General features: G+C 38.8%; 1 protein-coding gene across 1 annotated transcript; it reads right to left on the reverse strand.

The window, feature by feature from the left end:
* Positions 1-6154: 6154 nt before the first annotated feature.
* Positions 6155-50453, reverse strand: KDR (kinase insert domain receptor). The gene is made up of 30 exons (XM_074276504.1): positions 49987-50453; positions 45960-46053; positions 44074-44270; positions 39880-40010; positions 39432-39600; positions 38899-39038; positions 37858-38020; positions 37270-37384; positions 37004-37167; positions 34630-34786; positions 33579-33702; positions 32354-32462; positions 31181-31522; positions 29599-29745; positions 29175-29306; positions 26138-26244; positions 25567-25702; positions 24057-24161; positions 23727-23840; positions 23213-23301; positions 22435-22591; positions 20040-20137; positions 16748-16870; positions 16514-16625; positions 15556-15655; positions 14927-15032; positions 13632-13783; positions 10291-10387; positions 9468-9553; positions 6155-7841 (listed from the first exon to the last, which is right to left on the reverse strand). Exons 1-30 carry the CDS (start codon positions 50048-50050, stop codon positions 7622-7624), a joined length of 4050 nt encoding a protein of 1349 aa, XP_074132605.1. The 5' UTR covers positions 50051-50453; the 3' UTR covers positions 6155-7621.
* Positions 50454-72089: the final 21636 nt, after the last annotated feature.

The following is a 72089-nucleotide window of genomic DNA, read 5'->3' on the forward strand; positions in this document are numbered from 1 at the left end:
CTGCTCCCTACCCCCTGTACTCAGTAACCTATTGCCTCCCTCTTGCCTCCAGGAGCAAATGCAAAATCCCAACTGGCATGTAAAGCATAGCGCCACCTTCCTAGTAAACTCAAACTTCTCAATCTAGTAACAATGCCTCGGGCTGTCCCATGAACAAGACACCCCATCTCTCAGTTCTGGATGTCCCCCATAGCTCTCCTTCCTCTGCCCTGATCACTGAGCTCCCTGGCTTCTTAAAAATCTGAACAGAAAACCCCATCTTTTCCTAGAAGCCTTCCCCAAACCTAATGCCTTCCCTCTGTTAATTTCCTCCTGTTTTGCCTCTTTTTATGCCCCCAGAGTTAACAGCTTGGCTGTTTCTTGATTGATTGGGAAGAGGAAAAGGAAGGGCAAGAGCATTTACACAATATCTCCTAAGTAAGATACTATGTACTTGGGAGGAAAAGGAAGAGCATGAGCATTTACATAGTATCTCCTAAGTAAAATACTATGTACTAAGATACCTGGTACTGTGTGCTAAGCACTTTACAAATATTAGCTCATTCGATGCTCACAACAGCCCTGCAAGGAATGAGATGCTATCATTATTCTCATTTTACAGTGGAGGAACTGAGACTTGGCAGCAGTTAAGTGATTTGCCTGGGGACACACAAAGGACACATCTGAACTCAGATCTTTCTGATTCCAGGCCCAGCACGCTGTCCACTGGGTCATTAGCTCTTAGGAGGGGAAAGTATCCACATGAAGACCCTAAGACTGTGTACTTTAACTAAAAATATGCACTACTGAAAACATGAAAATTTAAGGGAGAGAATCTAGAACTCAAATTTTTTTAAATGTAGGGGCAACTAATTGGTGCAGTGAATAGAGCAAGAGCCTTGAAGTCAGGAGGACCTGAGTTCAAATCTGATCTCAGACACTTAACGCTGCCTAGCTGTGTGACCCTGGGCAAGTCACTTAATCCCAATTAAGCACAAAAATAAAAAAAAAGTAAGTTTTTGTTTTGTTATGAATGTTAACTGGAGAAAATATTAAATAAATAAAATAAAACAGAAAAAAATACAAAGATTTAAAACAAGCCAATAAAATTCAGTGGAAATGGAGCAAAAAGATTACTTATGTAATCCTGGGCTAAACACAACCTCTCTAACCTTAAATTTCTTCATCTAGAAAGTGGGTGTGGGTGCTGAGATAATCTCTAAAGTTCCTTCCAGCTGTCAAATCGGTGAGCCTAAGGGTAGCACTGTGTTCAATAAGCAGAGCATGGTTTATGGAGTCAGAGGACTTGGATTTAAGTCTGACGTTGGATTCTTACTTCCTGTCAGTCAACAAGCATTTATGAAGTACTTATCATGTGCCAGGCATGGCACTAAGCTTTGGAGATACCAAAAAAAAAAAAAAAAATCCAGTCTCTGTCCTCCAGAAACCTTCATTCTAATGGAGGAGGCAACATGCCAAGGGCCAGGTTTGAATAAAAACAAATGAATGGTTGGAAAACTATCTGAAGGGGAGAGTCATTAGCAGTTGGGGGTGGTACCAATCGCTACAGAAGATGGAATTTAAGCTGAGTCTTCTGGGAACTGAGGCAGAGATGAAGGGCCAGTGCATTCTAGGTCTGGGACGTGGCCAGTACAGAGTCATGTAGTCAAGGAAGGGAGTATCATGGTGCATTTGGAGCTACAAGACAGTGGAGCTGGCAGAAGTCTATGATACCGTCCCACTCCATTCAGCATTGTTTGAGTTGGAAAAAAGGGGGGAAAGAGTAGGAGTAATCAGGATATGAGGTTTGCTAAGACATGGCTGGCAATAGGACGAGGGGGCAATAAGACCTGAGGGCGGTAAATAGTATTGTGGTCTTGGAATAGGGAAGGAAAGATGGAAGAGCCAAAATTAATGCAATGGCTTAGGAAAGAACTGAGGGAGAGAGGGGATGGTGGTCATGATGAGGATGAAGAACAGGGTTGGGGGCATAAGGTAGAGAGAATGATGGGATAACAAAAGATTGGGATCATGAAAGGCAATTTTAATTTTTTTTGAAAGACAGAAAGACTTTGCGTTAGACGCTGAGCTCATTGGAGGAAGGAGACATCCTGGGGAGAAAGGGTGACCTAGAGATAACAGTGGCCAGTATTCAGAGTGAATGATAAATGTGGGTATCATGAATTTCAAAGGAGGAGAAGTAGCTTAATTAAAGCGACTATAGGAAGAGCTTGGAAGGAGCAATGGAGGGAAAGGATATTCTGAGTCTTTTATTATGACAATTAGGCAGAGGGCATAGGAACATAGTCTGTACTGGAAAGAGTGGTGAGGGAGGCAATGCCAGAGGGAGCCAAGAGTGAACTAAATCTCAAGGAGGCCCAAAAGATGACAGGAGCAATAAAGATGAGATGAAAGAGCTTTTTCATGTGGATCAAGCACCTCAGAGATCAGTGATAAAGGACTTTTTTTTTTGGTGGGGAGTGGGAGTGGTTGAGTTAAGGTGTATGTGCATTAGGAGCAGCAAGTCTAGCATGGGGACTAGGGATTCACATACTGGCAGCCAGGGGTTCAGGGTCACTGTGATGAGGTGAGAATAAAGGAAGGGGAAGATCGCTAAAGAGTGAGCCAAGACAGGACTGGAACAATCAGAGACAAGTTCCTTGAGGGAGGCTTGCAATTATACTGTTTGAGGTCCTCCTTGACAGATGCTGCTGCTGGGTTCCGTAACATCCAAGGAGGTTCACCTCTGTTCTGGCAGAACAGATGGAGATGTGGGGTCAGGAGGTAGGGGTGTCTTGGTTGACCCACAACAGGGAACAGGGACATGGTCCTGGAGCAGAATCCCACTGGCATGGGAGGGGGTGGCAACTTGTGTCAGCTTAGGCAAGTCAATTCACTGAACTTCAGTTTTTGTAAAATGAGGAGGTGGGATTGTGAGGTTCTCTCCAGCTCTCAAGCATGACTCTCTTTCAGTCTCTGCCTCTTTGGAACTTATAGTCTAGGAAAGACAGTTTGTCTAGGATGGCAGGGACAGAGTACTGGATTTGGAGTCAGAGAAATTGGCTTTAAATCCTGACTGTACCTAACCTGCCAGCATCTCCAGCTTCCTAATGTATAACTGGGCTAAGCTCCACACCTTTACTAAGAAGAGAAATCAGTGTTAGCAGCTCTACCTTATTAAGAAGGGAAGGGAGGCACTGGAAAGTGATTTAAGTTGGGTGTTCATATACTATTTCAAAGGATGAAAGGGATCTAGGACTCCAATCTCTGCACTACATTAAATCTAATGCATTTTTCTGAGTTATGAATTTAATACTTCAGTTAAAAACCTAATCCTTAACAACTAGAAGGACTTTAGGATGCAATGGAGTACAACAGAGCAAGAGAACAGGGAAGAAGAAATTTCCATTCTGCCAAAGAGAATATCAATGTCTGAAACATATTGTTGATATTCCCTCCCCCCACTTTGGCTAAAACAGATTCTTTAGCCACAAGGCCACAGAATTTTAGAGTTGGAAGGGATCTTCAGCCCATATGGGCCAATTCTTCTTTGACAGATAAGAACCTTTAGTTTGGAAAGTGACTTGCCTAAAGTCACATGGGAAGTGTGTAGCTGAATTGGGACTAAAACCCAGATCCTTTGGATTTAAAACCAGTGTTGTATTCCATGTGTTTTTCCCCCTCTTTCAGAGAAATAAAATTAAAAAAAAATAAGATTTGAAAGGAGCCCCAGAGGTCATCCCATCCAACTGATACCTCCAAAGGAATCCCTTCTACAATGCACATGACAAATGGCCACCCAGCCTTAGCTGGATGACCTGAAGAAAGAGGAAGCCCTGTGCTTTCTAAGTCCATTTTGGGATAGCTCTCACTATTAGAAAGCTTTTTTTTTAAACACCAAATCTAATTTCACCTCTTTGGAGTTTTTATGAGTTATAGCATGACTCAATGGAGTGAGGCTCTATCTTATTAACTGTGTGACATTGAATATTTAATCTCTTTGGGTGTCAGTTTCCTCATCTGTAAAATCAAATGGTTAGACTAGATGATCTTGGAGATTCCTACTGGTTCTAAATCTGTACTCTTAGGATCCAAATTCTATCCTTTGAGATCAAAAAACCAAATCTATCTTTCTTCTATATTTTAGCCCAAAGATTGCTCTTGTGTCACTCCTGAGTCTTTTATTCTCTTTATTAAATATCCCTTATACCTTCATCTAATCTTCATATGGCATGGACTGGAAACCCATCCCCATCTGGGGTAATCTCCGGATTAACAATATCCTTTCTCACACGTGGCACCAAAACCAACAAATAGTATTCCAACTATGGTTCAAACAGAGAAGGTTACGATTTTCAGTATACCCCCATTCTTGAGCAGAAGTGGAGATAAAAGAGGTAAATATTGGGTATAGGATATGTGCCATTCCTAGATGCTCTTAAATTAAAAGAAGAAAACTAGCACAACTCAAAGCTTTGTCTGATTTTAGAACTGCCAGTATCTAAATGATTTTCAGATAAAAATCTAGCTTTATTTTCCCTTAAAAAAGCAGAGGTAGATTCTGGAGAGCAATCTGGAATTATGCCCAAAAAGTTATCAAAATGTGCATACCCTTTGACCCAGCCATACTACTACTGGGCTTATATCCCAAGGAAATACTAAAGAGGAGAAAGGGACCTGTATGTGCCAAAATGTTTGTGGCAGCCCTTTTCATAGTGGCTAGAAACTGGAAAATGGATGTATGTCCATCAATTGGAGAATGGTTAGGTAAATTATGGTATATGAAGGTTATGGAATATTATTGCTCTGTAAGAAATGACCAGCAGGAGGAATACAGAGAGGCCTGGAGAGACTTAAATCAACTGATGCTGAGTGAAATGAGCAGAACCAGAAGATCACTGTACACTTCAACAACAATACTGTATGAAGATGTATTCTGATGGAAGTGGAAATCTTCAACATAGAGAAGATCTAACTCAGTTCCAATTGATCAATGATGGACAGAATCAGCCATACCCAGAAAAGGAACACTGGGAAATGAATGTGAAATACTTGCATTTTTGTTTTTCTTCCCAGGTTATCTTTACCTTCTGAATCCAATTCTTCCTATGCAACAAGACATTCGATTCTGCACACATATATTGTATCTAGGATATACTATAACACATTTAACATGTATGAGACTGCCTGCCATCTAGGGGAGGGGGTGGAAGGAAGGAGGGGAAAATTCGGAACAGAAGTGAGTGTAAGGAATAATGTAAAAAATTACCCATGCATATGTACTGTCAAAAAAAAGTTATAATTATAAAATTAATTTTTAAAAAAGAGGAAAAAAGCACAGGTAGATATGGATTGTACTATTTGTCACACATTAAGTTAGTGTCCAGGCTGGACAATTGGAGCCAAGTGGAGAGGAAATTGCTGGGAGGTGGGGGAAGGGAGTTAAGACCCTTGGACTCCATCCCTTAAATAGCTCTTTCCTTTCCAAGTCTGGAAAATTACTTTGGCTTTAAACCATGGCCCAGTTTCCCACCTGCTGTAGCCAAGAGTGAATGTTAACTAGGTAATAGTTACCAATAGACTACTGGAGTCAGGAAAACCTGAATTCAAATCTAATCTCAGATAGAAAACATCACTTATTTTCTTCATGGTGATAATAATAGCACCTACTTGCCAGAATTGTTGAGAGAATCAAATTAAATATTTATAAAGTGTTTTGCTCAGAGTAGTAGGTACTTAATAAATGCTTGTTCCTTCCTTCATATCCCAATCAATGCCCTGTCCCATAATAGAAGCTCAATACAATCTTGTTGGAATGAATTGATCTTAGCTTGATATAAAATAATTCATAACTCTTAGAGCAATCCAAAAATAGAATGGAGTATTTTAGCAGGTAGAAGTCCCTGACACTGGGGATTTTCTGGCAGAATATGGAACAGCCACTTGTTGAAATGTTGGCAGGATCCATGCTTTGGGCCTGGGATAGAATAGATGGAGCCCCTTCCAGCTCCAAGATTTTATGACCCTATGCTATGCCATTATTCAGAATTAGTAACATGGCATATGATGGCATAAATTACAAAAGGTGCAAAAAAAATAGAAGTAAAAATTCAATATGGTAGCCTTAAATTTGATAACATGAGTGGATTATAAAATAATAGGTATAGTCTGAAGCTTTGCAAAAGGACCAATCTTTTTTTTTTTTTAATAAAATGACATCAATTTCTAAAAAACATTGTCCTCCTTGACATGCTGTATAACACAGATATGAAAACATGAATAGTACAAAATTCCTTATATAGAACATATTTTAATATATTACATTTGTTTCTACATAAACAGGCTATATAAATACTGTATTGCCATATCATGTTTTATAGTCATAATTCCCAGAATTTCACACTATGGTACAAAAAAATACATTTTTCTTTTTCTTTTCTTTTTTTTAAGAAAAGGGAGAAGAAGGCAGAAATTCAGTAGAAATAGCTTCATATGTTAAAAAATTTAAATGTACAGTGGATGCTATTAGAACTCTGGCTACAAAAACATAATTTGGAAGCTTGGCAAACAATGAACAAATCTGAGTTCATTGTCCCTGAAGCAGAAGTGGCCAAAGAACTGAGATATTGGAGGGAAATGGAAAAACAAATTTCTTCCTTCATGGTACTGCCTCGAGTCTAATAATGTTTAGTCCTTAACAAGAACACTTCTCATAAAGCCACATGTGCTCTTCTTCCAGAGAAAGACCAACAAGAGTACAAAGGATTGTGGGTCTGAAGTCTTATAAATATCTGGGAGCTTCAGCCTGAAAGTTTCCCTTTCTTTGTGGTATTCTGAATAAAAGATTAATCTAGGACACAAGGAACTAGAGTCATATTTTTTCCTTCCTGGAGTTAATTCCGCCTGAAACTACATAAAGACCCAGAAGGATCTCTCATTTAGCACAGTAGGAAACAGCATAAGGGATTCTCATTTAGCACAGTTTAGAAGGAAACCTCCACTCGCTAATCACAATACCCTCATCTGAGGTCCCGAAATTTGTTGTAAAATTTGTAGTAAATCTCCCTCCCAGCTTCTTGTCAATCAGTTTCATGTAGGGGCTCCCATATCCATTTGAAGCAATTTAATATCATCATCCACTTCCCTAAGACTCAGTTCGAGATCCATCTTTCCTATAAAACTTTCATAGACTACGCGCAATCCACCATAACATTTCATTTCCCCTAAGTTCTCTTGTAATGCCTTAAATTATTCCCCAGACATGTCATACATGTATCTTGATTCCTCAAGTCATTTTGCAAGTTCCTTGAGGACAGGGACCATTTCTTCTACTTCAGTTGCATTGGCCAAACGATCATAAAGCAGAGCCTTCATAAATGCTTTTTGAAGAAATGAATGAAGAGAGAAGATAAGGCTAAGGTAGACAATGTGCCTTCAAAACATTCATTGTTGAGTCACCAAGTTCTTTGCCATTTACTACAGTCCAACTGGCTTCCCGGTAACTGAAGTCCTCCTCTTTTTTGTACAAGGATCAAAAATGTGCCGTCTCCTTGAGCGGGAAACAATAGCATTCAATCTCTGAGCAGGGTCTCTGCAGGACAAACCTTTCCAGTTGTGGAAGGATGGAGGCAACTCCTTGGCTTTAAACTGGAGGTGAGTTTAACGGCATCCAAGAGTCAGGTTGAAGTGTGTGTGCACTGCAGGACTGAGGCTCACTTTCCCCAGGATTTAAGAGTTCTGTCTCTTCACTCAAATAAACAGTGGTGTCTGTATCATCAGAATGATACCCTGACTGGTAACCACTGGTCTGGTTCGAAGCTTCAGATGTCACAGACTCTTTGCTTTTACTGGGCATCAGTGCACTAGGGAAGAAAAGATGACCAAGTGAGCAGATCAAATGAAGGTTGTTCCCTTGTTCCCAACCCTAACCACATGGGGCCTTGTAATCTCCCTAGAGAGCAATGGTACCCATCCCTATCTCTCTCTGTTGCTAATCAGCATATCAGGTTGCTTGGAATAATGGTTATTTTCCAGGTACCAGCATGAATTTGGTTGTCCGTGATAAGCCCTATTATTCAGGCCCAGTCTTTCAAGCACTAGATTAGATGAAAGACATTTATCCAGAAGGATGCTAAGGTTTCTGCCAATGGAACATATTTATGACCTTACTGATTGATCAGCTTTTTATAAGATAATTGTCCAAGTTAAGGGGGCTCTTTCCTGATCTTAAAAGTGATCAGGATCCTCTGAAAGTTTATTTGTGTTCCCCCTACACTCACAGAGATGGGATTGGAAGACATGTAAATGATGTTAATAAAATCCTTGTGCAACTTGAAGCATTAATAACCTTAAATACCCACACAATTGAAGCCATGTCAGAACTGCTATTGACTCATCGAAACCACATTCTTTGGAGGAACCAAAGAGATGAATCACTCAGCAGCAACCAGAAAACATCCTTAATGAGTTGGACTCATGGAACATGGCAGATATAGTGGAATGTAGAAATATAAATCTTATTGAATTAAAATATGATGAATTGTGCTTCCATATGCCATTTACTGTTTGTTCCATTATTTGAATATCCAATATACCAAATACCTACTGAGTCATTTAAAGGTAAATTAATTTTTTTTTCTTACTACCTGAAACCTACAAAATCAATACATTCAACCAGTTTTTAATGTGTTATCTCAACTTGTACACCAAATCCACGCACAGAAAATAATTCAAGGGCAGGTTAAATAAAATCTTGATGGCTATAAAGATTTTAATTGGATGAATATTGCTTCATTTGACCACATCCCTATTGTCTGATAGCTCCTCTTCCCACTTCCACCTAGTTATCTCCACCTTAGTCATCTAAGCAGTGGAGAGAGAGTATCTTTTGGCACCAGAAGATCTGGATTGAAATGCCTACTGTTAGGTAGTTAACAATGTGTTCTCAAGGAGTGGTTTTTCTCTCTCTGACCATCAGCTTCCACAAATATGAAATGAGAGAACTGAATTAAGGTAATCTCTATAGTCCCTTAGGAAATAATTTACAGAAGAAGGCACTGGAATTAAGAGTTTAAAGAAGGCTTCCTATAGGAGATGGGATTATAGTTGGGACTTTAAGGAAGCCAGGGAAATCAGTATTCAGAGCAGAGGAAGAAGAATATCCCAGGTATGAGGGAAATCTTATTTAAAAAAAAATGCCTGGAGCCAAGCGATGAAATATCTTATAGCAAAAGCTTCTGCCCATCAGACAAAGAGTTCATCCACAAACTCTCGTGAAAACTTACAAAATACCAATTTGCCCAATTCCTTTTAAGCTCAAAGTCTGACTTCCTAATTTGGTTTACCTTAGACCACCAGCCAGTGAGTATATGCTAAATGGTACAACTGAGGTCATCTATTCAAAGAATTTTCCCCTAAACAATCATTTTGATTTAAATTGCAAGTCCAAAGGTTTTCGTCCATTTTCTTTCTATATGGCAGAGCCTTACCTAAATGGGGGTGCCAGTTTGGAGCTGGTCTCCAGCGTCTTCAGTTCTTCTGATGCAAGAACCATTCCACTGTCAGTCTGGTTGTCCTTTAAGAAGACAAGGAAATGCCAGCCATTAATTAAGGGCAATTGTTGGCCAATTGTTTAAAGATGGCAGAGCTTGTATCTGGCACCCACATGACTTGACACCAACCCTCTGCAGAGTTCTACTCTTTAGAAGCCCAGAAGTCAGACCCTGGTCTAGCTTACAATTTACTGCTGCATGGTCTTTTTATGGTGAAGAAAGCATTTCTCTGGGTGGCAGTGTCTGCAGCCTTCCTCTCCCATGCCCCCCTTTAATATTTTAAGATCAAAGAGCTATAGTTGGGATCTAGGAGTGCCATCTTGTGTACCATCCGTGGTATGTACGTGCGTGTATGTGAGTGTTGGATGGATGGGTGGCCAGAGAGGGAATCATTTCCTTCAATCCCAAGTACAAGAGAGAGAAATTGAATGGTTTCTATCCCTTTTACTTAAGGAAAGCATATTTCCCCAGTTTATCAGGAAGAAGTAGCTCACTGTAATATCACTTGATCTATTGCAGAATTAGGGATAAAACAAGCTAGTCTGTCGTACAGCCCTGCCAAGAAGATACAGTAACTGAAGAACTATAAAAGATCTTGTTATAAGATTATCCCTGTTAAAAGGCTGCCCTATAGCCTATGGACTCCAAGGAGAACAGCAGAGTAGAGTCCCAGAGTATGAATACCCAAACCAATATTTATCTACCTGATGTTTCATCTCATGTATTATTGATTAAAGCTGTTTTTAAAAACCATACTTACATCTGGGATTACTTTTATTTCTGGTTCCAATGGGATGTCTTCGAATGTTTTTACACTCACTGATCGGCTTTTCCTCTTGCTGCTTTGCAGATACTGACTGTAGAAGAACAAATATTTATATTTTAGGGGTGATTTCCTTGACTTTCAGTGTCATAAGTAATATTTAAGTTCATTATCATTACAAGACTAATAATGACCTTCAAAACCTCCTCTGTAAAAAAAAAAAAAGACACACAACAAAACTATGGAAACAACAATAATAGCAAAGAAACGTCCTCTCCTAGCAAATGTTAGAAATTTAATTTCCTGCAAAGTACAGTTAAAAGTATAATAAAAACCAAGTGGTTTGGATGAATCTCTGTTTCTTTGGGTTGTATTTCTGAGGTCAAGAGCTGGACTAAAGCAAATAGCAGCAAGCAAAGTAATCAGCCCCCTCCGGTTCCACTTCCTGCCTTTATGGGACTTCTTTCTTGAACTGTTGTTCTTGTTTTTAGCCATCCCCTAGTATTTCTTTTTCCAAATAATGTCTAACAGTTCAGTGATACATTGGGTTGGAGGAAACACCTGTAAGTCATACTGAAGGGCTAGGAAATACAGCAAGAAACCTGAAGTCCCCTTATCTTCATTTAGTGTGCTCAGCCCGATTCTTGCCAGACTATGTGAATAATCCAATACACACACACACACACACACACACATACACATATACGCCTGTGCATACACACACATAGGGACATATCCTTCTTGCTTTATTTTCTCCATTTTTAAACTGAGCTGCCCCTCCTATCTCACAGAGATACTTTAAATAAGAATAAGTAATGAATCAGATACTTTTTATACGTCCAGTTCTATGTTAAGTCCTGGAGATAGATACTTTTTCTAAAGTCCCTAGTATCAAGGAGTTTACATTCTGATGGAGAAAATAAACTATGTAAACAGGTTTAAAAAAACGCAAGAGAAATACAAATAAAGTGAAAGGTAGCCTTTCAAAATGAAACACTAGCGGCTGGGAAAAACCTTAACCTGAGCACTAATTAGTTTTGGTTTGGAACAGTAGGGTTGTTGCAACACTCCTGAGCAAGAAGATAAGAGCGGATGGGATTTTTAGGCATGAAGAGTTCTTGGGAAGAAAGATGCTCCATAAACAAAAAGCTTGTTTGCTTCCTTTAAACTAGGAAGGGAGCGATAGTTTCCCAGAATGCAAATAAGAGGTCCCTAACTCACTCTCCTGTTCTACTGAGAGAATAGCATTCATATCCCCTTGTAGATACCCTCCCAGCCATGTATATCTGCAGGGGAGACTCTCAAAACATGTTTCCTGCCCACCATCAAGGAAACACACGGAAATCCCTGCACATAGCAAAGAGGGAGAAAAGCAGACCATTTTTTCCCAGTGACTTCTCTTTTCCTACTCCAAATCCTAGACATTCTAGTGATTCTAGATGTAATATCACTCTTGTTTTTGAATTTTTGAAAGGTTTCAGAGAATGAAAAATGGAGAGAAAAGGTAGAGAGCATAGTCAATCAATTAACAAATACCAAGATGATGCTGAAAAATCTCTGGATTGGTGAACAAAAGATTTAGATTAAAATTCTGTCATTTTCTTTATGATGCAAGTCATTCCCTGTCTTTGGGCATGGAATGGTAGTCCTGAACAGACCAGAGAAACTGATCTCTAAGGACTTCCATACCTATAACTCCCATAAGAAAGAAAGAAAAAAGGAAAGGAAAGAAAAGAAAAGGAAAAAAGAAAAGAAAAAAGAAAAGAAAGAAAGAATATACCTCAGGACTGAGGTACAGAAAGAAAATCTACTTGAAGGATTCTGTTTCTTTTTGGTTTTTAAGATAACAGGAAGAATGGGATGGAAAGAGTATAAGAAAGCCTTCAGGCAGAAAATGGGAACTGAGTCTGCTGGGAGACTATCATGTCACATTTTTCCATGATTCTGTATCTAAATGTTAGCAGCCCCATTTTACATCTGATCAACCAAAAGCACATTTGGCACTTCCCCTCAAATGTGATTTCCTCTCTATTGTAGGACCATATGCAAAGCTGCAGACTGAGCTAAAAAAGAGTAAGTTGAATTCTCATTCCTTTTGGTCATATTAAAAGAAAGAAAGAGAGAGAGAGAGAGAGAGAGAGAGAGAGAGAGAGAGAGAGAGAGAGAGAGAGAGAGAGAGAGAGAGAGAGAGAGAGAGAGAGAGAGAGAGAGAGAGAGAAAATATACTCGTGACCATGAAATAATATAATGTCCTTTCAAAGGGGTAGGGGAAATGGCTTACTAGCTATGTGATCATAAGCAAGTCTCTTAATGTTTCTAAATCAAGAGATTCAGAAAATGGATTCATTTTATGGGTTCAGATCCAAAAAGTGAGGTGGTACTATCTCACATGGTTGTTGGCAGCTCCAATTAGCTATTATATAGGTAAACTGCTTTGTAAGGCGCTAGGTCCTTTCTAAGTATCAGTGATTAACAATAGCCCAGCAGAACCTGAGCACTTTTTTGCTTTGGAATACTAGTGCTGTTGCAACACTAACTTCTTGCCTCTTTCCACATCTGCATGAGCTATTTCTTTGGGGATCATCTTCCCCAGTCCCTGCCACCAAAGTGAAAAGAGGCATTCTGACTCTCCCCTAATAGCTCCCGCCTGTTTCCTCCTCTGAATCACAGCTCTGCCACACTACATTTTCCCTTGTTCCCAAGGTCTATCATTTTTCATTCCTATATAATGGGGAGAATTTGCCCTAACACAGCAATTGAAAAAAGAAAAATAAAAAAGACTAAGATTCACCCAAAGATTTGCAGTTCCAGTTCCAAAGATAATAAAAATATAAATATAAAAATTATAAATACTAAAAATCAGACTTGGGAAAGACCTGCAAGGATACGAGACATCCTTTCCACTTCAGAATTCTTCTCCCCAGTATTCTATCATGTGCTTTATCTAGATCAAATTTCATAAAATAGGCACCCATGGATGCACATTAACCTTTCCCTCCTGAGCCATTTCCTAATCCATCAACATATCAGAGGAGATAGTAAAAATACAGTTTTCATTTTAATCCACCATTAGTGACATTCCAGCTGTTGCAGCTGCAGGGCCTGGGATCCTGGAAGGGGACAAAGGACTGAGGCTGAAACAGGAATTCAAGACTTGGGGAAGAGCTTGTAAAGGCCCTCTTAAAGAGGTACTACTGCTTTATTATTAGCCCCACGGCCAAGGTTAAATGTGGGAACTTGGAAATGGAATGCAGCAGCTGAAAGTCCTTCCTTGCATTTTCCACACACCCCCTGGGATTGTCTGGAGGCCCCAGTGGGATATTCACCAGATACAGTACCTAATTCCTGCTGGGTTGTCATAATGGAATTTAGGATCACACACTTCCTCTTCCTCCATACAGGAAACAGGTGAGGTCGGCAAAGAGAGTCCAGAATCCTCTTCCATGCTCAACGATTCTGATATAGGAAGGACAATGTAGTCTTTACCATCCTGTAATAATATAGACAAAGAAGAATGTTATTGTTATGGATTCTATGCATTAAAATTCTTTTAACTAAAAACATACAAATAATATAGCCATGGTAGATTTCATGGCTCAGGGCATATTGCTCTGACAAGAGAATGTAAAAATTTTTAAAGTTATAATTAAATCATCTGTCAAAATTAGGATTATATACAGTAGGGATAATTATGACACTTATTCAAAATTTTTAAAAATTGGATTGGGACAAGAACAGTAGGGGAAAAAAATGGGGGTCACAATGGAACACAAGTAGAATTTGAATCAACAAAACAATGCTGCCATTTTATAAAAGTAACAATCTTGGGATATGGGGAAATGATATGCAAGAGGTGAGAAGTAATTTCTTCATAGATCACCCAGTGCTCTACACACAGTAGGCACTTAATACAAAATTGAATTTGATGAATCTCATCCTTAGTGATCACATCCTTAGTAGAATATTGAATCCAGCCTTAGTCTCCCTGCTTTAAAAAGACTTTGGAACAATTAAAGAGAATTCAAAGAAAAGCAAACAAAAGGATAAGCAAAGAAATAGCTCGAAAGGCCCTTTGCAAAGAAAAAATTGAGCTTCTTTGATTAAGAAAAATAAAGCAACATTTGCTAATAAATTCTTGAAGGAATGATTAATAAACTGCTAACTTTGAGTCATCTATCTTCAGTGCTTAACAGAACCAGAAGTGGAGGTTAACAGGCCTCAGCAGGACACATGGTCTGGCTACAGAAAGGAATTTCTGATGGTAAAAGCTACTAACTTTTGGAAGCCTATTCTCAAGTCTCAAGAACTTCTGGGAAAGAACCAAAATATCCTTGGGTCATGGAATCATCTTCAAGCTGAGAAGGGATGCTAAGGTCATGGGTTTTCCATTGCTTAAGGATGCTCCAGCAGAGGAGAGAGAAAAATAGGGAAAAAAGAATTCTCTTGCCTTCTTTCACTCTTAAAAGTCTGTGTTTGTAAGGGTTTCCCATAGGGGAGAGAGAAGGACATGGGGAGATCTAGGCAATGGAAAAACCAAAGTATTAATAAAGGTCTATTTTTAAAAATAAGTATTTGTGTTTCTGTCAGGTTTTATGCCCTAGATTCAGGGTTTTTTGTAAACATGATGACGTACCTGTTGAGCACTGGCTTGTAGCAAATTCCCCAAATGTTCCACAAGTTCTGAAAATGTGGGTCTCTGCTTGGGCTCTCCGTGCCAACAATCTAGCATGGTTTGGTACCTAGAAGCCAACAATAATAGAGGTCACGTTCTCTAATCTCTTTTATCTGGATTGGAGAGTGATGACGCCTTTATTGAATGTCTAGAGTATGACAGAAATTGTATGGAGATACATACCATACATACATACATACAAACATACCATGGAGAACTCAAAGAGTCACGAGACATGGTAGAAGGACTGAGAAGCTATAGACACCAAAAATGTATCATGAAAAGTAGCACAAACTAGCCAAAATACATGGCACAGACAAACCGTGCTATTTAAAGTCAAGGAAGGAAAGAACTATGAGCAGGGATGAAGGAGTGGGGATCTGACGGAATAATGGGATTTGGGAGTCTTCTGATTCAAGCCACACTTTCATAAAGAATCCCCTACAACATACCCGACAATTGGTCATTCAGCCTCTGCTTGAAGACCTTCAATGGGGAGAAACCCACCACCTCCCAAGGGAGCCCATGGCACTTATTAAAAGAGATGAAAATGAACAGTGCAGCTGAGCTTGTCTTTGAGGAAGTCTTACATTTCAGGGGTAGTATATTCAGGGGCCCTCATTCGGGTTCCTTCTTTCAATCTCCTACAAAAATCCTCATCGATTTTTACTCCAGGATATGGGGAGGCGCCTGGAATGGGAAAAAGTAAATGAGACCTCTCTATTTTCCACAACTCACCCACCCCACTCCAGTGAAGGGCTGTGTTGTAAAGGGAACAGTATTTGCTTTGAAGGCTGAAGACCTGAATTTACTTACAAGCCTTAATAATTGTAGTTAAAGGTATGTATCTGTCTGAACCTCCCTTTACTCCCTTATAATATTTGCACTACCTTTCTCCCAGAGTTATTGTAAGGTTAATGATTTATAAATCTTAAAATTCTAAATCTAAATGTAAAAAAAAATCTAAATTATTTTTATTATAAAGCATTATAGAAAGGATAGAAACAGGCACTTACTAATCATTTATTTCATACCAGGTATTATGCTAAGTACTTTACAAATATTATATAATTGGATCCTCACAACAACTCCGAGAAGATGCTCTTATTATCCCCATTTAACAATTGAGGAAACTGAGGCAAATGATTGGACTTAATGCTTGAAAACAATCTTACAATTCATCTAGTCTAAAACTTCATTTTAGATAAACAAGCTAAGGCCGAGACTTTAAAGGACTTGACTTAGGTCCCAGAAGTAGTAAATGGCAGAGATTTAAATCCAGATTCTCTGATTCCAAAGTCAATGTTCCTTCTACTATACCAAAAGATAATGCATGTAAAGTGCTGTCACCTCCATATACATTTAAATTATTCTTGTCATCCTTTTTATTATTGTTGTGATTATCATCCATGTTCGCCCTTCTATTGTTACCATTCAAGCATGAAATGAAGCCTAAACCAATGAAGTGTAAAAATGGTGACACTGGGAAAAGACAGCACACTGGTCCCCCTGGCTTCTGTCCAGATGGGTTAAAATGATATGACTTACCTAAGGAAAATATTTCCCAGAGCAAAATTCCAAAGGACCACACGTCACTCTGAATTGTGTAGACTCTATCAAAAATGGTTTCCGGAGCCATCCATTTCAAAGGCAATCGAGCCTATAAGTTTTAGAAGAATAACCAGAAATCATTGAAGAAAATCAAAAAGATCTCATATTGTTTCTAAGATCACACCCCCCCTCCCCACCGTCAAAGCAATGGTAGATGTCTTTAAATCTTACATCTCCTTTCCTGACATAATCTGGGTCTTTGTAAATGTCCCGGGCTAAGCCAAAGTCACAGATTTTGACCACGTTCTTGTCTGCCAAGAGGATGTTTCGAGCTGCTAAGTCCCGGTGGATACACTGCAACGAGAAGAAAGCATGTGTGTGAATGTGTGTTAGGTCTTGTCTCTGCCACAGCTGATCTCTTTTACATCTGCTGGGACCTCATGGGCCGAGGCCAAATAGACTCTGGGACTTTTTTGGAGGCAGAGGAGAAGCACACTTCTCACGTCTCCCATCAGAAAAGAGACTGGTTACCAAGGGAAGTGTTAACGGTTTTTATCAACATTAAAAAAGGAGAGAGAGGGAGTTTATAAGCTGAGTCTAGTCATGCACCTGCTTATTAAATAACCACTCCAAGTCTTTGGGATTAGGTAATCAAATTATTTGGTGACAATGGTGCAAAATAAATAGTTTCATTTTGGCCACGGTGAAGAATGTGTTTCTGGTCACATCCACACATCCCCTTCCTTCTGCTAGATGCTTTTCTGGACACAAAGCTATATATAGCTAACAGTTTCAATCCAGGTAGCCAGGGTGGGATTTATTTCTGAATGAGTCCACACGCATTAGATGTCACATAGCCTTGTTGGCTCAACCATTCAGCTTCTCTATTTCACAACCAACCAGTTGATGCTGTAATGGATGTTTCTGGGTGTTTTCCAGAGCAGCTTCTTTCATTTCAAGTGTTACACTTCAAGACAAGTTTAATAAACTAAATGTAACTTGTCTTAAAGATAAATCCCTAGTATGCTATTTAAAAAAAAAAAAAAACCCATGTTGGCTATACCTTAATTTTTTCTTTCTTTTTTTTCCTCTTTCTCTTTTCCTCCTTCCCCTTCTTTCTCCCTCTCTCTCCCTCTCTTTCCCCCTCTATGTCTTCTTTCTTTCCTTTTCCCTTCCTCCTTTCTTTCCTTCTTTCTTTCCTTCTTTCTTTCTTTCCTTCTTTCTTTCCTTTTCCCTTCCTCCTTTCTTTCCTTCTTTCTTTCCTTCTTTCTTTCTTTCCTTCTTTCTTTCCTTCTCTTTCTTTCTTTCTTTCCTTCTCTTTCTTTCTTTCTCTTTCTTTCTTTCTTTCCCCACCAGCTGCTCTCCCACACTGTCAGATAGCTGCTATTATTGCATCCATTTTACAAATAAGGAGATAAAAATAAAACAGATTAATTGATTTGAACAAGTTCTTAAAGTATTCAAATCTATCTGTCTGAAGAGTTTTTGTTCAATATAACAGGAGGGAAATATAGGAATAGGGAAGATGCTGTTTTTCAAAAGAAGACTGAGGACTGTGGGAGACAATTGACATATTGCATATGCCCTAAAATTGGAATCAGAAAAGATGAGACATTTAATAGATTTTAATGGATAAGTCATTTAAGTGTCTCTCAGATCCTCAACATGTAAAATGTGCATAAGAAATGCTATTCCCATATACCTGTCATGAGAATCATGTCAGATAACATAATTTAGAAACTTTGCTAACCTTCAAGGGCTATATACGTTTGAGTTATTATTATTAATATTATTATCATTATTATTATTATTATTATTATTGTAACATCTCAATAAACTTTCATAAATAACAAAGGATTTCAGAAGAGGTGTATAAATAGATAACAAAATCAGAGAGACTGTCACTCTAACAATTTCACCATTTTGAATTAATATAAAATAAGGTTGTTTTTGGTGGTGTGGGGCAGTTCCTGCTGAAAAAGCCTTTAATTGTATTTTCTAAAAGATTTAAACAAAACAAACAATTTTAAGGGATAGAGTCTGTCAGCCAGCTCTTATTTATCCCACCACTCGGTAGTATATGGATGCCAAGTGAAAGGTTGACAGAGGTCAACCTCTTCTCTTTTTATAGTCAAAAGACATCTAGATAAATTGATTCTCCAATCTTAAAACAAAACAAAACAAAATAACAATAACAACAACCAACCCCCCCCCAAAAAAAAAAAAACCCTTTCAATTCCTCCACTAGAACAAAGGCATTCAGGGAAGAACTTATTCCTCTTCAGAGAGACCCCACAAGACACCCAGTTTCCTGTCTCGTCTCCAAGGCAGGGAGAAAACATGGACTGCCTAGCAGGAAGTGTCTGAAACTATGGGATCAGAAGGTTGTGGAGTACTTTAGACTTAGAAAAATAAATTGGATTAGGAATTTTGTCCTTAATTTATGAGACTCTGGTTGGAAAAGGTAGAAAAATTTCCTTATTCCCTTGAGAGACAACTGTAGACAGAGACCTTGCTGACTGTCAATATTCAATTAATTTTTCTTTTGTTTAATTTTAAATCATTCTTTGAGGTCTTTTCAAGAGGAATGGCTTCAACTAATTGCTCTCCTGCTTTTGGATATTTGTAGCCAGGCACGTTCTCACTCCAGTCTTTGTTTAGCCTAGATTTCTAATTTTAGCTCTTTTAATCTCTCATCTTAAATCTGTCCTACCCGGCTTTTAATTATACTACAAATAAATGCTTTGGAAGGTGGTGATGACTAGATAAAGTAAAAATAGCCCTCCCTTCCCCCACAAGTCCTTGATGTCTAGGAGAAATACAATACACCAAGTCAAGCCCCTTTCCTTACTCAGTTTTTCTTTCAGATTCTTAAAACTCAAGAATAAATTATAATCCATAAATAGAATACTTGGCATCTCTTCATTTCTATTTAGTGGTGTAAATATATAGAAATAGTGGATATAGAGCTAGCCTTTGAATCAGGAATGATTTAGTGCAAATCCTGCCTTCAACACATACTGTGGGACCCTGGACATACCACTTAACTCCAAAGGTCCTCTGAGACTGGGGTCCTTAACATTTTCAGGGTTATGGGCCCCTTTGACTATTGGAGGAAGCTTCTACAGCCCCTCAGAGAAAAATGTTTTTAAATAGTTGAAGGAAGTGCTAAATTATATTAGGAGGTTAGTAAAAATCAAGATGTGATTTGTTTTCCCATCCCAGTTCATGAACTCTATCCCCAATCCATCCACAGAACTCCTTGAACTCCAGGTTAAGTAACCCTGACCTAAAATGGTAAGATAAGCAATTTGATATGCATTTGGTAGGGAGAATTTCCTCACTGGAAGTTCCCTAATCATAAATAGTCGCAAAAGCTACTATTATTCCTTCTACTATACAGCTATATACTCCATCTACACCATCACTACTACTACTACTACCACCACTCCCCCTACTACCACTGTTACTTCTGCTTTGGCTATGGCACTAATTACCCTGACACTCCCTTGAAATTACTTACTTTGCGGGATGCCAAAAACTCCATGCCCTTGGCCACCTGGAAGCTGTAACAGATGAGATGCTCCAGAGTTAGAGCGTTCTTGCACAAGTCTTCTGCAGCTGTTTGGAAGAACAAGATGAGAACGGTCAGCAAACAATACTCCTTTCTCCCTGGATTATTAGTGCAATAATAATAACTCGATGACCTGAAAATTAAACTCAAAGAATTAAAAGCTGTAGGAATACTTAGAACAAATTACAATATCTTCCGTGTGTCCTTGGGGTAGAATGTAGAGTTAATTATATGTTCTCATATTCTTGGGGCTACAAGAGAAGTGAGAGGTAAAATTGGAATAAGGAATGGGGACTATGAGGATAACTTTTTTTGGGGGGTAGTTTATTGCTTTGGATACTTTGCTGCTGTTCCTATGCCCAGAGTGATAAACAATAATACCATATTGAGAAGTCTAAAAATAAAACAATAATATCCAAGTTTATTAAATTTCTTCTCCCTAATTCTCTGTGGATAAAGGCTAAAAAAATAAAAGATAAACTTTCTAAGGACAAAAATAAAACTACCCCAATTGCATATACTTTCTTTTTCTTACTTTTAGACTAAAAACTATTCTAAGAGTGGGCCTTCTCCTTCAAAAGGATAATTTGGCATCCCTATGCTTTAAGCATGGGATGAGTTCAAATAATTCTATTGTTACTTTACTGCAAGTGGGTCCAAAGGAAAAATGGCTTTTTAGGGTTCCTCTCCATATTCATGCCTTCAGGCTGGCTATTTCCCATGCCTAGAATGCACTCTCTCCTCATCCTCTCAGCATCCTAACCTAAGCTAGGTGCTAGCTAAATCCCCATCTAAATCACCTTTAAGTTTGTATAAATGGAACTCATTTCTCCCTGTGGAATAGAAGCTCCCTGAGGACAAGAACTCTTTCACTTTTTTTTTCCTTTGTGTCCTCAGTGCAGAACACAGTGACTAACACATAATAGGGACTTAATAAATGTTTACTAATTGATTGACATGAATGGACATGATATCCCTTATGGATAGATATTTCAAAATCACTCCATGAGAATATATTTTCTCAGAGGTTTGTTAGACTTAGAATCCTAGAGAATTATAGAATTTTTGAGCTGAGAAGGACCTCAGAAACCACCTAACTCAACCCCTTCCTTTTACAGATGAGGAAACTAAAGTCCAGAAAGTGAAAGCCTGTGGTGACAGAGGGATTTCTCCAAATCTTCTGACCCCTTGAAAGGTATTTTTTGCCAGTACCATAGTGTATCTCCTATTATTTGTTTCTTCTTCATTGGTTCTACTAGAGATATTAAATTGTGAAAAAAGAAAGAGCTAACTCCATGAGGAATATCATTAAGTGTGGGTAGGTAATAACAACAAGGACCAATATTTATATGGCACTTTAAAGATCTGAAAAGCACTTTACATTCGATGTAAAAGTCTGAGCACTATCCCCACCTCTTTTTTCCTTCCCCTCTGGGGTAATTCCCAACTAGAATGTTGGTACTTTGTTTCCTAAAGGGAAAGGATTCAGATATGAGTCATTAATCACTATTTCTCATGGCACTTCCTTTCCAGGCAAACCCTTTCCTCCATGCCCCTGAGAAGTACCAGGTCTTTGACTCAGAGTAAAAAAAAACAAAACCTGGAACTCCCTCTAGTTCTCAGAGATGAGATGTCTATATGCACATAAAAAAGAGAAGGAGCATCTTCCCAGTGAATTTGGCATATGCAATCCCAGAAAACTGTGATTTTATCAGTGTAGGGAGCATCCAGTTTGGAAATTCCCTTCAGTAGTGAAGATGGGCACTTTCTCTCAATTTATAATCTTGGAGAGTTAGCCAGGGCATGGAAAGGTTACAAGGCTAGTCTGCATCAGACCCAGATCTTAAATTTCAGTTTTCTTAACCTCCCAATGTCAGCTTTCCATTCGCTTCTACCATGCTGTCTCTTAGTAAATGGGAATTATTTGCTAATTTGGATATAGCCTATAGACTCAGGTCATCTGAGATAACCGTATGACTTGGGCAGCTCCAGGTTGAGGCAGAAACCTCACTCTCTTAATAGTCATGGTACTAAGCTGGTTCTTTGGTTTAAAAGAGAGGTTATGGCACTCCCAAGAACATGTCTGCTTCCCAGGGCACAGCTTTCCATTCTGGCATGTTCAGAATTGAAACTACAAGGCTATTTTTGCCACCCTCTACAAGAAAGAGATCGTCTCTTCTTAGAACTTCATTTATTTCCACATGTACATTTTTAGTGAGGCTGAGTGCACCAGAGGGCCAGTGGTCTGTTTATAATTAGAGACTCTCCCTTGGACTTAACTTTCCTTTCATCTTTCCCAAAAGGCACATAAGTAAAGGTAAAATAGAGCAGTTGACTAGTTTACCTTCCTCCTCCTCCACATCACTGAGGGATTTCTCCTCCACAAACCCTGAACTTGCTGAGCTCTGGCTACTGGTGATGCTGTCTAACCGGCGTTTTGGGTCCACAGGGATTTCCCCCACATAGTTGTCCTTTCCCTGTCGGAACCGTGAACTTTTAGTCTGGAAAGGAAAAATTTAAATCACCATGCAGAACAGAATTTGCTCAAAATGATTCACATTCATACACATTAAAAAAAAAAAAAAAGATGCCCAAGACACAAAAAGATTGATTTCCCGGAGAAGAGATGGATACTGCTTTGTGGGCAAATGGTAATTTTGGTAAGAATGAATGATATTCCCTAAAGTCTCATTTCCATTTTCAATTGGAGGAAGAAATGACATGTCATCTCCCATTCTTTTTTTGTCACACTTCCCAACATTCTAAAGCTCCTTGGAAAGGAATTGACACCCTCCCCCGAGAGGCTAAATAGGACTGGGATAGAAGAATAATCTGGAACTGACCTTCCCTTTCCTTAGTCACTCCTAACACAAGCATTTTTCCCATCTAAAATGGGTCAGTAAATTGATGTCACCCCAATAAAGTCTGAGAATTATTTTCCCTAAAGGTGAAAAGGAAAGTCTAAAGCATCTCAGGAAGAATGGGAGGAGTTTCGAGCCCAACTACAGGAATTTTTTGTTTCTGATCATTTTCTCATGGAATTTCAACTGGAAAAGTCAAACTGATCACTGGGTTATGTTTCTCAATTTCAAGTTATTGTCAATTAAGAGCACACGTCATACCTTATAGGCAACAAAGTCATCCCTCTTGCTCCTTAAGTAAGTCGACAGGTTTCCAAACTTGCAATATTCTACAATCACCATAAGTGGTCCTGCAGAAGGCAAAATATATTTTAAAAGGGAAAAATATTTGTCTGCCATTTTCTTCCCCCTGCCCTTTTTTCTTCCTTCTTCTTTCCTTTTCCCTCACTTCTCTTCCTTCTTTTCTGAAATCTCTCTTGAGTACCAACTCTATACAAGGCACATCATGGTGAGGGGTCGAGAAGATGAATAAATATTGACTAAGCACTTCCTTTGTGCTGAGCCTGAGGGAGATGAAAGGTTTGTATAAGAGAGAATCTCTGTCCTATGGGACTTAGAGTTTAAAAACGGACTGACACGAACAAATAAACGTAGTAAGAGAAGTGTGAACACTATACCACAGCTCACTCTCTCATCATCCGTGACTATTATACATGCGATTTCGGAGGGAGAACATTTCAAAATAAGATCATCAGAAACATCTGTAGTTTCTTACCTCCTGGCTTGGTACAAGCCCCAAGAAGATTGACCACATTGAGATGGTGGCCAATATGAATGAGGATCTTTAGCTCAGACATAAGGGCCCGATGTTCACTTTGTGTTGCCCCCTCTACAAACATAAAACAAAAAAGTTGTTATAAGATATCAGGAGGAACTAAAATGGCTACTTTCTTTACTTGAATGCTGTAGCGTTTCCCCTAGATGGTTTTCTAAGTAGCACTAGTGGCTCTGCACTGCAGGAACCTTAGCTGCCCACTTTGTCTTCTGATTTATTGAATGGACAAAGGAAATGGGGGAAAGTATCATAATATTATTCGGTCCTTACCTTTCAGCATTTTGACAGCGACTGTTCTACATGTTGCTGTCTTGTCGATTCCAAAAGCATCAGCCTCCATTACTTGGCCAAAGGCACCACGACCAAGAGGTTTACCTAGAATCAAAAGGTGATACAGATTTGGGTCAAATCACTCAAGGAGTGGACTACAGAAATTAGGGATGGAAAGGATCTGATCTAATCGGACCCATATCTGGTCAAAGAAAGAAACCCCTTCCCAACAGCTCTAACAAACTAGTCATCTGCTTTCTGTTTAAAGACTTTTGGGAATGCAGGAATCATTACCTAATAAGGTAATTCATTCTACTTTGGACAGTTCTGGTTATTAGGAAGTTTTAGCTGATATTAACCTAAAATCTCTGCTGCTTCAGAAAAAAAAAATCCAGTCCCTTTTTCACATGATTGTTGTTCAAATAACTGAATGCTTGTTCCTTGAGAGCAGAGATTATTTTATTTTCAGTATTTGTATCCCCAATGTTTGGCAGAGTGTCAGGCACATAGTAGGCACTCAGGAAATGTTATTAGTTGATTGATTGAAGGTAGTAATATATCCTTGCTACTAAGTATTCTCTTCTTCAGCCAATTTACCTCCAATTTTTAAAATTGACTCTCATATAGCATGGTTTAATAAATAAAAGTTCCCACAACATAAAGTTCTCAACTCAAGCCAAATCCTGTCATTTCTCTGTTTACATCTCTTGTACACATCTACTTCTGTCCACTTCCATGACCACTATTTTGGTCCTCATCCCCTCTCCCTTGGACTATTCTAATTGATCTCCTTACCTCCAGTTTCTCCCTACTTGCATTTTTCCTCTACTCAGCTGTCAACATGATTTTCTTAAAATGCAGATCTATATCATCCTTCCTACTCCATAACCTACAGTAACTATTATCTCCAGGATCAAATATAAAATCCTATATTTGGCATTTAAAACCTTTCAAAACAATCTTTTCCTACCTTTCCAGCCTCCTTACAACTTACTCCCTTCTATGCACTTAAGATCTAGCTGCACTGAGCTTGTTTCTCAAAGTAATGACAATCCATCTACTGGTGACTCTCATATCCGGAAGACTCTACATCTTCACTTTGCCTCAGAGCTTTCCTGGATTCTCTCAAGACTCAGTTCGAATCCCATCTTCCTAGTGAGTCCTTTCCTCATGTTCCACAAAGCTTCCCTCTGAAATAACCTCCCATCTAGTCTCTATATTGATTTCAATTTTTCCCCACCATTAGACTGTAAGTTCCTTGAGGGCAGGGACCATGCTTTTGCTTTTCATTGTATACCTTGTTGTAATAACTAGAACATAGTAAGCATTTAGCATATGCTTTTAGACTGTTAATCCAAAGGGACAAACATCCCTAACCCAGATTTACATATTCCTTGTCTTTTGGACAGCCTTCTCCTGACACTATGTAGATGGATCCTCGTTGAGCTTCATTCTTAGAGAATGCCATCTGATCAATTTTATCTCCAATTAATATTATCTAGAAACTCACCTAACTTCAGCCGGTCTCTGGGGAATTCCCACTTGCTAGCATCATAGGGAAGGCGCTCACAGTGCTCATCCAAGGGGAGCTCATCGGGATCCATGATGATGGACAAGTATCCAGTCTTTAGTTCCCCTCCATTGGCCTGGAAAACATGACTCTTTCCTGTCACATACACCGCATTTTATTGTGTGCGTCGGGTTGTGGTAGCAGTTGTGGGTGGTCACATTCCTAATGCTTCATTTCCCAGTAAAAATTCACTGAGATTGAAAGCCATCACAATACACTGCTAGCGCCGTAGTGCCAGAGTGCCCTCCTGCTCCCACAGGGCTCATAATTAAGTGCTCGAGTCTTAATAACTGAAGGCAGTGTAAGCATATTTCCCCTCTATTGGCCTCTATCAATTAAAGCCTAGTGGCTAGGCCCTTAGAAAACTAGGCAAGAATGAAAAGGCACTGAAAGAAAAATGTCCCTGTTGATTCAACAACAATGGGAAGAAACAACACAAAGAAGCCCAGTCAGTTTCCATTTGTCAGGAAAAACCAATGTATATGGGACAGAAGGAAAATGGTTTTGTTACCCGTTTAATGGTCCGGAGGATGATGACAAGGAGCAGCCAAAAGAACATGGCAATTACTGCTGTGCCAACCAGAATAATGAGCTCCAGGTTTGTCTTTTCCTGAGCACCTGGAAAAAACATAACAACAACTGGATATGTTAGAAAGTGCTGAAAAGTCACTGGGGTATGTCTCTGTGCATATTGAACTGAGCTATTTGATGTGCTTAAATTTTAAAAGTTAAATGCTAATAAAGGTGAGTTGCTGAACAAGAGAGAAAACAAATAATTCCTGAGGGACAGTTTACAAGATTGGCTAAGTTTAACAAAGCCCCACAAATGTAAATGGAAAAGAAGGCAAAAGACACTGATTATGCGAGGAAACTGTCAGTAATAAGGAATCCAAAAATGAAGCCATTCAGTGATTAGAGGTAAATATAATATCATAAAAGATTTAAATATAGAAAATATTGAAAAGATTGATACTGAATTAAAGAGTAAAGGAAAATAATAATAAAAGGAAAAATAAATCAATTTTATTTTGTTATCTATATTTTGATTTATTGTGATTTTTTTAAATTTTAAAGAAAGGATTGATTCCTTTAGGATCAGGGTCTGATGTAAGTGAAAGGAGTCACTGATGGGGGAACCGGAGCCTAAATGAATTGGAAACAACTGGGAACTCATTAACTATCCTTAAGGAGTAGATATTCAGAACTCACACAGCTTTAAAAATAGAAGAGATCCCAGAGGTCATTCAGTCTAACCCATATCAAGTATATGTCCAACTGTCTTTGCCTGAGGAGAAAACACTTTCTGAGATGGCCATTCTCTTAAGGGATAGCTTTAATTCTTAGGAAGTGTTTCCTTATACCAAAGCTTCTAGAAGTAAAAGAGGAGGAGCTGAGAGAGGGTGGTAAAGAACAATCTTGGTAAAACCTGGATGCTATTGGAGGGTGGTTGTCATAATGGTATGATGCACTCCACCACCCCAAGGGTGAATAATCAATTGGAAGATCCAGCCTTCCAATCCCTTCCACCTTCCTTCCTTCCTTCCTTCCTTCCTCCCTCCCTCCCTCCCTCCCTCCCTTCCTTCCTTCCTCCCTCCCTCCCTCCCTCCCTTCCTTCCTTCCTTCCTTCCTTCCTTCCTTCCTTCCTTCCTTCCTTCCTTCCTTCCTTCCTTCCTTCCTTCCTTCCTTCCTTCCTTCCTTCCTTCCTTCCTTCTTTCCTTCCTTCCTTCCTAAAAGATCACATCAGTCTTCTATTTCATCAAATCCAGTAGTTCCCTATTAACTCTAGGACAAAATATTTCCATTTTATCTCATTGTTTTTCAAGTTCTATTTCTTTGGTGGGAAGTTTTCTATTTCTTTTTGTGGGAATAATAACATAATTATTAGCACAGTTTTGTGTGTACATATAATTTATAAATAGACCAGTATATGTGTTAAGGGTTCTTGCTCAAAAATGTTTTACTGATGTGGATGTCCTATGTAGGCACTTTAGAGACCACTGCTCTATAAAATGAAAAACGTTAAAGAAATGGAAAATTTAAGAGGTAGTTGAAACTTTCAATCTAAGAGTAATTGGAAGAGAGTGATAAGGAAGCAATTACTACCTTTATTATCAGCTAAGTACTGACTGAAAACAAACTGGGGCATAAGCTATGAAAATGGCTGAGGGCAGCGAGGAGATAACTGAAAGATAAACAAGTAATAGTTAACAAAATAAATACCGATAGGTAATGGCAACATGGCTAATGTACACTTTGGAGTATGGTTTATATTAACTGAAATATTTTACTACTTATATGAGAAAGTGAAGTAGTATTGGAAGACTAATGGGTACTCTTATTTTTCATTTCAGTTTGGGTTTTTTGGTCCAGATGTGAGGTTTCATAAGAGTAAGAATTTTCAGAGTGGAAACTACCATTAATGAAGCAGGTCGCTATTCATTTAAAAACTATAGAACTAGAACTATATTTTTAATCAAAAATTAAAACAAATCCAAAAAATCAGTTAACAACTTATTGGTTACTACTCTATTCTCTAAGTCCTTGCAGAATAATTCCTTATAGATATATTAATATTTATGTAATACTTTTTATTTATAGATTGGATGGGTTATGAAGAGATACATTAATGAGCTTCTTAATCTGAAATCCCAGAGAACTGTCCTTATCTTATACATATGTCAGAACTATTTAAAATTATGAACATGCACAAACATTAATACTCCCATATACAAAGATCCCCTAAAATTGCATATGCAATTGTGCATCTCTCTTATAGCTATTTTTTAAAAGTATATATCCAGTATAACACTGTCATGTCAACATTGGTTCTTCTTGCAATGTTTCCTTTTGAACTTCCTTCTGTTTTGTGTATATTTTAAGCTCCTTCATAAATCTTTTTTTCTTTTCTTTTTTTTTTTTTGATGTCACTATCACTATCTTTTCTACTCTCTCCCATCACTTCCCCCACTCAAAAATACATAAAAACTCCCTAGAAATATACATTTGATCAAAATGTACAAGTTGGCTGTATCTGAAAGTATGAGTTTCATTTGACATCTCCCCCCCCTCCCCCAGGCTGGGGTTAAGTGACTTGCCCAGGGTCACACAGCTAGGAAGTGTTAAGTGCCTGAGACCAGATTTGAACTCAGGTCCTTCTGAATTCAAGGCTGGTGCTCTATCTACTGTGCCACCTAGCTGCCCTCATTTGGCATCATTAAGCTGTCCCTTCTATTATTCAATTTTAATAAGATTTAACCCAATGGAAATCATAAAAGCCTCTTTCTATCTAAGCTACATCATCTTTATGGAATATAAAGTATTATTTTATAGATATCCTCATAAGATAGTGAATTTCTTTCTCTTCCTTCTCTTCCCAAAGTAAATTTATGTCCATCATTAATATAACAAATGAAAGAAGATGCCAGAATAAGAAGAAAATTCTTCAGTTGGTTTCCCCAGTGAGAATAGGAAGGCTTAGGGAATATCATAAGATTGGATCTAATTCTAGAGAAATGGGAGGGGGAAAGTCTCAGAAACTTCCCACTGACCTTCTACCATGATGATGGTCTCTGCTTTCACACATCCAAGGACATTACAGGCTTGGCAGGTATAGAGACCTCCGTCTTCTTTCCGAACCCGGCGAATAGTTAGGTTTTGGTTTCCATCTTTTAATACAATTCCTGAGGGTTGGAATCAAATAGTCATTCTTACTTAGGTTGATGTTTAGTGCCTGATTTTTAACCTCATCCCCCAAGAAACAAAAATTAGTTACTGTTTTTTAGGTTCAGATTTTGACTACTATCAATGAGCATCCTAATGAGCATTTCAACGAGTTAGTCCAGAACACACTAGGAAAAAAATGAATCGTATTTTTTTAAAAAGGAAGAAAGAAATCACAAAATGAAAAAAAGTTCTGAAAACCTCATCTGGAAAAATTCAGCAAGAAAAGTAGAACAAAAAGGCACTACTCACCTGAGTCCTCAACAAGAGTTTCGTTATCTTTAAACCATGTAATTTGTGGAGGAGGGATTCCAGAAGCTGAGCAAGAAACTTCGATGGTTTCACCGATGTTGGTTGTCTGGTTCTCCACACTTCCTGTGATCATAGGTGCTGCACGCTCTATTAGTATGAAATAAAATTGTGCGGACATATATACACATATTAATTATGTATACTCACATATTTATGGTTTTTTGCTTTCAGCTTCTTGATGATTCTTTATGAATACTTAATTCAATCTAATCCAATCAGCATTAATTAAGCATTTATAATGCATGAGGCTTTGCAGCTGAATGTTGAGTTTTTACTAAATAAATCCTGACTAATAATAAATTGTGTTAACCAGGAATGTTTTAGAAAAAGTATGGAATGATAGTTAAAAGTAATATCCTCATCCCACATGTTCAATATCACCTACATGCACATCTGTCCTTAGGAAATTTCTCCTCCCTGTATTCTTGGAACTCTATAGTACTCTTTTTCCCTATAAAAGGAAATCTGCCAAGAGGGCAACACATGTACAGGGGGAAGACATCAACAGATCTAGGGCTAAGCAAGTTGGCCACAACACAATATGGCTGACAATCAGAGGTGCTTCTTAATATCATTTATAAATGCAGATGTTTTCCTTAAAAGCCCACTAGTTATGGCACCAACTCAGGATTGATTGAAGATGTCCCAGTAAAGTCTCCAGTGGAGACGGGGCAGTTTCTAAATCTTGCCCGGCACACACATGCAACCAAAAGACTCAAGTGAGGGGAGATGTCTGGGTAAAAAAAAAAAGTGGGAACTTTTGGTCTCTGCTTAAGTGTACAACAAAATCTGAAAAGTGAATATGTTCAATAATAGAGTACTAGGCCTGGAATCAGGATTCAAATCCAGCCTGAGACACTTACTAGCTGGAAACAATCTCTGCTTTTTTAGAAAAAAAAAGGGGGGGGGATATGTGAGAACAAAGAGTACTTGGGAAAAGGGGGACATTGGAGGGGAAAAAAAGGTGAAGGAGGAAGGAGATGGGGTTACAAAGGCAAACTCCACCTACTTCACAATCTGACATGAGCTGAATGTAAGTCAGGCCAAATTCCCCAGCACATGGACTCTGGACGGCAAGGGTTGTACGCTAACTCCTCAGAACACCCAGAATGAGCATTCGATTCCCTCCATCGCACTCGGGGCCATGTTGACAAAGGTTTTTGCAGGGGACAAACAGAGTAGCGCTTCCTATTCCCTGGGAAGCAACTCCCCTTTTCTAGTCTAAGCCAACACTGAATCATTACAGTATTAAATGAGCTTCCTACCCTGGGCAGAGGAAGAGATCTTCCGGTCTTACATCACTAGCATTGCCTAATATTGCCAAGCCAGAAGATGGCACATATGGAATGAAACAAGCCCTATAAAAACCCCTTCAAATAAACGTGCTACGATCTGCTTTGGGGGATGCTCCAAGATGCTAAAGCATGGGTCCAGATGGCAGGGAGGGTCTAGGTACTGAGCAAAGCACTGCCTGTGACTGGGAGCTCTCTGCAGGATGTTGCTGCAAATGACCGGTCTGTACCTTGCACAGTGAGATGCTTAACCATGCAGTGTCTCTTCTTGGTCTTCTTGTCCTGAGCCAAGCAGACGTAGTCCCCCTGGTCTTGCAGTGAGACATTCCGCAGCTCCAGGGTCACGATGTCATTTGTGCTGTTGGAGATCATTGTGGCATTCATCTTCACAAGGGCATCCAAGCTCTTGCAGACGGGCATGGGGAGCTCTCCCAGGTGCTCCTGAGAAGCTCTCGGGCTGATTTTGTACCACGTGAGGTTCTCAAATGTGGATTTTTCTGCAGTGCACCCCAAAGACACATTTTCCTGCTCGGTGGGCTGATTGCCAGGTTGAAAGTTAATTTCAAGACCCCCTGAAATTTAAAAAAAAATCAATCATTAGCAAATACACTTACACTTAGAATAATACAATGGTATTGCTTCGGATTGTTTACAGAGAACAAAAGGGAGTGGAAGATCTGGCCTTTATTCAGCTAATTTTGGAAAGGGAACCAACTCCTTGCTCTCTCACTGTGACAGGGAGATTTGGATTCTTGAAGATTTTTTCAATCAGTACAGAGTGGAAAGAACCAGTGACAAGCTCTGGTGGTTGTCCAGAGATCAGCCTGGTTAGATTCAGAGCTTTCACAATTTGGCCTCCAGTTAATGAATTTTTTCAACTACAGCAGCTCACAAAGACCACACGCTATGAGGTCTGATCTACACCGGTGGATAGAGTGGTCATAAGGATGAAATCAAATATCCTTGCAATACTGGTGACAAATGGAATAATTCCAGTCCCACATCCTTAAGTGAGTTTGGGGCCTAAATTACTCAGTTTTTATTAGCCAGAGAGTTATCACAGCTCTAGTTTTGCCTTGAAATACAAATTTTTTAAAAACAGATTTTTAAAAATTTGGTCAATGTAATATTTCTATCAATGAATGTGTGTGAATTCTACACTTGCTATTTATACACTGAATTGAATAGTTTATTTTCTATGTAACAACAATGTAAATCTCATCTTTGAAAAAGTGATAAAGTTGTCCTACAATGGAGCATCTATTATTGAGAAGTGATTAAAAAAGTGACCTAACCTACCATCTCCTTTCAGCAGAGATCCCTCCTCCCCCTCCAACACACACACACACACACACACACACACACACACACACACACACACACCCCATGTGCTATAGGCTCACTTGTCACATGGAAGGAGATAATCCTCTCGCTGAGTCCTACTTTGTTGACAGCTTCACATTTGTACAGGGATGACACATTCGCAGCTTGAATCACCAGGGTGCTTACAGTCTGTGGGAGAACCAAACAGTTTCATATTCTCTATCTGCCAAAGACCATAGGAGGTGCAACAGATAGAAGATTCATTTTCCTAATTCAATCTGGTCTCTGACATTTACTAGCTGTGTGAGCTTTGGCAAATCCCTTGTTTGCCTCAGTTTCCTCATCAGTAAAATGACCTGGTGAAGGAAATGACAAATCCCTTCAGTGTCTTGGTGTAGAAAACTCCCAAAGAGTCAAAAGCCACTGAAATATGTGAATTTTCAGGGTAAAAGTTAGATTTGTACATATTTGTAAAGTCCTCCTCAATGATCTTCAGTCTATTCACATAAATGTATCATAAAGGACTCCATTATGTTGGAATAAATCATGATAAAAAAAAATTACACTTAATGGGCCCATCATTTCATTCAGGTAGGGAACTCCCAATATTAGAACACTCTTCTCCATTGGTGACTGCAACCTGTCTGTAACTTATTATGTAAATCCTAGAGAGTAGACTAAAGCACATAGAAATTAAGTCATTTGCCCAGTCACACAGCTAGTAAATGTCAAGGGTAAGATGTGAATGTATTCTCTTGATTGTAATCCTGGTACACAATCGACTACCCCACACTATCTCTATTTCTACTATATTTTTAAAAAATGGTAGAAATATTTACAAGTCTGACATTAGCAAATACACTTAAACTTAAAATAACAGTGATATTGCCTCAGATTGTCCACAGAGAATAAAAGGGAGTGGAAAATCTGGCCATTATTCAGCTAATTTTGGAAAGGGAACTAACTCCCTGCTACCTCATTGTGACATGGAAGAGACTTGGGGTTCTTGAAGATTCTTCCCTGGGGAACAAATTGTAACAGGTTCTACAAAGTGGAAAGAACCAGTGACAAGTTCTGTGTTGGTTTAAAACATGACTTTGCTCAAAATAGTAATTAATCTTCCAACAAAATCTGATTATTAATCTCTAATATTCCTCCCCATCCCTGGTGCAATGTTGATCCGGTAGAATGTGTGTTTTTGTTTTTGTCTTTGAATTCCCAGCGCCTCAATGGTAAATGCTCAATAAATGTATGTAAATTGAGTTCAATGACAAAAGACAGACATTCAAATCCCTTTCAACTCACTTTGTTTTTTTCATCGATCATGACGAATTGATTCTTGGTGATTTCAACGGGATTTCCCCCACTGAGATCCTCCATGCTCTTCCACTCCTTGCAGATGTAGGGCTCTGTCACTAAGCCAGCTTGACTGAGAGAGACAAAAGTGAGACTGGGTCATGATCAGTGGGCAGGAAACAGAACCACAGTTTGGTGGGCATGTTCCTAGAAGCCTTTTAAATGGATCCCTCATATTCCAAGACCTTTGTGACAACTCCAAATCAGACTTCCAGAACTGGAGGAAAGTGTTCTAGCAATTGGGCTGAGGTCGATCCTTTCAGGATACTGGAGGGAAGCGGCTATTTTGGGAACAAACCTTCATTCATAAATTGGAGAGACTGGACAATTCAAGTTAATTTAGTTCAAAGGAAGGCAAGGAGACTGAAAACCACCGGGCTCCTTTAGGAATTTCTTGAGGACAGTGGCCTTTGTGTAGGAAATGATCAAGCAGCTGAGGAAGAAGCTAGCCATAGTCATTTCAAAAACAACAACAGGAAGTGGAAGACCTAGGGTGGTGGTAGAGGCTGCTGGGTTTGGGATGGCTTTTTTTTTTTTTCCTAAGGATGTCTGGCCTTATGTTGGAGCCTGATAAGCAAGCCACTGAGGGCTGGAGCTCTTGCCATCATTCCCAAACATCAATCAGCACACTTCCTCTTGGGGATGGGCTTTCTCAGATAAGAAGAGGCATCATATTCAGCAACTTATTAGCGTAAGAAGAAACAGAAAGATTAGCAATGAGCATACATCAAAAATATCCTGTGTATGGTAAAGAGGTAAGGGCCTCCTGGATGGCCTGAGAAGAGAGATGGATAGACTTTAATCTTCCCAGAATAGCAGAGGACCAGCTGATCCCAAAGTGGACTATAGGGAAAAAAGGCAATTAATAAAAGGGGGGAACTTAGAGTCAGTGACTAAGCAAAACAGAGCTCAGTGCAATCCTACCAGCTGCTGGGAGGGGGCAATTTTAGCCAAGGAAAACATAAGCCAAAAGACAATCAAGTGGATGGGTTGTACCTACCCAGGGTTGTAAGTGCATGCTTCTTCCAACTGCCAGTACCAGTGGATGTAGAGTGGTGGAGGGACAGCATAAACAGTACAGGTCAGAGTTTGCATTGAACCATAATGGTAGGAATCCACTGGGGCAATTAGAGATTTCTCACCAATCTGGGGTGGAACTAGAAAGAAGGAAAACGGTCAGAAGCAGCTCGTCAGCCTTAGGAAGGCAAGGAAGAGGTTTTGAACAACTAATGATTACATTTTTTTTAAAGAAGGTGGTTGATTTTATCCTGTGTTAAGGATTGTCAAGCTGTCTCCTGAGCTTGTCTTTTTGAGTTGCCATATTTTCCAGAAACACAATTAAAAAGGCACATTCTGCAGACTCAACAGTCTTTAACGCTCCTTGCACATATCCTTTATCTGTGTGTGTGGTGTTTCAAGTGTCAGTGATGTTTTAAGTAGAAATGTTATAAACTTACAAAAGCATCAGTAAAAATTCAAGATTTTTACTCATTTGGTTTTGTGGATTTTAAATAATAAAATTTTAAAGTTTAAGTCAAATTCAAACAGAAATGGAGACCATTAAACCATACACAAATATCCCTGAGGCCACAGAGTGACTTAGAAAACCATGTATTATGTATAGACTCTGTATTTTTTATTTTGTTAATATTACCAATTATATTTTAATTTAGTTTGGGTTACACTTGGGAATGTTGACGTCTGTGTTTGACAACGTTGATCTAGAGTTGCCTCTAGTACAACATGGGGATTGTTTTGAATTTTAATAAGAAACATAACAATATTTTGAAATTAAACAAATGATCTTTCAAGTGTTAGATTGTTTTTGTTTTTATAAACATGCAATCCCGTTTCTGACGTTATTAAAACTTAAAACTGCACTAGAATTTTGAGACCCTGAATAAATGAGAAAACTGGGAACCAATGAATTAATTGATTTGCCCAAATTCATACATATGTGTATTAGTGGGCATGTGTTTATATATATATACATATATATGTATATGTATTTATATGTAAAATATAAAACTATATCCACACCTGGACTAGGAAGCAGATAATCAGAACTCTCCTTTCTGATTCTTCTAAGCTCACAATTAGCAAGAAAAATTCAGGAAAACTACTTAACTCACTTTGCCACAAATTCACTCATTTGTAAAATGGAAATGATAAGGATCCTTGTTCTACTTACAAAGTAAGAGAGGATCAAATGAGATAAGGGATGTGAAAAAGGGGAAAACAGAAAGCATTACATAAGCATAATGTACCATCCTCTTTCTTATCTACTTCCCCAAGCCTGATCCCTTGCTTCAGATAGGGGGGACCTACTGAGAATTACTTTGGGTATTCCTTCCAATCCGACATTTCAAACCCTTTAAGTTGCCCCTCTTTGAAGGTTTGTAACTTGAGCATACATTTAATTATTCCCTGCATTACTACTGATAATATAACTTCATTCACTCTCTCTCCATCTTCCTGGTGAGATGGAAGTCTGCTAACCTTTCCTATCGCCCTTGCCACGACTCCTAAGGTCCTTCAAACCTTTCCATCTGCCCTGTATATTCTTCTCACTTATGACATTGTCATCTGACCCAGTGATGTAACTTAAGAACCCTAAGGCTCTAGGGGATAGCTGGTTTCTCCAGCAGAACCACAACATAACAGACAGACTAAGGGCAACAGGAAGGATGGGTAGAATGGATTAGGATATCGAAAGAAGGAACTATAATTCATAATGCCAGGGCAAGGAAGACATAAAATGCCACATCCTCCAATAAAATTAAAGCTTCTCTCTCTTCTGTAAATTCAAAGTGACTTCTGACAAAGGGATGATTTATAGTGAAATCGATGCAGTCATGCTAATTTGTGAAACCTTCTATAAGACAGAATCGTTGCTAGGATGGCTGATAATAAGCAAGATCAGTAAAAAGTATTCCACAAATTCAAAAAAAGAGTCTAATCCTGTCCCTAACCCCATCAATAAACATCTATATGCCACGTATAAATCTTATGATCTGGGCTAAATTGCTTCCCAAGCTCCTTCCCACCATGCTACTGAATGCCATTCTGAGTATTTGCAGAATATTACAATCACATAATAATATAGAGTATTATTCTGATAAGAAATTAATTTGAATATAATCAATAGACATTTTTCTTCATTGAACTCATTTCACTATCTTAGATTAGCCTTTAATTCAACACTCGATCTTTCCTAGAAGTAGACTGAGGCAATGAGGGTCAGTAAGAATTTATCAAGTGCCCACTGAGAACAGACTATGAAAAAGATGGCAGAGGGAAGGATTTGACCAAAAGGAGAAGGTGTAGATGTTCTTTACAATTAAAAAAAGCAAAAATAAAACTCTCTAGCTCACCATTCACCACCAGAGAGACCATGTGGCTCTGTCTCTCCTTAGTAATGGGATTGATGAGGAGAATGGTGTAATTTCCCGCATCCTTTTCACTTGCTTCTGTAATTGTCAGAGCATGGCCAACTTTGACTGTATGGTTGCTTTCGATGGCTTTTCCATTTTTGTACCTGCAAGAGGGAAAAATAAACCAAACCCCAGCATTCTTAGTATGTGATAACAGGTCGCCTTTAGAAAAAAAATGATACTGGGTGTTGTTTTCTAATATTTACCACTTAATTTCGGGGGGTGGATAGCCCATGTATTTCACAGGGATTCTGATCCGTTCGCCCAACTTGGCTTCCACCAAAGATTCCATTCCACTGTGAAAGGCAACAAAAGGCTTTTCTGCAAGAAAGCAATTGTGGAAACAATTGGAAACCTTCAACATTCAAGACACAGCAAGAAATTTAAATGTCAATTGGTTGGCGTGGGTTGTTTTGGTTTCATTTTATTTTTTATTACTCCCATGAAAAGCCAAGTATGTGGCAGTCTGAGCTGCCTTGTTAGGAGGGAAAGGCACATCATGGTACTACCCAGGTAACCCACAGCTGAGGCTTTTTAGCCAATCTAAATTAATTTCAGTTCTAGTTTCCAGGAACTAGTCATCACAAGACTGTAGTGAGGCAAAAATGTCTACAAACACAAGTTGAGAGCATGTAACATGATGTTCTATGAGATCATTGACTTAGACAGCACTAATGGGATTAAAAAAGTCTTGAAAGCATATAATGACTTGCCAGTAAGGGCAGGGGCCAACAAAAGCCACAGGCTTTATTTTTGGAAAACATTCAATCGATTCAAAGGGATGGATGTCTTACCATGGATAGTGACATATGTGCTGTTTTTCTTGGTCATCAGCCCACTGGATGCTTCACAAATGTACCAGCCCTGATCACTCCGGGTTACATGCTCTATTGTCAAGGTGCTTAAAAACTTCTTAACGTCACTGCCCAATGGAGTTTTCAAATCTCGTATTTCAGGCTGAAGAGAGAAAGGTTTATTCAGAGACTTATTAGTAGATGTTAAACAACCAGCTCCTCTTCCTAACATCATGTACACTCAGCACACTTTTAAGTTTAATCTTCATTACTAAAATTGTCTCCATCACTTTCATAAATCTAGGAATCAATAAAACAATAAAGCAAATCCTCCCTTGTGAAGCAATCTCTAATAACCAAGGTTAAATTTTGATACTGAAGATTTAACAATTTGCCCTTGATTTAGTATATCCCTGGCTTTAATTTAAGCCCCAAGAACCTAGAATTACCTGGTCAGCCTCTAGCCACCCACATGATAAATATATTTCATTTTACTACAAGGCATCTTGTCCCACAGAAAATATTATTCAATGTTGATATGAGTAACTCTTGAACCCTTAATATTACAGAGACAACAGTCATGTTTGGGACAAGAAGGGCTAGACGACAGCAGGTGAATTAGAAATAGGACAAAAGCTCTAGCCATGAGTACAAGATGAAGATGAACTGCCAGAGAGACACAGCCAAGAAGAAGAGAGTCCAAGACTCAATGTCACCCCTGCCCACCTCAGAACTCCTGAGAGGAGCAAAGAGAGCCACGACATAAAAGAGCATATAAGATTTTCATCTTGTATAAGGGATGAAATAATTTTTCCATCAGGGAAAAAATGTTCACTGTAACAGAAGAATATAATTTCTGTGAATTTTCCCTCATTTTCTTTCTCCATGTCAGTGGGTGCTCCATGCTCTGTGGTCCCTTTAAAACTTAAAGAGATTCTAAGAGTTGATCTGGCCAGAGGCTGTCACAACTCACCAGGGTGAGTTCCTCCCAAGGATTCTTATCAAGGTATCTGGAGGTCTGGTTTGCTGTGTGATCATTACCTTCAAAGAAGGATGTTCCCAACGAAATCCAATCCCCACATTGAGTTCTGTCCTTGCTGTGCAGTTCAGAACAAGCTTTTCTCCAACAGCCAGTTCCATACTGTGAGGGGGATTCAGAGCCAGATCATAAATCCTGTACCCTGTAGGAAGTAAATTGGAAAAATAGAAAATGAGAGAAAAAAAAATCTGAAACTTGGGTAATATGTTCTTTCCCAATGATGCATTAAGGCACTCGCTTTTTAAATGGCTTGGGATGCTTTGTTCCTGAGGGATTTCTCCAGATCCTAAACCCACCCAGAAATCTGAGAGACAGAATCAAGATTATAGACTCGTGCTATAGGGACTGATACTCCCTGGCACTACAGGCTTTTGGGTTGTGTGCACTTGGGCAAGTGACTTGATCTCTCTGGATTTTAAAGTTCTCGTCTGGAAAATGAGAAGAGTGGACTAGGTGAAACTATAAGGTTACCTCCAGCTATGAATCTATGATCTGGTGATCATGATGAAAATAAGGAAAACAATTGTCATCTTACCAACTACCACAATGATGTACATGAGAGACTGGTAGCTTTCATCGTTGATTTTTGCTTCACAGAAGACCATGCCTGCGTAACTTATCATGTAGCTCGGAAGAGTGAAACCCTTCTTGCTATCCCAGAAAATCTTTTCCCCATCGGGAACAAATCTCTTTTCTGGATATTTCTGAGAAAACAATAATGGCACAGTCAGTTGGCATCCCAAAGAGAAAATTATACAAATCTAGCCTAAATACATTTTATTTAATTCTAATTAAACCTCTTGTTTTATTTCCTATTTTTAAAACCACAAATTGTCTATTCTGATCTTCCTAGATTGGCTTTTAAATCCCTTACTGGGCATTGCCCTTGTGAAATTGAAAAAACGCTGTATGGAGTATTTGTGTATTTTATAGACAACGAGAGTCCTCACAAAGCATGGATAAAAGAAGAAAATTGGACTTACTGCGTAAAGTGACACATTGAGATTTGAGATGGAACTGAGGCATGGGATTACAACTGTTTTGTTTCTGTTTTCTTTGATGTACACGACACCGTGTTGATCACTTACTGATGAAATAAATGGAGACCTGTAATCTGAAGGAATATTTCATTTCATTAGTGAGTTAACGAGTGTCACTTAAAACACATCATGGCATGATACTGTGAAATAAAATGTTCCTTTTTCATTATCATCCCTGTTATAATTTCTTAAAGGGTTCCTCCCTCCCCCTGGATAATAAGTACTAGTATTCCTCTCCCTGTTTAGAAGATACTTAAATTAGATTTTCAAGATGTGTCTACAACAACAGAATAGGACCAGCACTCTTCCACAAATTCTGGCAATGAAGACATAGAATTTCATCTGATTTTGACCTTCTGCATGAAGCTTTCCTGGATCCCTCCTCATCTTCCCCACCCCAATCCCAATTTATTCTGAACTGCACAATGAAGACAAACAAAATTTAGGGATTAACTTTCATCTTAAACATTTTACCTAAGATTTGAAACCAGAATTCCTTTTCTTACAAACTACCCTGTATAAACTGATAAAATGATCATGTAGTTCCTCACCCCTTAGAATGTAAGCTCCTTAAGGGCATGAATAATTTCATTTATATGTTCAAATGCCCAGCACTTAGCATAGGAACTTAATAGATGTGTGAATTAAGGGATTATCATCCCTTCCTCTGATTACCAACATAAGGGGTAACTATAGCCACCATTTAGGTCCTACAGCCAACTATGTTGTCTAGGATCCACATATTGCTCAATCCTCGATTTTGTTTTCAATGAAAAAGCCTGGTCCCGTAGGTCAGCTGAAAGTATCATTTACAAAGGCACAGAAAGGTTTGGAGGTAAGGGAAGAGATAAAGAATCAGGGTGACATTATTTATGAAAACCACCCCTGAAAGCTTTAGTAAGAGCAGAGGACATTGACTGGAAGACATCACAGGGCATCCAGGGCAACTTCATTTCACAGATGAGGAAAATGAAACCCAGCAAAGTTAAGTGACATGGATAAAGGTCCTCTGACTTCAGAGCTGTACCACACTGTTATCAGTCATAAAAGTAATTTTCATCTCTCCATTTCCTTTTTTCTTTCCCTTTCCCTTCTTCTTCCCCTTTGCTCTTTTCTTGTCCCCTGCTTTCTTTCTTTTCCTTTCCTTCTCTTTTTCTTTTCTGTATCTTCCCTTTTTCCCCTTTCCTTCTTTTCCCTTCATTTCCCTTTTTTTCTCTTCCTTTCCTTCACTTCACTTTCCTTATCTTCCCTTCCTTTTTTGCCAACAATATCATAGCTTTGCGATAAAAGAGCAAATGAGTATCTATAGGATTTTACATACCATGTTTAAACTCTACTAAAAGTAAACTTTTGAACTAGCTCTTTTCAGCCCACTATGTAGAAACAGCAGAAATGAATCCTTTTGTAAATACTAATCTACGGACTTAATATATATGAAGAGATAAATCTCAAATTCAAGTTTAAGGAGTGATACAGAAGAGCATCATAAAGTTGCATCATTTTAAGACCATGAAGGCAGACTGCCTGCTGTATGCTAAGTTAATAATTAGGAGGATTGAAGCATTGCATCCTAACTCAAGGGAGCTTCCCTACTACAGATGGCAGGAACCGAGAAAAATTTCCACTCACATCAGTGCTGCTGTGATCAAAGAGCTTGGAGTTTAAACAACAGAGAAAGAAAGACAAATCTTCAAAACTTTAGCAAAGGAGGGGCATCTAGGAGGGCAGTGGGTAGAACACCAGCCCTAAAGTCAGGAGGACCTGAGTTTAAATTTGGCCTCAGACACTCACCACTTCCTAGCTTTGTGACCCTGGGCAAATCATTTAACCCCAAATGTCTCAGCAAGAAAAAAAAATGTACAAAACACCCTGGTGGCAAAACCACCATCATCCCTTCAGAAAGGGATAGTTTGGACCAGAGATATGGCCAGCAGATCTCAATGGCAAACTCATACATGGGTCTGCCTCTCAAACCTAACATAATACAGATTCCAAGCTGGGCAGAGGAAGAAACAGTTAAAACCTGGATGAGAGGAAGGATAAGTATCTCTTTCCCAGGCCCACCCCCACCCACAAAGAGGAGAAGCTCTATTTCCTCTGCAGCTGCAAAGGACAGAAAAGCAGGAGGTCTGACTTTTGTCTCTCCACTGGACACAAGTCAAAGCAAGACCCGATGGGGCCAGGGCCCCACTTCCTAACTCTACCCCCCTCTATAAGGGAATTGGGCCTAAGACTAAGGAAGCAAAAATGGGGACACAAGACTGAACTGCTATTTAAGGGGAATATCCTGACAACCTTTTTCCACTGTAAATCCTCATGACCCCAGATCTGGACAGCTCAATTCCTAAAACATTGTGGATCATTCATAACCTTGGACAGGACATGCCATTTGAAGTAATCCACGAAAGGCAAGGAAACTCCCAAATAAACAGTGCACTGACCTTCTTGGTATGACATCCTACCTTCCATCTGCATGCTATGAAAATATGGCTTAACTTCCCCTTATAGGATGTACCCTTGGAACCTGAATTAACTCTTGGATGCCATTAAAAGTCTCTCTGGCAAGTGGCTTCTACTTCATTGTCTCCTCCCAAAAGGAAATAAACAAAAAGAACCAAACAATCACCCATCCTCCCCAAACAAAATATTTACTGTTACTTTGCGAACGGAATTGTCACATGTCTCTGCACTTCCTGACTTGAGCAAAGGAAATATCAAAATATTATAGGAGACGTTCTCCTTGTAACATTTCCAGCCAGGCTGAGAGCAGGAAATCCTTGTAGTCTCCAGAGATAGGCTGATCTCTTCAGCCTGCTAGATCAAAAGAAGCTAGAGAATCACAACTGAAGCGTCCCCCTCCTGAAGTTTGCCTGATCTGGCAAATGAGAGAATGGCTTTTTAACTGAGGAGAAAAAGAAAGAGAGGCTAAGGAGATAATGCAGGGAGAGGTGGTACCTGGAGCTTGCAGTCTTATCAGAAGCATTCTATACATGAGTTATGTCTACACCTGGCAAATGGAACGAACATTCTTAAGTCTTGTGCAATCCAATAATGGTATATGTTATTTCAATGTAGTTCCCATTATTTGGGAGAAAAGAGAATGTTGCACAATTGAAATGCAAATGGACATGCACTTAAGATCTGAAGAGCTGATTGGAGTCTTTCTCTGCAAATGAAATGCTTCTTTGACAGAAGAAATCTTAGCCAGTTATCTTTAGGGATCATGGAAATCTCAGGATAGTCAAGCAAAACACTAGTTACTGAGCCTCAAATTTAACTTAAATCAGTTTGCTGATAAGGAAATCACAAAGCACTTAGATGCTGGGTGTATGCAACCAGTATCAGTCCCTAACTAATATTAGGGATACCCTGGGTCTCAATAACAGAAATCCTTGAGCCTGATAGTTCACGGAAGCAGAGTACATTAGAAAGAGCATTGGATTTGGGGTTGAAGGATTAGGTTTCAAATTCTTTCCCTTCTCTTTATTTCTGCTATATGACGTTGGATAAGACCCATCTCTCTTAGCCTCAATTTCCCCATCTGTAAAATTAAGAAATTATAATACCTGAGATCCCATTCAACTGTAAATCTTTGATTCATAGAAAGCAAGATCTGTTGATTTATTATCTCTGATATTACAAATGCTACAACTCTCATATGGCGCGATATCATTGAATATACCTTTAAGCCAAAGGTCCATTTACTCTACAAACAAAACTAGTATCGTTAAAATTTTTCTCGTGAAATACACACACAGCTCCAGTTTAAAAGCTCTCATCCTCCAACAGTTATACTTTCTCACTTAACTTCACCCCCAAATCTTCCTATGCAGAAGATTTCAATTGGGATGCACATTGGGAATGCTGTTGGGGAAGATGGAAGTGTCATCATGGACTGCTTTGGAATAAGAGAGAAGAACTAGTGTAATTAAGGAAACGAGCATGACATGGACCGGACTCTGAAACAAATGAATGACACCTGCAGTCACCGAAACGGCTTTTTGCATGGGAAGAATTTGTAGTTTCTGGTCTGCAGATAGCCTTTGAGAGGAAGGCTTTTATCCTGCTTGGCTCTCTTTGTTTCTCCTTTGTTCTGAGGCTGGGAAATCATATGGGAAGTCAATTATAACCACTCACCTTGAACATAGATATAAATGCTTGAGCTCACATCGTTGTCTCGGTACAGGCACTTGTAGGCTCCAGTGTCATTTCCTATCACTTTTGTAATTGTGAGTGTCTTACAGAAGGGACCATCCCAGCAATCAGTCACCATTACTCGATTATCGGAACTGCCCTGATTGTTGGGCCACTGCCAGTCCAAATCTCTTTGACCCCTGAGAAAATAAATGGTTCTAAGTTAGCAGATGGATTGCAAGGCAGTCAGCTAGCCAGAGACAAAGGCTTTGTGCCTGAAAATTGTATGGGCCAGTGAGTCATTGTTACAAGTTCTTCTTCCTAAAACAACAGGGCAAATTCTCATTCAAGAGACTGCCATGGGAAGTAGTTCAGAAGTTCCTTTAGACAACTCTGGTTTTATTCTTCGATCATGCATTCACTTACTTAATAAAGTGAGTGCATACCTGGGCAAGATTCACTGGGGAAGCTGACATGGCCCTCATGTCTATGTCTGTTCTAAGAAAGGTCCTGGTTTGTGTTTGGCTTAAAGTTAGATTTACATAAAGACATCAAGAGCCAGGAAGACCAGGGTTCAAATATCGCCTCTGACATTCCGTGACTGATCCTGAGCAAATTACTTAGCCTCCTAGTGCTGAAACTATAAGTTGCAGAGAAGTATTAGCCTTTACTTAAAAAAAAAAAAAAAAAAAAAAAAAAAAAAAAAAAAAAAAAAAAAAAAAAAGAAGAAGAAGTTTTTCACTAAAAGCTCCCTGCACCAATGAAATCATAAATTTGGTTCCACTCCTCCATCCCTCTCCCCTTCCCCATACAGCTGTGGCATATTTGGCCAAATAAATCTGACCTTCTAGATAGTTTAGTAGGTGGGACTTTCGGGGGTCCTTTTCCTACTGGAGAAAGATGCATCCTGCCCTACCCAGGAAGGGAGGGCTGGAGGAAAACTGTTGAACTATTTTTTTTTCCATTGACTGCTTCTCATGTATCTTTATCATTCTCCATTGGATATGGACTCCAGTAAGATCACCACTTTAGTGGGAGATGGAGACTTATCGGATGGAGACTTATACTTAATAAGGATTTATATATAGGTGTCCCAGAGGCTTTCCTAGAGGAATGGACCCGTTTCAAATGATTTAAGGTTGGATTTACTCCTAGTTCTTCTAGATCTAGCAGTTGCTTGTGTCCAGTGAAATTTCAGAGAGACATTTCAGCAGGATCTGAATCAGTTTCTTTGAGCTTTCTAGCCCCTCATGGCTTCATATAAAATTCTTTCACCATTTTCTGCTGCCCTAAAAAAATGCACTTGGAGGTTCTGAGGGTTTCCCAGAGATAACATCCCCTCTTCCTCAAACTCTTCTATCTTCTCTGCTGAAAAGTGGCTTTTAAAACGCCAAGGATAAGCCAAGAAATTTGTTTACCCAATTAGTCTAACCAACAGTGTGACTTCTTACAGTAGAAAGCAAAGATATACATTCTGAGACAGTCAAAAGGCAGTCCTTTATCTATGCAGAGTGTTTACATAAGAATACTCATAATCAAATGCTAAATTTCTACTTCCACAATCATATTTTATCAATGTGAAATTCTCTTGAGAAGGAGAGAGGAATATGAGCTACTAAGATTTGGGGAAAACTCATAGTACTTCAGGAACCATTTATTGGGTCTCTTAACCCAAGGGAATCCAAGAACCTTCAGGGATCTAGCCCCAAAAGATCTAAATAGATCCACATCTTAGGCTATTCGTGGCAAATAGAGTCACTATACTAAGTCTAAGTCAATTTTCACCTACCATGACTCTAGTTTGGAAGGGATTTCAGTACTTCATTTACAAAAAATTAGGAGCAATATATTCATGAAAGCCAGAGGCTTTTTTTTTATGGACTCCTTACCTGCAAGTAATTTGAAGAGTTGAATTTGCTGTTATGATAAGTATGTCTTTTTGTGGGCTGAGAATTGGGGGATCAGGCGAAACAGTGGGGAAACCTGGAGAGAGATGAATATAGTCAGAGCAGTCCCAACAGGAAAAAGATTTCCCAAACAAAGCAAACTTCTCCTTGCTTTTGGACTGACTGCCCCTTTAGCAATTCATTGTGTCAAAACTAAAAGGTTACTTTTCACTATTTCTAGTAAAAGTTCACAAGCTTTGTCATAACAGGAAGAATGGGCAGATGGTCATAAACTAGGAGAGCAGCTCAGGGATTCATGGAGCGAGGGTGGAGTTCCTGTTTTCCTGCCTTGCCAACTTCAAGGTCTTACAAAAGGATATGGGACATTGAAATAAAATGAACCTTCATTTGATGAGCTCACTCCCCTGGGAAAATCCTGGACCACAATTCTTATAAAATGTAGGATACACACATTTGTCTAAACTGCTGATTAATGAATATTGCTCAGAATGTATTTTGTGTTGTATGGGCAGAGTTCCTTTACACAACCTGGAGAATCTGTGAATTCTATCTCATTTTCCTTTATGCCATTAAAAAATATATTTCCTCTCTTAACTAGGCTGCAAATGTAGCTCAGGGTAGCTGTCCTTGAGGAGGAAGTGGAAGGGGGCCGGGAAGAAGAGTTCAGGGGGAAACTAGCACAATATCAAATAATGTACACATTAGCTCCCTAGAGATGCGGGCAAGAATTCCAACTGATGAATGCAGAGCCCAATGACTCACAGCTCTGGTCACAAATTGATAATAAGAAAAGTTTACTTATAGGTTGAAAGCAGGATAGTTCCATGGGAAAGTTTGCCTACTATATCCCATTCTGCAGAAGAAGAATTTTGAATTGTACTTATGCACAACCTATTGGAAATTCATCCCACTAATAATATTGACATCAGGGCAATGACTGAATACCAAGACACTACTGTCTTAATGAGTGTAATGGATCATAAAATTATTGGAAATAATCAATATTGTGTCTGTTCATTGAGATGTTACACCAAATTAATCATTTGGGGGAAAAAAAGAATCCATTATTTCGATGCTTCTTGATATAACCATTGGCAACACAAGAAAAGTAAAGCAGAAAGGGTAGATATTTATTCTATATCTTATCCCATCCCATATTATCCAAAGACATAGTCAATGGGAATAGTTGGGGGAAAAGCCAACTATCTCCTAATAACCACACTCCCCATTTTGCCTCTGGATAAAGCCTCAACTTTCCACTTTACCTTCCCCTGGAACAAGAGTGAAGTTTTAAAATAGGAATTTGAACTTTGTCAATAGGTCCCAAAATGCATGTGGTATTGGTGTTGACTTGGCAATGATCTTGACATCCATTATTACAAATTTATTATAAAAGTTTTCATTAAGAAAGGAATAATTGCCTCTGCATCAAATATGCAATGAAAAATTGTTTTCCAAAGTCAAAAGAAAACCTTAAAAATGAGTTTGAAGCTTCATTTTCTATGGGATAGTAAAAAAAAAATTAAGGTTAATACAGAATCTCTAAAGTGGATTGGAAAAACACTAGCTGGATCCTCCCAGAGAGTGTTACAAACACTGTGGATATACTCATTTGTTTTATTTAGCTATTCTTTCTCTTATGGAGGATTCTGTGGTATAAAGATATTTTACACCACAGAAAATAGAAAGGGACAATAATGAAAGGGAAGGAATAATAATGAAAACATTCATAAACCATTTTTTATAAACTCCATTAAATTGAAAAATACAAGATGATGCTCAGAAATGTGTAGTGTGATATGAAGACTTAACTAAAGGTGTACAGTTTGGAGTAATGTGATAAAAGTGGGGGGAAGGGGCATCCCCAAAGCAAAAATAAACTCAGTTGATCAAAATTATTCAGATCTCATGCAAACTATTTCCCATGTAACAATCACCTGGCTGTTTTTTGTTTTTTTTTTTTTTAAGTAGAAACAGAAGATAAATACAACTCCAAATAACTAACCCAAGAAAAAAGAACAGTTGAGTCCGTTAGCTTTTCCATTAAATAACTGCACTGTTGTCTGATACAATATAGAAATTGAATTAATGTAAATTCTTGTTTCTATTACAGTCAGCACTCACTTGGGGGACCCTTCGTTATGGGTTTACATTTCTAAGACATAAATTCTAGAGGAAGAAATGCGTATTCTATTACTCAGAAAGCTGCTTCTATTTCCAAAGCTTATAACCAATGTTAATTAATTAATCCTTCTGTTCCCCTTCCCGGTTCGAACTCCGAAGGAGAGACAACAGTGCTTCTGTGTGAAGAACTTGAAGGCAGCAATTATGAACCCAGTGCCACTGAGGGAATCAAACCCCTCCGCCGGCTCCCTCCCTACTGTTTGGAGGGCAAGGTCGCTCCCATCACTGAGGGCCCCTTCGGGAAAAGTGAAACGCTTTCCTCTGGATTGAAAAGAAACTCACTTCTTTCTGGAATCCAGATCTCTCCCACACTTTCTGGACCCCAGAGCTGGAGGCTAAATATAAGGGGCTGGAGGGAGGGGAGGGTGCCTTAGCAACGGACCCAGCCGTTTGACCTAGTTCTCAGGCCTGAGAGGCCAATAATTATAAGGTAAATGCAATCAATGCAGACTGACAATCTGGATAATTGAGGGAGAGGAGTCTTTTCTTTGAAAGGGGGGAAAAAAAAGCCCTCTCCTCCCAACTCCCCAGTAGCATGAATTATCCAGATAATTGCTGCAGCTGCCTGGATCCCTTTGCCTCCATGTAAACACAGAAGTACCTTTTTACTTTCTAGAGATCGATAAAGCGTGGCCGCGGGGAAATAACAATCCCAGCGTGCGTTTGGGAGCGCCCCAAAGGGGCTTACTGCCCCAGCTTCTGCGTAATCGTAATCTCGCGGAAAATGCGCCCTCGGAGCCAAGAAGGGGCACCTGGCCCGGAAGGTGCCCGGCCCCGGGGGGGCCCCCACTTCAGACAAAGGGATTGGTGCCTCGGAGAGGGGGCGCTTGCCAAGTGCCCGAAGAAGGGGGGCGGCTGGGGATGCTGCGGCCGGGGGGCTGCCCGAGCTCCACGTCCCCGCGAGTCCCCGCAGCCTCCGCGCGCCGCCAGCAGAGGACCCGGTTCCCTCCGCAGCCGCCACGAGAAGAGCTCCTCTTTCCCATACGTCCCGGGGCGTGCGAGGCCGGGGTTGGGAGGCGGCCGGGACGCCCCAAGTCTGCTCCGCTCTCTCTCCGGGGCTCAGCGGCCACACCGGTTTCCTCGTCTGCCTCGTCTACGCCTGCAGCCCCGAACCCGAGACTCGAGGCACAGCTACTCACCTAGTCCCTTCGGAAAGGGGGAGGGGACGGGCCTGTGGTCTCTAGCGTCTCTAAGTACCGCGTGAAGCGCGAGTCAGATAAGCATCCCAGATCCGCTACTCCGAGCTGTGCGCCCCGGGACAAACAACTCCCCTCTCCTGAGCCTCAGTTTCCTTATTTGTAAAATGCAGGACTGGATTGGAATAGATTGGTGACCGCAAGGCACCATTGATGAATGAGTCTGGCTCTTGCAATCCGGAAGCCCTGAGTTCGAATTCTGATTCTGACACGGACTAGCAGCGTGATCCGGAGCAAGTCAGGTCATTTCCCTGAGCCTCAGTTTCTTTATTTGTAAAATTTGTAAAATCTTTGGTGACTTTGTAAATAATCTGTAAAACAGGCGTAATGATACCTGTCGCACTTGACCGCACAGACTTGTTGTGCGGCTGTATTTAGAGTGCTTTGAAAACTCGGAAGCGCTAAGTAAGTGCTGAGGCCGAGGGCCCCTTCCAGCTGGCGGGCTGCGCTCCCTGCCACCTCTTCACGGATCGCGGCCGCCTTTATAACCCGTGGGAGCCCCCCGGCTTTGGCCGGAGGAAGTCTTACTCTCCGGGGGGCTTCGGCAAAAGGCCAGATGGGATTCCCCGTCCTTCCCGGCCCCCGGCTTTTCCCGCGAGAGCGGCTCCCGCGTGCCCAGGACCCCTTACCTGAGACCGGCAGGCTCTTCCCAACGAGGCTCAGGAGCAGCAGAAGCATCGCGGCGCTTCCCATTCTCAGCAGCGGCCGGACGCGGGAGGCTCCAGCATCCAGAGGCTCCAGCGCCCGCTCCTGCCCCGGGGGCTTTCCTTCCCCGTTACTGGCGCGCTGGGAGCCACTCCCCCGCCTCCAGTACCAGGAGCTGCCAGTCAGGGCGGGAGGGAGGCGAGGGCGCCGGGCGCAGATGCCTCCGGCTTCGGTGCCCGGGCCGGTGCCCCTCACTGGCGCCAGGGGAAAGCGGAGCTCGCTGAGGGAGGGAAGATTTCTCGCCGGCGCGGAGCTCGCTCTGGCTCCGGGAGGGACTCTGAGCTCGCGGGGGGCACGAGGGATGGGAGAAGGAGAGGAGGGGGAACGGACCGGCCGGAGCCCGCTTCGCGTTCCTGGGAGCCTGCCCGGGAATCTGCGCCGGGGCAGCCCCTCCGCCGGCTCCTCTTGTGAGCACACGGGGCGGAGCTGGCCTTTGCGTGCGCCGGACCCGCCCCGGCCCGCCCCGGCCCGCCCCCGCCCCCGCCCACGCCTTGCCCCTAATCTTTACCTAGCCCTGGCTAAGATTTCCCTGGACCTGGAGCAGACAGGCCCAGATAACTGTGCACTCGCCGATAGGCCCCCTGCAGAGGCCACTTCCCAGCCTCCGATCCCTGGCGCAGCCTCCAAAAGGGGTCCCCGTTGCATCGATAGATGGGTGAGCGCAGGAGAAAGCGCTCTGACTGAGACTGGGTGTTATCCCCGGGCCCCTAGCGAAGCCCGTCCGCTCTAGGTTTCAATCTCAAACGAAGACGTGGGGCTAGCTAATGGAAAATGCCTTCAGGTGCTAAGGTCTCCCTCATGATTATTGTTTTAACGCATAAGACACTGGCTCTGGAGCTTCTAGAGATCCCATTGGCTGCTCCTCCCCCCTGGAGACACTGCCAGGCGGAGGGCGACAGAGCCTCAGTGGTTTCCACAAATTGTGCCTTTAACAGCCAGATCTCCTTGGCGATCTTCCCTCTGTGAGCCCGAGCTGCTTTCCCTCGAAGCCAGGGAAGCCTAAAGTAAACGGAGAGGGACGTCTCGGCCTCCGACGGGACGGCAAATTTCATTCAATCGTGCAAGGAAGTGGGGGCAGGGGCGGGGGCGGCAAAACTCAAGTGGAAGGAGGAGGAAGGAGTAGCACCTCTGCAGCTGGGGCTGCAGAGGGGAGGAATCCCCCCCTAACCCAACCAGGGACAACAAGATTGGGGACCGGAGTCAGCGATGAGAGCCCTCACCCTGCAGTGATGAGCAGAGGGATGCTCCTTGGAGGAAGCGAACTTCGTCCTCAGAAGGGCCTGTTTCCCTTTCCCTGCCAGGCAGAATCAGAACCAACTGTGCCCAAAATGGCTCCTAGAGAGGTTTGGTGGTTCAGGGTTCTGGGCCTTCCTTGACCTAAGAAAGAGCTCTTACTCCCCTCTGAATCTATCTGACCTGTGGAAATAGTTTGTGAGCCTGGGATCCTTTCTACCTTTCTGGGGCAGAAGAGGGATTTAGTATGTTTACCCATATTGGGTTTAACATATATTTTAACATGTTCAACATATATTGGATTGCTTGCCACCTAACGGAGGGCATGGGGGAAGGAGGAAAAAATCTGAAACACCAGGCTTTGCAAGGGTCGGTGTTGTCAAATTGTCTGCGCATAAGTTTTGAAAATAAAAGGCTTCATTTAAAAAAAAAAAAAAGTTAAATGTATTGGTCAACCTGCCACGGGGGGGAGGGGAAAATTAGAACAAAAGGTTTGGCAATTTTCAATGTTGTAAAATTACCCATGCATAGATCTGGTAAATAAAAACTATTTTAAAAAAGTTTTTAAAAAAGAGGGAATTAGGTGGAAAGTATGGGAATGGGTCTCTGAATACATTTTTTTTTATTCCAGTTCCCATTTTGTTCTCCTTCATTTTCCCCTTTCATATCCCAGGAGTCACACTGGATTTATTCTGAGTTCAATCGCAGAATCTGGTAAATCCCCATGTTTTTTGCCTCCTTGGAAGATGTAGGTTCTTTTTTTAATCAGTGAGAGTGACCAGAAGAAGGCAGGTTTACAGAAAGAAACTTCATCATAATAGAAGTAGACCAATACAAATCCTCCTAGTTACTATAATTAACCTTACAAACTAAATCCTCCACTCCCAGTAAATACTATTCGACACCCTTTTGCCTGAATTAACCAGGCATAATAGAATAAGAGGTGAATTAGAAGTAAAGAGGTCATCTTCTCAGATATGTCCTGATATTTATCTCACCCTCCACTTGGCTAGTCAACTTCTTTTTTAAAATAAAGAAATCATTTTTATTTTAACAAAAGTTTCCTTAAATAACATACTCTCGACTACTTAGTTCCACTCTCAAAACACACTTAAAATGAAATTTACCAGATTAAAACTGATGACTGATGAGTCAGAAGGAAGGATGTTTGTGTCTGGAAGAACACAACATAGGTAGGACATAGCCCTGGGGAAGCTTTCCCTATCTCCTAAACAATTCTCACCTCCCAGTCCTGGTTGTTATTCCCTTCGTCTCCATTACATGCCAATCAGAGACTGGTAAAATTCCAGAACTTAAAGAAATCTTTGAGATGGCTTAGCTCAATAGTAACATTTGAAAATGTATAATATGTACATGTGAGAAATATATTGTATTTATTCTACTCAGGGTATGTATGCTTATCTAGAGATATGCAAACATATTGAAATAATTCTTTGGTCCCTAAGGGTCTGCAGTTCACCACCTGGGGAACACCAGTCTAGGCTAGGGTTCCTTTTCTAATTTAGAGATTGAATAACTAAAGTTCAGAGAGATTAGATAATTGATTTGCTCAAGCTCACATAGCAAAACTAGAGTAGAAATAGGTCTACTAATTTCTAGATCAGGGTCCCAGATCTTTGCATAATGTTGTTACCCTTCCCCTTCTTTGTTCAGCCAAAGAAGCTAGATCTTTTGTATGTAGACCAGAAACAATTATTCTCCCTCATATTCAGTTCTGTTTTCATCATCATTACTTTGGATTCAATCAACAAGTATTTATCACATGTCTGGTTTCTGACCAACACTGTACTTGAGCACTTGAGATACAAAGACAAAAATGAAACAATTCCTGTCCTCCAGAAAGTTACATTCTATTGAAAAAAACATTGATATGTGCTAACCAGAATCTAAATATTTAGATTTGCTGACTTACAAACAGATGTCATGGAAGTTCCCCAGGATCACTGACATAAAACATTATCCTAATAAATTCCAGTTAGTCTATTTTACCAGTCCTCATCTTTTCACAATTTAAAAAAATAAAATAAAATAAAGACTGACCACAGGATTTTCAATAACTCAGTTGAAGTTTTCTTTCTACCATCCATCCCCAATGTGCTTTCTTTTCTCTTGACCCGTCAGGTTATTTTAATCTACTTTTTTTTCCCACTGATTTGCTGATTTTCAAATGTTAGAACTTTTGTTATTATACATTTTCATCTTACAGGTTGGTGTTTATTTCCTTTGCCTTTATTTTGATATTTTGTTTATTTTCTGTTCTAGAAGAATATGGCTGTTTTGCCAGATGTTTGGTTCCACGTCTCAGCTATATTTATAGTTAGACTGCTACTTGGGAAACACAAAAATTATTCTTCATCTTTCACTAAAGGCTGCCTCCTTTCTATATCTCAATGTATTTTCCTCTACTAAGTAAGAGCTAGTATTTTGTAGTTCAGTTAATAAGGCTTTTTCACTTGAAAGACAAGTATTACTAAAAAGACAATCCAGTTTTCAGTATTTATATTATGACTAAAAATTCTGATAAGCCTAACAACTACAAAACAGATTTTCCATCTTTTATGCATTGTGTGGAGCTGATAAAGAAAAAATCTATCTAAAATACAGAATAATAGTCCTATCCACATGTGGTGGAGTACAGTAGCAGAATGATACACATGCTGCTCAAAATAATTGCTCCATCAGTTGGGTCTGATTAACTGGTTTTTGTTGTTTGTTATAAGGAGACATCTCCGGTGAGCATTATTGGAAAGTGAAACATTATTGCTAGTGAAACATAAATAAAACTTTAAAAATACAAGTAAGATAATATATAGTGGTATTGTCCTTGCTCATAACAATCCCATACAGAAGTTTAACTGCTATAATGAATTATCATAATGAGGAAAATAAAAGAAACAAAAACCTGCCTCAGCCAGGAAACACTTGATCTCCTTGCCAAGCAGAGAAATATGGCAGTCAAGAGCAACGCTAGTTTAGGATATACGATTGTTTATAAGATATTATAGAAAAGTCTGATGGAAGATTGTGAAAAGCATCATCTCATAAAACAGAAAGAGGTAGGGGGAAAGCGACTTTAAAGGAAGCTTGACTAGAGATCCAATTAAACGAAGTCATCCCAAGAGTACTTAAGCACCAAAGTTAAAGAACAACAAATGGACACGATGCAGAAAAGGTCCATAAAGATTCCGTTGAAGTATTTCCACCATCAAGAACAATGAAACAATCACATTTAAATCTGGACATTAAGGCCCTACTTGTGTGCTGGAAGAAATAAAAATGGCACTGAAATAAACAGAGATGAGAAAAATGCTAAACATTACTTCCAAAAGAGATCCAAGAAACAATTCCAAAGGCACTTGTGGATCCGTTTTTTAGGTAGGGGAAAGGAAGGAAAATTCCAAAGAGGAAAAAACATTTGGACCTTAGTATTGCCTATGGAATAGTGACCTAGAGAGTATCAATCTACCAATTTATTTGCTTACCAAACTGGCATCTTCCCAACTGTGCAAAAATTTTTGAGAATGATCTACCATTACACTAGGTTTAGGATTAGAAGGGAATAGCCAGTCTTTTACCAGTGATAATCAACAAGGATTTATTAAGTGTCCGTTATGTGCCAATTATTGCATGTTTACAATCATAAAATTAAGTCGGAGATTAACACAAGAGGCTATTGTGTTTGTAATTCTATTGACTATATAAAAGCATTTTTTTTTGATGGGGCAAACTACTATCTTAAAGGGTCTCCTCCAACAAGATGCCCCACAAATATATATCAAAATTACACACAATTGCTTAAATCATGAATCTATGAAGATAACTTTATTCAAAGGTCCTGATTGTCATGATCAATCTAAGCATTTAACGGTGGTATGTATCCCAGTAAAGATGTTCATCTCTGTCCTGGAGGAGATCAAACACAGAGTATAAATGGAAAAATTTCTCTATAGATAGTAAGGTCTTCCAAATGTTCCTGTTTGTAAAAGATTTTGTGCTAATTGTAATAAACTCCATAATAATGTAGAACCTCCTAAATGATGTCCAGATTAATGTAAAAGAGTGGATAATGTAAAAAAAATGGATAGAGAAGACAAAATGGATGAAGAATTTCTATGGTCCAAACCATGATATGCAATTGGATGAGCAAACTACACCTTTTAGAGTCCGTATATCATATCTGGGACAAGTACTACAAGTGGACAATGTGCTGGGCTTAACAGCGAACAGGAGAAAGAGAAAAAAGTTGTGTTCCTTTTAGAGAACTGTACAGTTGATTTTTTAGTGATCTCCAGCTTTCTCTGAAACTAAGGTCCATGGTTTTTTTTTTTAACACCAATAATAATCTAGGGATATTTTATGGCCATGAGTCACTACATTCTCTGAAGTCTTGAAGTAAAAGATTACCAAAGGGCAATGAAAAGCTTATATTGAATTTGAGCAGAATGCAACCTATTGCAGATGAGGAATTGCACAGGACAAGTGGTGCAAAGGATGTATTTGATGAAAGAAAGGAAAGCCATTAAAAACAAACAACAATTAAAAGATAGTCTAGTCTGCCTGTTCCCCTGGCATCTATGGAGTACCACAAAAATGCAAGGAAGACTATTTTATGGGGATACAGTGATAGTGAAAAATACAGATGAGAGATGCACAGATGAACAGACATGGAAGCGATCAAAGCCCTACATTTTGATGAAAGGAAATTTACTACATAGATTCTTCAAATATTTTTATGAAAGGAAAATGTAACATCCAAATAATGTTTAAATTGTGAAGCAAATTGAAACAATCCAAAGATGATCTAGGCAGATTCACTGAATGGTGTGTGTATGGAATGTGGTTTTTCTCATTTGATCTTCACAACAACCCTGTCGGTAGATTGTATTATCATTCCCATTTTACAGATGAGGAAACTGAGGCAGAGAAAAGCTGTGTAACTTGCACAGGGTTTTATAGCCAGTAAGTATTTGGAGAAGGATTCAAACTTGAATCTTCCTGACTCTAAGTCCAACAATTTATTTTCTTTACTACTAGGGATGAGAAAAGGTCCCCAGCTTTTTCTGGTGGGAAGAAAATAGAACTGATGCTACCATTTTCTTTCCTGTTGATACCACCTTCCAATCCTGTTGAAAGCCTGGAACCTATATATTTTCCTAGATGTTTTACTTGCTCTGGGGTAGCAGACCAACAGAATATAGCTGAACCTGGGGCAGGGGGCAGATTCCTCTAGGATGAACTCCAGGAAGGCTCCAAGAATCCCCCAATCAAACTGGATCTCTAAGCTCAAACATGACATGAATGATTCTCCCTCCCTATTCTTTCCCTCCCAACCCTATCCAGGACCTGAAACCCATACTTCCCTAGAATTTTTAGGACCATAATGATCTAAGACTTGTCTAAGATTCCTGGGGTCATTCTCAATAGGAATAAACACTGTGGATTTAGACAGAACCAGATTAGACTAAGTTTTGTTAAGAGCCAAATCATCATAATATTCTGCTCTTCTTCCACCTTCAATCCCACCTTCTTCATCTATGATCATATCACTACTATTTTTGGCTATCAGGGATAAGTCAGCCCAAGCTTTGTACTGTAAGGCTTTTTTCTCATCACCTAGATGACATGGTTTTATATGATTTTAACATTTATTTTTGAGAAAATGAAAACTCTTAATAATTAGTAGATTCTACTACTGATTCACTTGCTATTCTTATTTTATGAAAATTATACTTCTCTGTCATTTCACAATTATCTCTCCAAAAAGTAAAATAGATGAGAGAAATGTATAAGTAAATCGTTGTTGAATACTCAAGGGATTTGTGATTTTAGGAGGAATTCCCTATACCAAGCCAGAGTATAGCACAGCCATGACTTAGTCCAATGATGTCAAGTCAAAACAGAGATCACTAAACTGTCCCTAAAGGTCACTGCATATAGACATAGTAAAACCATATATTAACATTATCTATATTCTGTCATATTTTTATATTTTGTTCAATATTTCCCAATTATATTTTATAGTATCTTATTTTCCCCCAAGTACACGTAAAGATAATTTTCTAACATTCATTTAAAAAATGGAATTTCAAATTTCCTCCTTCTCTTCCTCATCCCTCCTTCCCTGAGATGATGAGTAATTTGAAATAGGTTACATATGTGCAATTATGTACATTTTTTCTCATTAATTCCACACTAATATTTCCATGTTAGTGGAATTAGTCATATTGTGAAAGAAAAAAACAGACCAAAAAGGGTGGGGGGAAAACATGAAAAAAGTGGCCAAATAGTCTTCTTTGATCTGCACTCAGATTTCATAAGTTATTCCTCTGGGAGTGGATAACATTTTTCATCCTGAGTCCTTTGGAATTGTCTTGGAATATTGTATTGCTGAGAATAGCTAAGTCATTCCCAATTTAACTTCATACAGCATTGTTGTTAACATGTACAGTGTTCTCCTGGTTCTGCTCAATTCACTTTGCATCAGTTCATCAAACTCTTTTCCTAATTACATTTTCATCTGGTCCTTGTGTTGCTGACATCTCTGACTTAATTGATTTATAACTGGAAGGGACTTCAGAGACCATGGCTCAATTTTCTTATTTTACAGATAAGGACAAACATCAGGGGTGGGATTCTGAACAGGTCTGCTGACATGAGATACAGTGTACTTACTCTCCAGAACCCCACATTGTTTTATCCTGGGGAGATGCTTGAGCCACAAATTGGTGAAGAGACTTCCTTAGTCGCAGCTAGCATCAAAGACAAGATTTTACCACAGATTTTTCTGACTCACTCTCCATGACCCTAATATACATCCTTAAGGGCACATAACACTAACAAGAAATGGAAAAAATAGTGAATAAGTTCTACAGCCACTGAAGTACTCTTTTCATTGGTAATGGAATAGTAGTGGAAAAAGAAAGACAGAAACTACAAAAATCATCTAGTTGTGTCAAAAGATTTTAAACTAGAAAGAACTTTAAAGATTATCTAATCCAAAAACCTCATTTTACAAGTGAGGACATCAAGACAGAGAAGAGAAGTAAAACAAGCTGCCCCTTCTCACTGATACCAAGTAATAGAATTAGAATCCTGACCCAGTTCTCTTATCTTATTCCCAAAGCTGACTTTTTATGATGCTTACATTTCATTTTCAAGGATCTGAGATCCCTGGAGTTGATGCTCCTTCCACACATTAGTAGATGATTTCATGAGTTGCCTCTGTAAAAACAAACGAACGAATGAACAAATGAATGAATGAAAATCTTTCTGGCAATGAGTATGTACACAAGCTAGCAAAGCTTATCTTTGAATAATCATCATAGTTGATCAACAAGTCCATATCCAAAGCCCTCCAATGGCATGAGCCTCAAAAATTCAGGGTCAATTCAATTTAATTCAATTCAGCAAGTATTTATTAAGCACTTATTTTGAGTCAGACGTTGTATAAGACATTAAGAATAGAAAGACCACAAGGGGTTTTCATTCTCCTGGGGGGAACCATCATTAAGATCCTATAACTTATAAGATCCATAATGAGACATGCTTCCCACTATTTACAAAGAGGGGATGGATTCAGGATGTAGATCAAGATGCATTTTTAAATATGGACAATATAGAAAATTTTGGGTTGATTTTGCATATTTTAACAGAAGATTCATTTTTTTTTATTTTGCAAATGGTGGAAAAGAGTAGCACAAGAAAAGAAAGAAAATATGCTTTTGTTTATTGAAAACAATAATAATCTTGTGGTTTCATCAATGTAGGGACCCTCTTTATGTAAATATAAAATAAATACAAAGGAATATTTGATAAATACAAAATAATTCCTGGGTCAAGGGTAGCCCTAACAAGTGAAAAGATTAACACTTGGCATGAGATTTGAAGGGGCTAAGGGTTCCAAAGGTGTAGATGAGGAAGGAGAATGGATGTAGCCTATCCAAAATTACAGAAGCAGGAGACAGAAGATTATGTGCAAGGAAAGGTGAATAGATTGGTTTGGCTGGAACATGGAGGAATGAAAGGAAATTATGTGTTAGCCTAGAAAGATAAACACAAGTCCAATTATAAAAGGCTTTAAATGACAGAGATTACATCTTATCCTAGAGATAATAGGAAGCCATTGAAGTTTCTTAAGCAGAAAAAGAGCATGGTCAGACCTGGCTTTTAGGAATATCAACTTGGCACCTATGTAGAGGATAAATTAGAAGGGGAATGATTCATTTCTAGGAGACCGACTAGAAAATTATTACAATAGTCCGATCAAGAAGTAAGGTAGATTTAAGAAAGAACTTTGCAATATTCAAGATGACTAAGATTACTTCTCAAATTACTTTTGTTTTCTTCAAAATATTATTTTATAAAACAGGCATATACACTATTCTTTCTCCACAAAAATATGTGTATGTGTGTCGGTGCACACGCGTGCACATGTGTGCTTAGACATGGTTTATTGTTGTTTGGGGAGGTAGAGAGGCTTTATTTCATCATTGAAAAGAATCCCCAGTTTGGAAATGCCCTCAGCGACTCACCTATAATTTACCTTTTCCAATTGCCTCTGTCATTGAGAAGTTAAATATTGGCAGCCAAATAGCCAATATAGGTCAGAGGATTGAAACCCTTCCCAATCTCTCTTAATTTTAGCCCTTTTCCTCAGTTAATTATTTTCTATTTGTCCTGTGCATAATTTGCTCTGCATGTATTTGTTTATATGTTATCTCCCCCATTAGATATAAACTTCCTGGGGGGAGGGACTCCTCTTGCGCCTTTTTGAATCTCTAGCACTTTGCATAGAAGTGCCTAGCACACAGGAGGTACTTAATAAATGCTTATCGATTGATCAATTGAACTTAGGTTTTCTTGACTCCAAGACAGACTCCCTACTCACTCTGCCCTGCTGCTTTTATAAATAATGTTTAGAAAAGTTTTTTTATAAGTTCCAAACCAACACATTCACATAAAGAGACTTTTGCCCAAAAAGAAATGACAAATTAGAACTCATCAGTTTGCAATAAAATGATTTACAATTTGTCCAATTACTTGTATTTGTTTTCTGTGGTATTCATGCCCCTAACAGTTTGATGATCATGTTTCCGGCTAATTTTGCTTCCCTGATATTCGAGAGCTACACAGTGATAGCAGAAAAGCTCTATTTTCTTTGCATATCAGCTGCTTTGCAGAGTTTCCAAAACATCAATAAATAACCCCTCCCCTTGAAATATAAATAAAAGTCTTTCTTGGATCAAACAAGCATGTCTAAACGTTTATTTCTAGAACATTGCTGCCTTCGTGTGCAATAAACCTAAACAAAACAACTCAGCAAGATGTGCTTGGTTTTAGGAAATAACAAATGAAAGGCAGAATAAAATGTCCAGTTAAAGTTGACATTCATCCAAAAGCTGGTCAGGTTGGCATTGGCCACAAATGAGGCATTTCATGCTTCTGATCTCTTAATGTAAACAGAAGTGCCAGCTGCAGAGAAAGCAAGCTCAATAACAAAACCTGATGATGAAGAAAAAACCCATAAAAATAGTGTTTTTCATATATGTGACTTTCCTTCACAATTGCGTTCTGATGCTCAAACAAGATGAAGATCCAGTATATTTTTTCCTTTTGTACAATTTATCCATCCAGGGGTAAAGGTCCTATTTTACCAAGAAAATACTCTTGAATCAATCTTTGGATCCTGGAAGGCTTTTGCTGTTCTTTGTATATTATTTGGACTTACCCCTTCTTTCCTGGTAATATTTTTTACATCTGCTCCCGGTCTTCATTCTCACATTAAAGTTCTCAGCCAAGACGTCGGTCTTCTTTTGGATGGATTCTTAGAATTTTCTGTTCCAGGGTTTAGTAGCCAACCCCCGTTTTTTTTTCTTGCTGTCATCTAGACCATCCAGTTAGGCTGACATATTATTTATTCCACTCCTTAAGATGAAAGCCAGGCTCTTCCAAGTCCCGTTATTCTTAATCACAGGAAAAGAAAGCATGAGGTCATCCTCCGTGCCAGGCTTGTGATCTCTCCAGATCAGAACTATCTGGGATGGCATCACCAAGGAGATTTTGTGGAAGAAGATGGCAGATGCCCTCCTTGAGTTTGTGGTCAAAAGTTAGTCATCTAAGTTGTCTGGAAAACTGCAGTAGCTTCTAAAGTAGTCTCTTCCACTCCAGTCCAACATCCCCTGCACACTGCTTCCAGAAGATCTTCCTCAAGAAAAATAAATCAACTCTATTCATACCATGCTCCGGCTCAAAATCTTCAGTGGCTCCTCAAAGGAGCTATTCAGGATCCTTCGTGGTTTGCCACGTGGGATGGCAGAAGGAGCACTGAGTTTGATGTTAAAAAACATGGGCTTGAGATTCAATTCTACCCCTCACTAGCTGCGAAATGTTGGCGATTTCACTCAGGCTCTCGGAGACTCAACTGCTGTCCCAATCTTCTGTGATCTTTTTCTAGCTTCATCTCGTAGGATTCCTCTTTCAGAAAAGCTAGATATTTCCCCTTTACTCTGACTTGTTCTCCACATGCATTTTCCTACCTTTGTGACTTTGCTTCCACTGTACCCTCCTCCTGGTTTCCCTTCTCAACCCCTTCAACTCCACTAGTCAAAATGAGATACGGGTCAGAGAATCTGGACTGAAGTCCCCGCTGCTACTTTGCTTCTGTGTGACAGGAGACAAGTCATTGAACTGCTTTGACGAGGAGATGGCCTTTAGGTACTTTACACCCCTATATTTTTGACATCATTTTGACACCTTCAGTTGATGATCTCTGGGCTGAGCATAGGTTTGCCAGTGAATGACTTTTCAAGAGTTATTAACAGGTGTGCTGGTAAACTTGAACAGAATATCTCTGTACACATATATTGTATTTAACTTATACTTTAACATGGTCAACCTGCCATCTGGGGGAAGGGGTAGGGGGAAAGAAGGGAAAAATTGGAACAAAAGGTTTTGCAATTGTCAATGCTGAAAAATTACCCATGCATATATCTTGTAAATAAAAAGCTATAATAAAAAAACCTTTCATCAAAAAAAACAAAAACAAAAACAATTTTGTCTCCAAAAAGAAGTAGCCCAAACACCTTTAATTTAATTTGCATTTTAAACATTTTCTCCAAGAGTTAGTAACAGGTGTGCTGGTAAACATTTAACAACTATCTTTCCAAAATAAGTATCCAAAACATACTTTTAACTTAATTTGCATTTTTAACATTTTCTCTAAGAGTTATTAAGAGGTGTGTTGATAAGCATTTAACAACTATCTTTCCAAAAACAGTGTCCAAAACACACCTTTAGTTTAATTTGCATTTTAACACTTTCTCCAAGAGTTATTAAGAGGTGTGTTGGTAAATATTTAACAACTATCTGCCCCCCAAAAAGTATCCAAAACACACCTTTAGTTTAATTTGCATTTTAACACTTTCTCCATCACTTTCTTAAGCCTGAGCAATCAACAAAACAATAAATCAAGCCTTGATTTATAGCGATTGCCCATTTCTGATGTGCCTGTGCTCACACTGAAAATTTAACAATTGGCTCTATAAATCCAGTTCAGGCTGGCACCAGTGTAACAAAGTTATTGAACCACTTCCTTCATGAAACCTTCATTGATTCCCAAGACAAAAGTTATCTCCTCCTCATCCTTGGGGTTCACTTAACACTTTGCTCTTACCTCTCCTATCACACTTATCACAATCTATATTGAGTTGTGTTTATGGGGGTACCTGTCTCATTTCCACTACTTGAGAGGTCTTGTTCACTTAACCTCCCCCAAGACTGGCAGAATGTTTTGCACATGGCAGATACTTAAAATTTTTCTTACTATTATCTAATTAACTGACAATATAATATTTTCTTAATTTGTATAAAGTTTTGAGATTTGTTAAGTGGTTGCTTAGTAATGTCTGACTTTTTATGACCCCATTTAGAGGTTTCTTGTGAAAGATACTAGAATGGATTTGCCAGCCCCAGCTCATTTTACAGATAAGAAAACTGAGCAGGGTTAAGTGACTTGTCCAGAGTCAGTAAGTGTCTAAGGCCAGATTTAATTCCAAGCTTAGCACTCTTCTACCTGGCTGTCCTGCTACCTAAATTAAAGGGAGAAGCAGCAGGCATATCCTGCTGTGAGTGGAATAGTGAAGTCATCAAGGTCTGGGGTCACAATTCTACCTTAGTCACAATCTTCAGGGCCCTTTGATTTCATTAATTAATTTAATTTAATGCAATCCTTTAGAGTCTCTGAGCATCATCTTCTTCATCTGTAAAATAGACATACCTTCTCAATGGATTTTTGTGAGGAACAAGTGGGAAAATAATGATAAAACAAGAAGATTCTGTTTGCCTCAATTTCCTCATCTATAAAATGGGAATAATTATAACCCCTATAACAATTCCCAGAATTGTTGTGAAAATATAAGAAAAGTATCTGTAAAGTGTGTTGCAAACCTTAGTGTTCTGCAAATACTAAATGTTAACTCTTATACACACACACTGGCAAGGCATTTTGGAATAAGTGACTTCCCCAGAGCACAGCTAATAAGTATCAATTGTCCAAGGTCAAATTTGAACTCCTGACTTGAGCACCTGTGCTCTACACACTGCACTACTAGCTGCCCCTCCTAACTATTATTAAACAACTTTATGTACCCTGGTATAGGACAAGACTCCTTGTCAAAGAACATTAAGAGGTACAACTTTGTTTTTAAGAACTCTTATGCTAAAACAGAGAATAAATCCCATAGAATTTCAAGTGTCATTAAAATATTCTACAGTTTATATAGTTTTCTATAGGTAAACTGCATTAAGAACAGTTAACAATATGGTTGAAAAAGCAAGCTGTCATTAATTACAAAAAATGAGTGTAGAAAGATGGAAGAAAAGGAAGGGGAGATGGCTTTTTTCCTTTTTTATTTCATTAAAGCTTTTTATTTACAAAACATATATATGGGTAATTTTTCAACACTGACCCTTGCAAAACCTTCTGTTCCAACTTTTTTTTTCCTTCCCCCCACATCCCCTAGATGGCAGGTAATCCCATACACGTTAAATATGTTAAAATATACGTTAAACACAATGTATGTATAATATATATATATATGTTTTATATATATATATATATATGTATATATATATATATATATATATTTATACAGCATCTAAAATATATAAGTAACTATTACATCAAATTTCTTAACAAGTAGGTATCCCTCAGGATTTTGTGTGGATCTGCTTCTTTTTTCCCCTCTCCATTACTTCATTTGATGATCTCATTGACTCCCATGGTTTTAATTACCATCTTTAAGCTGATGAGTCTTAATTCTGCCTTTCCTATTCCAATCACTCTACTGACCTCCAATCTTGCATCTCCAATCTCCTTTCAAACATTTCAAACTGAATTTCCAGTAGGTATTTTAAACTTAGTATATCCAAAGCAGAACTCATTATCCACCCACTCCCCCACCAAAGCCATTCCTTCTTCCTACCTTCCCTATTACTATGGAGGGTAATCATCCACCCAGTCCCTCAAGCTCCAAATCTTTTTTTTTCTGGAATCCCTGGATTCCATCCCTGGAATGCTCTTCCTCCTCCACTCCAACAAACAAAAATCTCGCCTTCCCCAATTCCTTTTAATTCTAGTGCCGTCTGTCTATTAACTCTTTCCTATTTGTCCTGTACATTGATTTCTGTGAATATATTTTCATTTTGTGCCCCCACCACATCAGATTATAAACTCCTTGTGGGCAAAGGCTGTCCTTTGCTTCTTTTTGTATCCCCAGTGCTCAGAGCATTGCCTAGTAATAAGAGATATTTAGTGAATATTTATTTAATTGAAATTGAATTTAACACAATCACTTTTTTTAAAAGCACCATTTCTCACTCATCAAATTGGTAAAAAGAAAAGAAAAATAATGAAATTCAGTACTTACAAAGTTAGAGGCAAATAGCCATTGTGGGTGAAATTATAAACTTCTAGCACTAGCCATAAAAGTTATAAAAATAATCAAACTCTTTGGCACAACAATTTCATTACTGGTAACATACAATGAAAATGTTGTCAAAAATAATAGCAAAAAGCTATCTGTTCAAAGATTTTCACAATGGCATTCTTTGTATTTTCAAAAACCTGGAAGCAACCTAAATATACAGCCATAGGGGAATGATTAAATTAATAGCAGTTCATTAGTACAATGGAATACTGTAATGACATTTAGTGTGACAGGTATTAATATTATAAAGAAATCTGGAAGGACTTATAAAACAATAAAAAGAGGAAAAAACAGGATCAGAAGAACAAAGTATATACGCTAGAGGAAAAGTTAATGAGAAACAGTGGACAAACTAAGAAGTCTGATTGAGACTTTATTGTGATATTTTATTCATTAAAATTAATTACCATCAACTTATGTATAATTATTAAGCAACTGCATTAATGCTCAATAGTAAATTAATAAATATCCTTTATTACAAATAAGTAAACAGAAAGATAAACATAGAGATAACCAGCTAAATGGTATAGTGGATAGAGGGCTGGACCTGGAGTAAGGATGACATTTTCTTGAATTGAAATCCGGCTTCTGACACTCAGTAACTGTGTGATCCTGGGCAAGCGACTTAATCCTGCTTACTTCAAGTTTCCTCATCTACAAAATAAGCTGGAGACAACTCTCTTTGTTGTGGCTAAGAACTGGAAATTGAAGAGATACCCATCAACTGAAGAATGGCTAAACAAACTTTCATATATGATTGTGATGGAATATTATTGTGATATAAGAAATAGCAAGCAGAATAATTTCAGAAAAAAACTAGAAAGACTTACATGAACTTTAGAATAGAACCAGGAGAACCTGGGACACAGTAACAGCAACATTGTTCAATGAATGACATAGCTTTTCTCAGTAGTAAAATGAGTCAAGAGAATCCCAAAGGATTAATGATGAAGCATACTATCTACCTTCAGAGAAAGCCTGAAGCACGCTATTTTAACGTTCTTTCAATTTTTTCTTTTATTTGAATCAATATGAAATTGTTAATTTTGGAGTGTTTTGCTAATTGTATATGTATAATCTCTCTCTGATTGCTTACCATCTCAGGGAAGGGAAAAGGAAGGGAGGAGAAGAGAAATAAAATTTGGAAACTCAGAACTTTAAATAAAAATGTTTTTAAAATAAATTAAAGAAGTTGGAGGGAAAAGTGAAAAACTATCCCATTAAGTGGTTAAGAAAACTCAAAATGGGATCACAAAGACTCAGAGATAGCTGAAAAACAACTGAACAATAATAAAAACAAGACATGGAAATTAACTTTAGAGATATAAAGATAAGTATAAACAGATAAACAGCAATAAGATAACAGATAAATAGATAATTAGACTGACAGACAGATGATAAAGAGGTAGACAAATTGATAAATTAATTCATCAGGCATTTTTAGAACTCTTTCATTGAAATAAAAGATTACAGGAAATGAATAGCCTATCAACAATTTATCTTGGTCTAAAGAACCATTCTTCATCTATGTCATCCACTGTTTAACCAGTCAATAATTACTCTCCATCTATCAAAGCAAGGGATCTATCATTTTTCATGTTGGACTCTTGAATTGATGAATAGATTTGGTTTTTGGAGGGATGGGATGGGGAGGGGGAAGCCAGAATAGAGAATGGAAAATAGGATGAGCAAAACCATTTGGTACTGGCTAAGAAATAGACTAGTTGATCAGGGAAATAGAATAGGTTTGCAGAATAAAATAGTCAATGACTATAGCAATCTAGACAATCTAGACAAACTCAAAGACCCCAGCTTTTGGGATAAGAATTCACTATTTGACAAAAACTGCTGGGAATATTGGAAATTAGTATGGCAGAAACTAGGCATTGACCCACTTCTAACACCATATACCAAGATAAGATAAAAGTGGTTTCATGATCTAGACATAAAGAATGAGATTATAAACAAATTAGAAGAACATAGGAAAGTTTACCTCTCAGATCTGTGGAGGAGGAAGGAATCTGTGACCAAAGAAGAACTAGAGATCATTATTGAACACAAAATAGATAATTTTGATTATATCAAATTGAAAACTACTGCAGACAAGATTAGAAGGGAAGCAATCAATTAGGAAAATATTTTTATGTTCAAAGGTTCTGTTTAAGGTCTCATTTCCAAATTATAGAGAAAATTGACTCAAATTTATAATAGTTCAAGCCATTCTCCAATTTATCAATGGTCAAAGGATATGAACAGACAATTTTCAGATGATGAAATTGAAACTATTTGTAGTCATATGAAAAGATGTTCCAAATCATTATTAATCAGAGAAATGCAAATTAAGACAACTCTGAGATACCACTACATACCTCTCAGATTGGCTAAGATGACAGGAACAAATAATGATGAATGTTGGAGGGAATGTGGGGAAACTGGGACACTGATGCATTGTTGGTGGAGTTGTGAATGCATCCAACCATTCCGGAGAGCAATTTGGAACTATGCCCAAAAAGTTATCAAACTGTGCATACCCTTTGACCCAGCAGTGCTACTACTGGGCTTATATCCCAAAAAGATTTTAAAGAAGGGAAAGGGACCTGTATGTGCAAGAATGTTTGTGGCAGCCCTTTTGGTAGTGTGAAGAAACTGGAAACTGAGTGAATGCCCATCAATTGGAGAATGGCTGAATAAATTATGGTATGTGAATGTTATGTATCTGCATTGAGTTTTTCCTCTGGAGGTGGATAATATTTTCATCTTTAGTCTTCTAGAATTGTCTTGGATCTTTGTATTACTGAGAATAGGTCAGCCATTCATAGTTGATCATTGTACAATATTGCTATTATTGTACACAATATTCTCCTGGTTCTGTTCATTTCACTTTTTGTCAGTTCATGTAAGTTTTTCCAGGTTTCCTGACTTGTCATTTCTTATACCACAATAGCATAATTGCTATAATTGCAAATTTCTATGATCACAAATTGTATTTATCACAATCATATACTCAACTTGTATTTGTCACAATCATATACTCAAATCCATTTTTGTTGAGCCATTCCCTAATTGATGGGCATCCCCTCATTTTCCAGTACTTTTCCAACACAAAAAGACCTACTGTACATATTTTTGTGTATATAGGTCCTTTTCCTTTTTCTTTGATCTCTTTGGGATACAAACCTAGTAGTGGTATAGCTGAGTCAAAGGATATACACAGCTTTATAGCCCTTTGAATATAGTTCTAAAATGTTCATCAGAATGGTTCGAAATTCCACCAACAATTCATCAGTATCCCAATTTCACAGACATACAGACACACACACATTCACACACACTCCTCTCCCAACATTGTTATTTTCCTTCCAATCTGATTATTATGAGATGATAATTTAGAACTGTTTTCATTTGCTTATTTCTAACAGTGATTTTGAAAAATGAGGCTTTTATGAAAGAAACCTATTATAACTTCCCCCCATTTTCTGTTTTCTTCTAATCTTGGTTTCATTGGTTTTATTAACACAAACCCTTTTTAGATTAAAGTAATCAAAATTATTCATTATCTATCCAGTAATTTTCTCTGTCTCTTGTTTGGTCATAAATTTTTCATTTATCCATAGATGTAACAGATCAAATTTTCCATTCTCTCCTAATTTGCTTATGACATACCTTTTAATCTAAATCTTATACTCTTTTGACCTTATCTTGTTATACAGAGTAAGATATTGGTTTCTACCTATTTTCTGCCAATCTACTTTCCAGTTTTCCCCACGACTTTTGTTTACTGCTGACTTGTTGTCCCCAAAGCATGAATATTTTAGTTTATGAAACACTAGATTATTATAATCTTTTACTACTCAACTGATCTACCCACCTCCTATTTCTTAGTCAGGACCAGACTGATTTGATGATTACTTCTTTATACTACAACTAGAGATCTGGAATGGCTTCCTTCACATTTTTTTCATTAATTACTTTAATATTCTTGACCTTTTGTTCTTCCAGATGAAATTTGTTAGTGTTTTTTCTCACTATGAAATAATGTTTTGGTAGTTTGGTAAAATCCCCTCATTTTATATCAGGAAATTGAGGTTCAGAGGAAAAGAGAAATCTAGATTATATTTGGGAAATTTCATGATACTTGCAATGACAATCTTCTCTTGAAACAACAACAACAAAAACAAAAAAACCAGTTTGAACCAGCTTTTAGCTTGGAGAACCAATTGTTAAATTTTCATGGGAATATTTATACCTCAGAAATTGGTAAATTCTCAAGGTTTGAGTTATCATTTTGTTGATTATGTAGACTTAAGAAAGGAATGGATAAAATGCAAATGATCCATATTAAACTTAAAAATGTGTGAGGCATTTTGGGACTGGTTGTTAAAAATTTACCAGAAATTACCAGCACATTGTTGCCTGTGGGCCACTCTTAAGTACAAATAGTGTCCTACCTTACCTGTTGGTGCTTCTGTTGATTCTCTGTAATTACATCCTGCTTTTTTAGAGTAATTTCTTAGCTTTTCTGCACCTCATCTCAAAAATAGTCTCTCCATTAAATTCCACTGGCGTGGCTCATCATGTCATGGGGTTCTGACTAGGGTCTCCAAGATTCATCCATATGATAAATTCTGACAAATCTTGGGATTATGGAATCAGTAGTTCTCAGATTTGGAAGGACTTCAGAGTCCTGCAGTCTAAACATTTTGTACACGAATGAACCTGGCCATAGGCTGTATGATCATCAGCATCTAAGGACAGATCCAGCCAAATGCAGGGAGGCACGTCACCAGAATGGCAGCCACCAAGAAAATCATTACCATTTGGTCACAATCATGAAGGTCATCCCTACTAAAATGTAGAACAGCTGTAAGCTGAATCCATTGAAAGAGTCCACATACTCATGAAGTTGCAATCTTTTGATTCATTGAAGAAGAAAATGGGGGAATTGTATTTTTGCATTAACATAAAAAATAGTTTTATAAACTTGAAAACACAATATGAATTAAAGTTACTATTGTAGAAGGAAAAGTCCTGAAACAAAGTCCCTATATCCATCACTGCTAAAACTCATTTTGAATTTGTTGTTGTTGTTTTTTTTTTAACCAGAAAAAATATTGTCCTTTCAGATATACAAAAGAATCTTGAACAAGCCAACAAACATGGCCTGGACCCACACAAACACACACACACACACACACACACACACACACACACACACACACACATCTGTATTTTTGCTTTTAACCAGGCAAACTGGTTTCATTTGGTATCCTGTATGCTCCTTCAGGCGGCATCTATTCTGCATGAATTATTTCCTCTTCCCAGACTTTGAGGCAATGGAATAGCCCGCCACTTTGCCCCTTCTGCAACATCTGTCATGGCATGTGTGCCAACCATAACCACCTGAACAGTAAAAAGAGGAAAAACAGGAGTTCAAGGTCAGCATCTCCCCAAACGTCATGTTTGGTACAGAAATATCTGGAATCAAAACATGATTGGTGAAAAAAAATAACAAAAATACCAACAGAAGGAATGGATGGTGAGAAACTGCAGACATCCTCAAGACATCCTTGGAGGAGGTATTCTGCTTCCTTGACTCCAGCACGCCATCAGAAAAATTCTGTTTCTCTATCTGTAAGATAGAAGGAATAACTCTTGCCTACCTAATAGGATTGTGAAGAAAGTGCTTTCTATATCTGAAAAACAAAGATCCACCTTCTTTCTCGCCCCCCTCCATGGAGAAAACAATATCAAACCCCTGTTATAATCATCAAAAGCTTTTCAAATCTTGGAGCTCCACCACGGAAATATCTACTACGATGCCATAGATGCTGGGGAGAATGCTTGGTACAAAAGCAAACACTATGGAAGTTCAGAAGGGGGAGAAATCATCAATCACCAAAGACCAGCATGATCAGGGAAGACAGGTCTTGAAATTAACCTTGAAAGGCAAAGGAAACAACCTGCTTTCTTGTGCATGGACTCATGGTACGGTGGAAAGAGCAATCACAAGAGGAGACCTGAATTCCATTCTGTGCTCTACAATGTGCCTCGGACTTAATCTTTTTGTGCTTCAGATTCAGTATTTCTAAAATGAATGGGTTGGACTCAACTCATAGGAGCAGAGATTTAGAACTAGAACTAGAAGGAATTTGAGAGGTCATTGAGTCATTTTACAGATGAGGAGGCTGAATCTCAGAGAATATTAAATATTATTAATATTTAATTTTTAATTAAGTTGATTTAATAATTATCAACTAATTTAAATTTATTGAATATTAAATAAAAATTAAATGATATACAAACATGAAATATGAAATAAAATAAATATTAAAGCATGCACTGGGCCAACAGGTCCCATGTTACCCGACACCAAGTGGAAATGTGTATTGATGTGATAGTCACTGGTTATCAAGAATGAATGGATTCTGAGAGTTCTGAGCAAGAGTTGGGGACTCCAAACTGAGAAATTAAATTTCTTTTCACTCAGCCCTGTTTGAAGCCTCCCCAGCCCAGCCGGATGAACACATGGTCTTTGTGTTTAAGACCCAGAGATAAGGGGCAGGAGGTTACCGCTTGCTGCTGATGCAAAAATGAGGGGAAAGTCAGTTGATTTCGCCCTTAACCTTCCTCTTGGCTGCAAGGACTATCAGGAAGAGTGTTCTTCATTCACCACTTTCTCTGTCCTCAGCAGAGCCCACATGTTTCCTGACCCTTGACTTTTTTTTTCCTGGTGGGAGGGCAGTCACCTGTGCATCAGCTTAATTCACATAATGACATCCTGCCTCTTC

The sequence above is a fragment of the Sminthopsis crassicaudata genome, chromosome 6 (assembly GCF_048593235.1).
Source record: "Sminthopsis crassicaudata isolate SCR6 chromosome 6, ASM4859323v1, whole genome shotgun sequence".
NCBI classification, from domain to species: Eukaryota; Metazoa; Chordata; class Mammalia; order Dasyuromorphia; family Dasyuridae; genus Sminthopsis; species Sminthopsis crassicaudata.

What these genes read in the sequence shown, in the direction of transcription:
- KDR (XM_074276504.1), bottom strand. Translation starts at nt 50,050, where the DNA reads ATGGGAAGCGCCGCGATGCTTCTGCTGCTCCTGAGCCTCGTTGGGAAG. An exon ending in TCAATGTGTCACTTTACGCA is followed by an intron (nt 39,601 to 39,879) that starts GTAAGTCCAATT and finishes TTGTTTTCTCAG; the next exon opens with AAATATCCAGAAAAGAGATT. An exon ending in TATCTCCTTCCATGTGACAA is followed by an intron (nt 31,523 to 32,353) that starts GTGAGCCTATAG and finishes TTTAAATTTCAG; the next exon opens with GGGGTCTTGAAATTAACTTT.